A 72,089-nucleotide genomic window follows, 5' to 3' on the forward strand; every position below is an offset into this window, starting at 1 on the left:
TAGAAGACCCCAAAAACTCTGCCAAAAAACTTCTAGAACTAGTAAATGAATTCAGAAAAATGGCAGGATATAAAATCAACACTCATAAATCAAAGGCATTTCTGTATAACAGTGACCAATCCTCTGAAAATGAAATGAGGAAAACTACCCCATTCATAATATTCTCAATATAATAAAATAAAATACTTGGGAATCAACCTAATAAAGAGGTGAAAGATCTTTATAATGAAAACTATAGAACCCTTAAGAGAGAAATAGAAGAAGACCTTAGAAAATGGAAAGATCTACCTTGCACATGGATAGGTAGAATTAATATTATTAAAATTACCATACTACCAAAAGCACTATACAAGTTTAATACAATTCTGATCAAAATCCCAATGGCATTCTTCATAGAAATAGAAAAAGCAATCATCTGGAAAAATAAGAGACCTAGAATAGCTAAAGCAATTCTAAGCAGTGAGAGTGAAACAGGTGGTATGGCTATACAAGACCTTAAACTATACTATAGAGGAATAGTAACAAAAAACAGCATGACACTGGCACCAAAACAGGCTAGTAGACCAATGGTACAGAATAGAGGACACAGAGACTAACTCACAAATATACATCTATCTTAGATAAAGGTGTCAAAAGCATACACTAATGAAAAGATAGCATCTTCAACAAATGGTGCTGGGAAAACAAGAAATCCATATGCAATAAAATGAAATTGAATCCCTATCTCTCACCATGCACAAAATTAACTCAAAATGGATCAAGGATCTAGGGATTAAAACAGAGACTCTGCATCTAATAGAAGAAAAAGTAGGCCCTAATCTCCATCACGTGGGGCTAGGCCCCAACTTCCTTAATAAGATGCCTGTAGCACAAGAATTAAAACAAAGAATCAACAAAAGGAATGGATTCAAACTAAAAAGTTTTTTTCTCAGCAAAAGAACTAATATGTGAGGTGAATAGGGAGCCTACATCCTGGGAACAAATTTTTACCCCTCACACATCAGATAGAGCTCTAATCTCTAGGATATATAAAGAGCTCAACAAGAGAAGCACCAAAAAATTAAATAATCCAATCAATAAATGGGCCAAGGACCTGAACAGACACTTCTTAGAAGAGGATATATAATCAATCAACAAATATATGAAAAAATGCTCATCATCTCTAGCAATCAGATAAATGCAAATTAAAAGTACTCTAAGATACCATCTCACTCCAGTAAGAGTGGCAGCCATCATGAAGACAAACAACAAGTGCTGGTGAGGATGCAGGGGAAAGGCACACTCATACACTGCTGGTGGGACTGCAAATTGGTGCAGCCAATTTGAGAAGCAGTATGGAGATTCCTTGGAAAACTGGGAGTGGAACCACCATTTGACTCAGCTATTCCTCTTCTCGAACTACACCCAAAGGACCTAAAAACAGCATATTACAGGGACACAGCCACATCAATGTTTATAGCAGCACAATTCACAATAGCTAAACTGTGGAGCCAACCCAGATGTCCTTCAGTGGATGAATGGATAAAAAAATGTGGCATTTATACACACAATGGAATATTACTCAGCACTAAAAAATAACAAGATCATGATATTTGTAGGGAAATGGATGGCATTAGAGAAGATTATGCTAAGTGAAGTTAGCCAAACCCCAAAAAACAAATACCTCTAGATAGGGAATAGGAGTGGGAGGGAAAGAGAAGAAGAAGGGGAATAGCATGGATAGTGAAGGGAGACCCTCTTTTCTATACAAAATACATGTATAAAGATGTGAATTTGGTGTCAACATACCTATGTATAATCAGAGATATGATAAATTATGATATAATGGTGTATTAAGAATTGTAATGAAAAAAAAATAAATAATTTTTTTAAAAAAGAAAATTTATAGTGTTATTGAAGGGGAAGGCAATCAACAAACAAATATATATTAGTAATAATAAAAGCTTGAATAAGCAACCAATATATAGAAGAGTCTTTTTGTAGTTAGAACATAAGAATCTGAGAATTTAGAGTTTATGGGTGTCATTTTACAATTATAACTTTAAATTAGTCACAAACATGTGGTTTCCCATCCTTCAACAGTGAAATATAGTAATTTTTAAGTCAGTACCCTAGAGTAGATTTTTTGATCAAGAAACACAATAATGGCTCTATTGAATTAAAAGTTAAAACTGCTACTTGACCATTTGTGGAGAGTCATGCCACTAAAATAAGACATTAACAAGAGTTTCTTTGACTCATTAAATTAGTAAAAGGAAATTACATTTACAATAAACATTAACAAGTTATACTAAAACTCAGGAATTTCTCTGATGTGCCTTCTAATTCTGCTAATCTTTCTTTATTTTTCATTGTAACATTAAGATTGCACATAATAGTGGGATTCATTGTGACATATGTGTACAAGTACATAACATAATTTGATCAATTTCATTACTGAGTACCCTCCTCCCCTCCTCCTGAACTCCTTCCTTAACTCTACTTGTATCTGTTCTACTTTCATGATAACCCCTCCCCATCTTATTTTAAACTTTTTTTCTGTAGCTTATACATAATAAGAAAATACATGTGATCCTTGACTTTCTGGATATGACTTATTTTGCTGTAACCAATGCCATCTACTTCCATCTATTTTTCTGCAAATGACACAATTTTGTTCTTCTTTATGTCTGAATAAAACTTCATTGTGTTTAATACCACATTCTGTTTATCCATTCATCTGCTGATTGACATTGAGCTGGATCCACAACTTAGCCTCTGTGAACTGTGCTGCTTTAAACATAATTATGCATGTATCACTGGTGTGCTGACTTGAATTCTTTTAGAAAAATACCGAGGAGTGGTATAGCCAGGTCATATGAACTTCCATTCCTAATCTTTTGAGAATCCCCATTGATTTCCATTGTTAATTTACAAATCCAACAAAAGTGTGTAAGTGTTCTTTTGTTCCTCACATTTTTACCTGTGTCTATTATTACATGTATTCTTCAAGATTGCCATTGTAATTGGAGTGAGATGAACTCTCAATGTATTTTTTTGTAAGATGACGTCCTCTGCCTTCTTTTTTAAAATACCTTTATTTTATTCTTTATTTTATATGGTGTTGAGGATCAAACCCAGTACCTTGCACCTGCTAAGCAAGTGCTCTACTGCTGAACCACAACTCCAGCCCCTCAATGTAGTTTTGATTTGCATTTCCTTGATTACTAAATATGTTAAAAAAAATTTTTCATATATTTGTTAGACATTTGAATTTTTTGAGATGTCTTCTTAGTTCATTTACCCATTTGTTGACAGTGTTATTGTTATTTTTCATTTTTTTGGTGGTAAGCTTTTGAGTTCTTCATATATTCTGGATATTAATCCTCTGTCAGAAGACTAGCTGTCAAAGATTTTCTCCCATTCTATAGGTTATTTCTTCAAACTCTTAATTTTTCCTTTGCTGTTAAGAAACTTTTTATTTGATGTCATTGTATTTATTATTTTTCAGTGTTATTTCTTGTTCTTTAGAAGTTGTCTACATCTATATGTTGGAGTGCTGCCCCTAGGTTTTCTTCTAGAAGTTGCAATTTCTGGTCTAATTCCTATCTAGGTCTCTAATCCACTTTGAGTTGACTTTTGTGCAAGATAAAAGATAGGGACCTACTTTCATTTTTCTCCTTATGGACATCCAGTTTTCCCAGAACCACCTGTTAAAGAGCTGTCTTCTTTCTAATCCATGATTTTTGCACCTTTGTCAAAGATCAGATATCTGTGTTAATGTAAGTTTGTGTCTGTTGTCTCCTATTCTATTCTGTTAGTCTATATATCTGTTCTTATGCCAGTACTATGCTGATAATCTTTTGTTACCATAGCCTATAGTATAACTTGAAATCCAGTATTGTGATGCCTCAGTGTTGCTCTTTTTGCTCAGAATTGCTTTGGCTATTTTAGGGTGTTATATTTTTCCATATGAAATTTAGGGTTTTTTTTCTAGTTCTGTGAAGAAAGTCATTGGTATTTTGGTGTTTATTTCATTGAATTTATTGATCATTTTTGGTAATATGACCATTTTTATAATATCTATTCTACCCATCTTCTAGTGTTTAATTCTTTCTTTGGTGTTCTAGAAATTTTACTGTAGAGGTCTTGAACCTCTTCAGTTTGATTTATTCCTAGGTATTTATTTTTTGTGACTATTGTGAATGGAATTATTTTCCTGATTGTTTTTCAGCAAATTCATTATTGGTGCATATTATATCTATTGACTTTTGTATGTTGATTTTATATCCTGATACTTTGATGTTAATAAGATTTAGAAACTTTCTGGTAGAGATTTTTGGATTTCTAAGTATAGGATGATAGCATCGGCAAACAGTGATAATTTGAACTTCTTTTTTATTTCCCTTTTATTTCCTTCTCTTGCTAAAATGTTAAGTAGTATATTGGACAGGAGTGGTAAGAGTGAACATCCTTGTCTTGTTCCTTATTTTAGAGGAAATGCTTTCTCCCATTCAATATAATGTTGGCTCTATGTTTAAAATTTATGATGTTTAAGTAAGTTCCTTCCTCCTCTAATTTCTTCAGGGTTTCTAACAGGAATGGGTGTTGGATTTTTCTGCATCTAATGAGATGAGATGATCATATGATTTTTGTCCTTACTTATATTTAAGTGAAAAATCATGGTTATTGTTTCATGTATGTTGAACCATCCTTTTATCCCTGGAATGAAATCAATTTGATCAGGTTTACTATCCTCTTAATTTGTTTTAAAATCCAAATTCTTAATCTTTTACTGAAGATTTTTGCATCTATATTTATCAGGGATATTGGTTTGTAGTTTTCTTTCCTTGAAATGTTCTTATCTGGTATTCATATTGGGGTGATACTGAATTCTAGAATGAATTTTGGAGTATTCCCCCTCTTTCTAGTTCATAAAATAATTTAAGGGGTATTGGAATTATGTCTTTTTAAAAATTCTGGTATAATTCACCTGTGAATCTCTTGGGTCCTGGAATTTTATTTGTTGGAATGCATTTTATGGTTGATTCAATCTCATTGATTTTTACTGGTCTGTTTTTTTCTTTACATGTCTTCTTGGTTTAATTTTGGTAGAACGTGTGTCTAGAAATCTTTCCATTTGTTCTAGATTTTCTAATTTTTTTGGAAAGTTTCAAAGTAGTCCCTATAATCTTTTGGATTTCAGAGATGTTTGTGTTAATATAGTCTTTTTCATCTTTGATTTTATTAACTTGTGCCTTCCTATTTTTATTTTGGTTAGTTTGGATAAAGGCTTGTCAATCTTGTCTATCTTTTCAAAGAACCAACTTTTTCTTTCATTGATCTTTATACTATTATTAATTTTCTAATTAATTTTAGCTATTATCTTAATTATTTCCTTTCTTGTACTGATTTTGGAAATGTTTTGTGTTTGTTTTTCTAGAATCTTAATATGTATCATTAGGTTAATTATTTGGGATCTATCTAAATTTTAATATAGGTATTCATAGCTATAAATTTACATATTAGAACTGCCTTCACTATGTCCCAGAGATTTTGGTATGTTGTACCTCTACTCTTTTTTGATTCAAAGATTTTTTAAAAATTTCTTCTTTAATTTTTGCTAATAGTCATTACTTGTTCAAAAGTGTATTGTTCAGACTCTGTTTATTTATGCAACTCCTACAGTTTTCTTTGCTATTGATTTCTAACTTCATGCCATCATGATCTGATAAAATTCTAGGAATTATGTCAATTTTGTTTTGTATTTACTAAGACTTACTTTGTGTCATAAATAATGGTCTATTTTAGAGAAGTTTACATGAGCAGCTGAAAACAAAGTGAATTAAGCTCTTGGGTAAAATATTGCAAGGATGTCTGGTAAATCCATTCGATTTTCAGTATTCTTTAGGTTTGAAGAGTCTCTACTGATTTTTGCTTGGACGACCTATCTATTGGTGAGAGAGGCATGCTAACATATCCCAGTATCATTGAATTGGGGTCTGTGTTTTAGTTAGCTTTTTTTTTTCTGCTGTGACCAAAAGACCTGACAAGAACAATTTTAGAGGAGAAAATGTTACTTGGGACTCAGGATTTCATAGTCTCAGTCAAAATATTGCCAGTTCCATTTGTTCTGGGCCTGAGGTGTGGCATAACAGCATGGTGGAAGGGTGTGGTGGAGGAAAGTAGCTCAGGCCATGGCACAGAAAAGAGAGAGAGAGAGAGAGAGAGAGAGAGAGAGAGAGAGAGAGAGCGCTCCACTCATCAGGAACAGAATATATACTCTAAAGGCACATCTCCCCAATGACCTACCTTTTCCAGTCACATCCTGCCTGCTTATGGTTACCATTCCGTTAATCTCTATTAGGGGTTTAATGCATGGATTAGGTTAAAACTCTCACAACCAAGTCATTTTACCTCTAAGCTTTCTTGCATTGTCTAACATATGAGTTTTTTTGGGGCACCTAATATCTAAACCTCCACTGAGACTTTATATTGAGTAGTATTTGCTTTCTATAATTTGGTGCAATAATTGTGTTTGATTATTTATTATCATTATTTTCTTGCTGTTTTATTGTACCTTTTAACCATATGAAGTGACCTTCTTTGATTCTTCTGATTAATTTTGGCTTGAAATACGCTTTATCAACCTCTTGCTTTTGATCTCAATTTTGATAGAACATCTTTCCCCATCATTTTGCTTTCAGCCTTACCACCTCTGTTGCAGCACATTTTTCCCCAAAAACTTCAGTCCATGTGTTTGGGGGAAGTGGCTTATAAGTCTATCCCTCAGTGCCTTCTTGGCTGGGGAGAGGTGGCTCAGGGGTCACTATATTCTATCTGACCCTGATTGGTCCTAGTTCCCACTTCCCCTGCATCAGCCAGGCTTTTTATCCCTGAGTTCCAATATCCAATGTCAACTGAAGGTGTTCTTTATTCTTCTCTGCTTTGAAGGCTCAGTATGCTGCTCCTGAACTGCTATTTTTATTTACTGTCTGGGAGCTGCTACAATATTGTTGGTTCCTCTAATCTTCTCTCCTCTATTTTCCAGAGAGCTAACCTAAGTAAATTTAAAAGATGTTAAAATATAGTTCATTGAAAGAAAATGTAATGGCATAGGAAAGCAAAAGAAAGATTAGAAAATTCAAAGGTGGGGAGAAACAAACCAGAAGAGAGCTAATTGAAATGCATTCTGCTGTCATATATAACAAATTAGAATTTTTTAAAAGGCCATAAACAAGACCCCCAAAAAATTCAAAAACAAACTACCACTACCCTCTAAAAAACAAAGTAAAACAAAATATCAAAAGGATAATAAAAAGTGACAAAAAGGAAAAAGGAAGAAACGTGTGTGCAGATGCGCTCATGAATCAATAAACAAATATAAGGGCAGCAAAAACTTTTTAATAAAAAATGAAAGACTTTTCTCCAGTGAGTGGTCAAAATTTTGGACAAGGCTGGATATTTACTACCTATGCCAGCCTGTCTTCTTTCCATTTCTTGTTGGCCTATATGCTCCTTAGGGAGCACTGAGGGTTATTAAACCCTTTCTTCTATTCATGTTGTCCATCAAGCTGCCAGCAGAAGTGTCCTGAAACCAAAACTGGTTGAAATGGCCCTCAGCGTCTCTGTTCACCAGTACAAGGTGGGATGGAATGGCAAGAACTGTGGGCTGGAATTTTGTCTAGATGGCCTAGAATGATGCACTTCCAGTGCTTGCATATGAAGATATCTATAGGTGGAGTTCCAGTGGCTGGCATCTAGCATTGATAGAAACTTCAGAACTTGTGGGTGGTATCTACTATAAAGATTATAACATTCACACACTTAGAGCTAGGGAGATGCCAAAGTCTTGTGCATATGCGTCATGGGTCTCTCCCTTCAGAAGATTCTACACGTAGTGCAGGATAACCAACTGCCCTGAGTAGAGACTGCACAGCAGGTTTCACACTCCACTGCCCGTGAGTGTGACCTTCCAAGGATCAGTACATGAATGTAATCTTGCCTACCAGTTCAGATCCGTGGCTCTTTTCTGCTGGTCCTGTGAACCATTAAACTCAAAAGAGATGTGAGTTGCCCTCCCCTCCATATCTCGGCCCTGAATACCCCTGGATGTAATCTTTATTTTATTTTTTTTTTTATTTTTTTTTTATTGGTTTTTTTTTTTTTTTAATTTTTTATTGTGGGTTGTTCAAAACATTACAAATTTCTTGACATATCATATTCCACACTTGGATTCTAGTGGGTTATGAACTCCCACCTTCACCCCATACACAGATTGCAGATTCACATCAGTTACACATCCATTGATTTACAAATTGCCATACTAGTGTCTGTTGTGCTCCGCTGCCTTTCCCATCATCCACCCTCCCCCCTCCCCACCTCTCCCCTCCCCTCCCCTCCTCTCTCTCTACCCCCTCCACTGTATAACCCTGAGGGTCTCCTTCCATTACCGTGCAATTTACCTTCTCTCTCCCTTTCCCTCCCACCTCTCATCCCTGTTAAATGTTAATCTTCTTCTCCTGTTCTTCGTCCCTACTCTGTTCTTAGTTACTTTCCTTATATCAAAGAAGACATTTGGCATTTGTTTTTTAGGGATTGGCTAGCTTCACTTAGCATAATCTGCTCTAATGCCATCCATTTCCCTGTAAATTCTATGATTTTGTCATTTTTTAATGCAGAGTAATACTCCATTGTGTATAAATGCCACATTTTTTTTATCCATTCGTCTATTGAAGGGCATCTAGGTTGGTTCCACAGTCTTGCTATTGTGAACTGTGCTGCTATGAACATCGATGTAGCAGTGTCCCTGTAGCATGCTCTTTTTAGGTCTTTAGGGAATAGACCAAGAAGGGGAATAGCTGGGTCAAATGGTGGCTCCATTCCCAGCTTTCCAAGAAATCTCCATACTGCTTTCCAAATTGGCTGCACCAATCTGCAGTCCCACCAGCAATGTACAAGTGTACCCTTTTCCCCACATCCTCGCCAGCACTTGTTGTTGTTTGACTTCCTAATGGCTGCCAATCTTACTGGAGTGAGATGGTATCTTAGGGTGGTTTTGATTTGCATTTCTCTGACAGCTAGAGATGTTGAGCATTTTTTCATGTACTTGTTGATTGACTGTATGTCCTCCTCTGTGAAGTGTCTGTTCAGGTCCTTGGCCCATTTGTTGATTGGGTTGTTTGTTCTCTTATTGTCTAATTTTTTGAGTTCTTTGTATACTCTGGATATTAGGGCTCTATCTGAAGTGTGAGGAGTAAAGATTTGTTCCCAGGATGTAGGCTCCCTATTTACCTCTCTTATTGTTTCTTTTGCTGAGAAAAAACTTTTTAGTTTGAGTAAGTCCCATTTGTTGATTCTAGTTATTAACTTTTGTGCTATGGGTGTCCTATTGAGGAATTTGGAGCCCGACCCCACCGACTGTAGATCGTAGCCAACTTTTTCTTCTATCAGACGGCGCGTCTCTGATTTGATATCAAGTTCCTTGATCCATTTTGAATTCACTTTTGTGCATGGCGAGAGAAAGGGATTCAGTTTCATTTTGTTGCATATGGATTTCCAGTTTTCCCAGCACCATTTGTTGAAGATGCTATCCTTCCTCCATTGCATGCTTTTAGCCCCTTTATCAAATATAAGATAGTTGTAGTTTTGTGGATTGGTTTCTGTGTCCTCTATTCTGTACCATTGGTCCACACGCCTGTTTTGGTACCAGTACCATGCTGTTTTTGTTACTATTGCTCTGTAGTATAGTTTGAAGTCTGGTATCGCTATACCGCCTGATTCACACTTCTTGCTTAGCATTGTTTTTGCTATTCTGCGTCTTTTATTTTTCCATATGAATTTCATGATTGCTTTCTCTATTTCTACAAGAAATGCCATTGGGATTTTGATTGGCATTGCATTAAACCTATAGAGAACTTTTGGTAATATCGCCATTTTGATGATGTTAGTTCTGCCTATCCATGAACAGGGTATATTTTTCCATCTTCTAAGATCTTCTTCTATTTCTCTCTTTAGGGTTCTGTAGTTTTCATTGTATAAGTCTTTCACCTCTTTTGTTAGGTTGATTCCCAAGTATTTTATTTTTTTTGAAGATATTTTGAATGGAGTGGTTGTCCTCATTTCCATTTCAGAGGATTTGTCGCTGATATACAGGAATGCCTTTGATTTATGCGCGTTGATTTTAAATCCTGCCACTTTGCTGAATTCATTTATTAGCTCTAATAGTTTCTTTGTAGAGCCTTTTGGGTCTGCTAGATATAGAATCATATCATCTGCAAATAGTGATAATTTAATTTCTTCTTTTCCTATTTTGATGCCTTTAATTTCTTTCGTCTGTCTAATTGCTCTGGCCAGTGTTTCGAGAACTATGTTGAAGAGAAGTGGAGAGAGAGGGCATCCCTGTCTTGTTCCAGATTTTAGAGGGAATGCCTTCAGTTTTTCTCCATTCAGAATAATGCTAGCCTGAGGCTTAGCATAGATTGCTTTTACAATATTGAGGTATGTTCCTGTTATCCCTAGTTTTTCTAGAGTTTTGAACATAAAGGGATGCTGTACTTTGTCAAATGCTTTTTCCGCATCTATCGAGATGATCATATGGTTCTTATTTTTAAGTCTATTGATGTGGTGAATAACATTTATTGATTTCCGTATATTGAACCAGCCTTGCATCCCAGGGATGAATCCTACTTGATCATGGTGTACAATTTTTTTTATATGTTTTTGTATCCGATTCGCCAGAATTTTATTGAGGATTTTTGCATCTAGGTTCATTAGAGATATTGGTCTGTAGTTTTCTTTCTTTGAAGTGTCTTTGTCTGGTTTAGGTATCAGGGTGATGTTGGCCTCATAGAATGAATTTGGAAGTTCTCCCTCCTTTTCTATTTCCTGAAGTAGCTTGAAAAGTATTGGTATTAGTTCTTCTTTAAAGGTTTTGTAAAATTCTGCCGTATACCCATCCGGTCCTGGGCTTTTCTTAGTTGGTAGTCTTTTTATGGTTTCTTCTATTTCCTCAATTGATATTGGTCTGTTTAGGTTTTCTATATCCTCCTGACTCAATCTGGGCAGATCATATGACTTAAGAAATTTATCTATGCCTTCACTATCTTCTAATTTATTGGAGTATAAGGATTCAAAATAGTTTTTGATTATCTTCTGTATTTCTGAAGGGTCTGTTGTGATATTGCCTTTTTCATCCCGTATGCTAGTAATTTGAGTTCTCTCTCTTCTTCTCTTCGCTAGCATGGCTAAGGGTCTGTCGATTTTGTTTATTTTTTCAAAGAACCAACTTTTAGTTTTGTCAATTTTTTCAATTGTTTCTTTTGTTTCGATTTCATTAATTTCAGCTCTGATTTTAATTATTTCTTGCCTTCTACTTCTTTTGCTGTTGTTTTGCTCTTCTTTTTCAAGGATTTTGAGATGAAGTATGAGATCATTTATTTGTTGGTTTTTTCTTTTTTTAAGGAATGAACTCCAAGCAATGAATTTTCCTCTTAGAACTGCTTTCAATGTGTCCCATAGATTCCGATATGTTGTGTCTGTGTTTTCATTTATCTCTAAGAATTTTTTAATTTCCTCCTTGATGTCTTCTATAACCCATTGATCATTCAGTAACCTATTGTTCATTCTCCAATTGATGTATGCTTTTTCCTTCCTTCTTTTATCGTTGATTTTCAGTTTCATTCCATTATGATCAGATAAGATGCATGGTAATATCTCTACTCCTTTATATTGTCTAAGAGTTGCCCTGTGACATAATATATGATCTATTTTTGAGAAGGATCCATGTGCTGCTGAGAAAAAAGTGTAACTGCTTGATGTTGGGTGGTATACTCTATATATGTCAATTAGGTCTAGGTTATTAATAGTGTTATTGAGTTCTATAGTTTCCTTATTCAACTTTTGTTTGGAAGATCTGTCCAGTGGCGAGAGAGGTGTGTTGAAGTCTCCCATGATTATGGTGTGGTGGTCTATTAGACTCTTGAACTTGAGAAGAGTTTGTTTGACGAACATAGCTGCACCATTGTTTGGGGCATAAATATTTATGATTGTTATGTCTTGTTGGTGTATGGTTCCCTTAAGCAGTATGTAGTGTCCCTCTTTATCTCTTTTGATTAACTTTGGCTTGAAATCTATTTTATTTGATATGAGTATGGACACGCCTGCTTGTTTCCGAAGTCCATATGAGTGATATGATTTTTCCCAACCTTTCACCTTCAGCCTATGTATGTCTTTTCCTATCAAATGCGTCTCCTGTAGGCAGCATATTGTTGGGTCTTGTTTTGTGATCCATTCTACTAGCCTGTGTCTCTTAATTGGTGAGTTTAAGCCATTAACATTTAGGGTTATTATTGAGATATGGGTTGTTGTTCCAGCCATATTTGTTTATTTCTGTTACTAAACATTGTTTGTTTTCCTCTTTGATTGTTTCCCCCCCCCTTTACTGTCCTACCTCCCACTGTTGGTTTTCATTGTTATTTTCCATTTCCTCTTCCTGTAATACTTTGGCTAGGATGTTTTGAAGAGATGGTTTTCTAGCTGCGAATTCTTTAAACTTTTGTTTATCGTGGAAGGTTTTAATTTCATTCTCCATCCTGAAGCTTAATTTCGCTGGATACACAATTCTTGGTTGGAACCCATTTTCTTTCAGTGTTTGAAATATGTTATTCCAGGATCTTCTAGCTTTCAGAGTCTGTGTTGAAAGATCAGCTGTTATCCTGATTGGCTTGCCCCTAAATGTAATCTGCTTCCTTTCTCTTGTAGCTTTTAAAATTCTCTCCTTATTCTGTATGTTGGGCATCTTCATTATAATGTGTCTAGGTGTGGATCTCTTATGATTTTGCACATTCGGCGTCCTGTAGGCTTCTAGGATTTGGGATTCTGTCTCATTCTTCAAGTCTGGGAAGTTTTCTCATATTATTTCATTGAATAGACTGCTCATTCCTTTGGTTTGGAGCTCTGTACCTTCCTGTATCCCAATGACTCTTAAGTTTGGTCTCTTAATGTTATCCCATATTTCTTGGATGTTCTGCTCATGGTTTCTTAACAGTCTTGCTGAGCTGTCTATGTTCTTTTCAAGTTGAAATACTTTGTCTTCATTGTCTGATGTTCTATCTTCTAAGTGTTCTACTCTGTTGGTAGTATTCTCCATTGAGTTTTTAAGTTGGTTTATTGCTTCCTGCATTTCTAGGATTTCTGATTGCTTGTTTTTTATAACCTCTATCTCCCTGTATAGTTGATCCTTTGCTTCCTGGATTTGTTTGCGTAATTCGTTGTCGAAGTGATCTTTCATTGTCTGATTTTGCTGTTTAATGTCTTCCTTGATACTCCAGATCATCTGAAGCATGTATATCCTGAATTCTTTATCTGACATTCCATCTGCTGCAGCTGTTACCTCTTCTAAAGTTGCGTTGACCTGCATTGCTTGTGGTCCTTTCTTTCCTTGTCTTTTCATACTGCTTGCGTATCTTTCCTGCAGGTGCGGGCGGCGGCTCTGCTCTCTCCTTATTCCAATTGGGGTGTCGTGGCTACCACGCCGGCAGGTCACTGGGCCTGTTCTGGGAGCTGGTGGCGGCTCTGTTCTGCCCCTACTCCAATTGGGGTGACGTGTCTGTCGTACCAGCAGGCCACTGGGCCTGTCCCGCTGGTCGGTCGCAGATCTGCCCACCTTTCGGGCACGGGTGGAGGCTCTGCTTTGCCCCTACTCCAATTGGGGTGTCGTGACTACCCCGCCTGCAGGACGCTGGGTCTGTTCCTGGCAAGGGAGGCGACTCTGCTCTGTCACTACTCCAATTAGGGTGGTGTTTGTACCACGCCGGCAGGCTCCTGGGCCTGATCCGCCGGTCTGTTGTAGGTCTGCCTACCTTGAAGGCGCGGGCGGCGGATCTGCCCTGCCCCTCCTACCACGCCTGCGGACCCCTGGGCCTGATCTGCAGGTTGATCACTGGTCTGCTCACCCTGCGGGCACGGGTGGCGGTTCCGCTCCACCCCCACTCCAATTGGGGTCACGTGACCACCACACCGGCAGGGCCTGATCCGGGCGTGGGAGAAGGATCTGCTCTGCCCCTACTCGAGTTGGGGTGACGTGTGTACCACACTGGCAGGCCACTGGGCCTGACCCGCCAGGCTGTCACAGGTCTGTTTACCTTGCAAGCGCGAAGGGCGGCTCTGCCCTGCCCCTCCTACCACGCCCATGTACTAGTGGGTCGTGGGTCTGCCCACCTGGCGGGTGTGGGTGGCGGCTCCGCTCCGCCCCCTCTCCAATTGGGGTCACGCGGTCACCACGCTGGCGAGCCGCTGGGCCTGCTCCGGGGGCTGGCGGCGGCCCGGCTCCTTCCCTCTGGCTCCAGGACAAATTGAGGAGACTCGGGTGACTGAGCCTCACCCCCCTTACCAGGAGACCAACTGCTTATGTCACCGCTGGTATTGATGAAGATCTCTCCTCCACCGCTTTCTGCTGACATCAGATCTCTGCCATGTTGGTATCCTATGCGAATGGCAGCATTTCGTTCCCCTTGCCGGGCAACCCAAGCAGTGGGTGAGTCCTGACCTGCCCTCAGCAGGACCAGGACCGAGACACAGTTTCCGCGGGCTCCTAGCCCCGGTCCAGGGAAGTTCCGGGAGCCGGAACTCGGCCGCTCCGTGCTCGGTGTAAGCTCCTATAAGTGTAAGCTCCAAGAAGCAGCCCCCGCGGGCTCAGTTCCGGGAGCCGGAATTCAGCCGCTTAGTGCTTGGTGTATGCTCTGATAATAGCAGGGTCCAAGAAGCAGCCTCCGCGGGCTCCGCAGCCCTGAGCCAGGGCGGTTCCGGGACGGTTCCGGGAGCCGGAACTCGGCCGCTCTGTGCTCGGTGTAAGCTCCTATAAGTGTAAGCTCCAAGAAGCAGTCCCCGCGGGCTCAGTTCCGGGAGCTGGAATTCGGCTTCTTGGTGCTTGGTGTTTGCTCTGATAGTAGCAGGGTCCAAGAAGCAGCCTCCGCAGGCTCCGCAGCCCTGAGCCAGGGCGGTTCCGGGACGGTTCCGGGAGCCGGAACTCGGCCGCCCCGCGCTCCGTGTTCACTCCGATAAGATCAGATTTTAAGAAGCCCCCAGGCGCTGAACCCTAGCAATCTGTCTGCAAGCCGCAGGCGAATTGCAGCCTGAAATTACCTGTTCTATGGCTGAATGAGCTGCGGTCAGTCAAAAACAGGTGTGGTGACGTCAGTTTACCAACATGGTGGCTGCTGGCCTCCTCTGTGGTCTGACCGGTGTGGAGAACCGAGATGGACCGCTTCCTTCCCCCGTCTTGAACCCAGAATTCAGCCCTGAGTGCGGTGCTTGCGCGTCTGGCAGAAACTGCAGCACTGTAACCCTGCGTCTCTATCCCAGCGCGCCTTGCAGACTCTAGCCGCGGGGCGATTTGCTGAATAAGCAGTGTTACCCTCCGTGCGACAAACCTCTCGCGTTTGAGTCCCCGTAGCCGATTCTCATGCGATGGAAATCCTTCCTCCAGGTTCCGGCGCACCCCACTATTGCTGGAAATTCCTAACAAGATATCCTTTAGCCGTCCTGACTTGTCATACTCCCACACAGTGAAGCAGCACACGGGGGTAATGCACTCCCCTCGCCGCCATCTTCCCTCAGCTGGATGTAATCTTTAATGTGGTTGTTTTGATTGTATTCTACCAGGTGCACCCTTTTCCACATGGTAGGTGCTGACTGATATAATGTGACAAAATTTGTTATGATCTCATGGATTCCTACAACAGCAAGCCATAATGTGACCCCCACAAAATGGATTTCTGCTTCAGTGGAGCAGCCAGAAAGTCCAACTTTTCTCTGCTTCACCCTTTGTTCCCCCCAAATTCTGTTCTTCTGTCATTAATTTGCATTTCCAGTGTTCCTCATGGTGGCAAAAAAATAGTCCAAGAGCTGAAAATATTTGTCTTTCTGGTTTCCCTAAGAAAATAGCCATTTGTTTCTCCAAAATATCTTGTGCAACGTTCTGCAGTTATATTGAATGACTGTCATGTTCTGAAAGTTTCGGTCTCCCCAAACTCATATGCTAATATCTGAACCACAAAGATAGAGTGATATATAGTTGGAGTTGAGGCTTTTGGGAAGATGATTAGGTTTGGATGATGGAGAACTCAGGAATGGAATTAGCATTGTTATTAAAGAGGCCCAGTGGAGCTAGTCTGTCCTTCTATCATGTGCATGTAAAGTGAAAAGTTGAGAAAGTGGGCTTGCATCAAATAACAAACTTTCTGGAGCATTGTTCTTGGATTTTCCAGTCTTCAGAACTATGAAAGTAAATTTATTTGTTTATAATCTACTCAGCTTATCATATTTTATTATAGCAGCACAAAAAATACTAAGATAATCATTATACAAAGATGTGATAAGAATAATGTGAGCAACATAGAAATAAAAATGATAGTAGATGCCCATTATCAAATTTTCTGGGAGAAATAAAATAAAAGTTATGATTAGATTTTTTGCAGGTTTAAAAGTGCTTTTTAGATATTTATAAGAATAAAGATTTTGAATTTTTTTATCTTGCTGATATAATTTTAAAATGGTCTGTGTACCCCTAAAAGTTCATGTGTAGAGCACTTAGTTTCTAGTGTGGCAGTATTGAGAGGTGGTATGGACTTTTAAGAGGTAGAGCCTAGTAGGAAGTCCTTAGGTCTTTGGGAGTGTGAGGTAAGTCCTCTTGTGCCCATTGGTAGTTTTCACTAGAAGGGTGTTTATCCTAAGCATAATTACGTTTCTACGAAAAATAACTTAGCATTATCTAAGACTTTAGCAGAAAAGTAGAATCAGACAGAAAAATAACATTTTTTTCTTGGACAGGATACCAGTCATTTTAATTATGTTACATGTCAACTTCTCACAAAAACCACCCAATGACCTGTTTTTCAAATGATGCTCATTAAACCTGATATAAGAAAGAACTCATCTGGACAGTCTAAGCAGCATCTCAGAAGAAAGAGATAAGAGGATGTTTATAGGGTTGTAAAGGTATGAATACAGTGGTTTGAAGTATTTTTTATCAGTCAGGAAACTTAAAATGGGCAAAGTTCTTGACAATGATTTAAAATTTGTGAGGTTTTTAAAAACAATTTTGATTAATAAATTATTTTGTTTTTGTAAGCAATCTAGGAGGTCTTGGCCAACAGGGTGCCCTGGGATCTATTCTCAAAAAGATTCTACCTTGAAAAATCTTTGAAACAAATTTGTATCTGCATCTCTGAGCCTCATAGTCTTGATGATTACTGAGATGCCTTCAAGTTATTTTTCCAATTGTCCCAATTGGAAACTTGGTTTATTATCTGCACTATTCTTCTCCAAAACTTTATGCAAAAGCCTTTTATGGCCAAGGTGTTAATTTTTTAAAATATTTTTGTTCTGCTATTTTTTCTCCTGATTCTAAGTTTCATTAAATTGTTTGGTTATGCCATGTTACCTCCTGAATTACTTGTTGCTTTGAAATTTCATCCCGAGATAAACAAAACTATTACCTTTAAATTAATTCTCCCTTGAAGCCTCAAGGCATGGACAAAATGTATCCTAATTCTTGCCACAATATGATATGCATACTCCTCAATCCATTTCCAATGTGATCATCATTTCCATCTGAAATCTCATAGGCATAGTTTTTACTGTCTGCATTCCTTTTAGCATTCTGCTTAATAGCAGTCTTTGATTTTTCTAGTTTGCTTATCTAAGCTTTTCCAGATTCCTTCCACTGTCCCATTCCAAAGTCTCTTCCACATCATCAGGTCTATAGCAATGGCAATGACTCCATTTCTTGGTACCAAATTACTATTAGTCAGGTTTCCATTACTATTAAAAATATTTGAATAAATCAACTTATAAAGAGAAACAGTTCATTTTGGTTTGCAGTTTGGGAGGTTTTACTCCCTGATTGGGTAGGTGCATTGTTCTTAAGTGTCTTAGGGAAGGTAGCACATTATGATATCAGTGAGCAAAACTGCTCATCTTATGGGCAGAAAGGAAAATAGAGAAAGAAGGGGCTGGTGTCCCTTGAATACACAATGACCCCAAGACCTCCCACTAGGCTCCATCTTATAAAGGTTCCACCATCTCCCAATAGCACCAGGCTTTACCACAAGAAGAATTTTTAGGGGGAACTTAAGACCTGAACTATAGCATTCATTGATTTTTCCATCTCCCTTTAACTATTAGCTTTTCTTCATGTTCCATTTCATTATCTTTTTCATGTTTCTGCATAAGATTTATTGAAGAATTCAAGGCATTTGCTGGGTTATTTTCTATGTATCTGTGTTGTTTATGCTTCTCTGTCATAATTCATGGGGTGTCCTATAAATTAGAATTTTCAATAGAGGTTTAATCACATTTGGGTTTTCTTTTTTAAAAATTATTTTTATTTTATTTTATTTTTTAACAAGAACGCCTAACAGTTTTTCTTACATATATGAAACAATAATCTCTGGGTATCTCTCATTGTGTGATATTAACAGCCAGCAATACTAAATGATGAGGTTATGACTATACAGTGATCCCTTGGTATACATGATTAGGTGGTTCCGTATTCTAACCTGCTCCAGGAATGCCAAAATCTGCTGAATCTTAAGTTATTTATTTAAAATCATATAGCATTTGCATATAATTTACCAAGATTCTCCACATTCTTTAAAAAATCTCCAGATCATTTCTAATACATAATACAATAAAAATCTAAGTAAATAGTTTTAAAAAATTTTAAAATTCATTTTAATTAGTTATACATGACAGTAGAATGCATTTATGCACTTTGATATATCATACATAGGTGGGATATAATTTCTCATTTTTCTGAGTGTACATGTTGCAGAATCATATTCATCATGTAGTCACATATATACATACAGTAATAATGTCTGTTTCATTCTACTATTTTTCCTATCCCTACATCCCCTCCCCTCCCCTACCATCACTTCCCTCTACCTAATGTAAGGTAATGATATTCTCCCCTAGTGCCATCCTGCCTTATTGTGAATTACCATCCATGTTTTAGGGAAAACATTTGGCCTTTGGTTTTGTGGGATTGCCTTATTTCACTTTGCATGATATTTTCCAACCTCAACCATATACTGCCAAATGCCATAATTTTACTCTTTTTTAAAGCTGAGTAATATTCCATTAGGTATATATACCATATTTTCTTTATCCATTAATCCATTGAGGGACACCTAGGTTGATTCCATAGTCTAGCTATTGTGAATTGATCTGCTATAAATATTGATGTGGTTGTGTCACTATAGTGTGCTGATTTTAAGTCTTTTGGATATAAACCAGAGTGGAATAGCTGGGTCAAATGGTGGTTCCATTTCCAGTTTTCTGAGGAATCTCCATACTGCTTTCTGTAATGGTTGCACCAATTTGCAGTCCCACCAGGAATGCATGAGTGTGCCTTTTTCACCACATCTTCACCAATGCTTATTGTTGTTTGTATTCTTAATGACTGCCATTCTGACAGGAGTGAGATGAAATCTTAAAAGTAGTTTTGATTTGCATTTCTCTAAATGCTAGAGATGTTGAACACTTTTTCATATATTTGTTGATCAATTGTATTTATTCTTCTGTAAAGTGTCTGTTCACTTCCTTAGCCCATTTATAGATTGGATTATTTGCTTTTTTTTTTTGAGTTCTTTATATATCCTAGAGATTAATGCTTTATCAGAGGTGCATGTGATAAAAATTTTCTCCAAATCTGTAGGTTCTCTCCTCACATTATTAATTGAGAAGAAGCTTTTTAATTTGAATCCACCCCATTTATTGATTCTTGATTTTACTTCTTGTGCTTTAGGAGTCTTGTTAAGGAAGTCAGATCCTAGGCCGACATGTGAAGATTTAGGCCTATTTTTTCTTCTATTAGGTTCAGGGTCTCTGTTGTAGTACCTAAGTCTTTGATCTACTTTGAATGATTTTTGTGCAGGGTGAGAGATAGAGGTTTAATTTCATTTTGCAACATATGGATTTCCAGTTTTCCAGCACCATTTGTTGAATAAGCTATCTTTTTTCCAGTGAATGTTTTTGGTATCTCATGTCTAGTATGAGATAACCATATTTATGTGGGTTTGTCTCTGTGTCCTCTATTCTGTATCATTGGTCTTCAAGTCTATTTTAGTGCCAATAACATGCCATTTTTGTTACTATAGCTCTGTAGTATAGTATAAATTCTGGTATTGTGATGCCTCCTGCTTCACTTTTCTTGCTCAGGAATTCTTTAGCTATTCTCTGTCTTTTATTTTTCCAATAAATTTCATGATTGCTTTTTCTATTTCTATGGAGAATGTCAATGGGATTTTAATAGGAATTGCACTAAATCTGTTATAATGCTTTTGGTAGTATGGCCATTTTTACAATATTAATTCTGCCTATCCAGGAGCATTGGAAGTCTTTTCATCTTCTGAGGATTTCTTCAGTTTTCTTTAGTGTTCTGTAGTTTGCATTGTAGAGGTCTTTCACATTTTTTGTTAGATTGATTCCCAGGTAATTTTTTTGAGGCTATTGTGAATGGAATAGTGTTCCTAATTTCTCTTTCAGTGGATTCATTGCTGATGTATAGAAATACGTTTGATTTATGGGTGTTGATTTTTATATCTTGCTGCTTTGCTGAATTCATTTATTAGTTCTAGAAGTTTTCTGGTGGAATTTTTTAGATCTTCTAGATACAGCATCATTTCATTAGCAAACAGTGATAGTTTGAGTTCTTCTTTACTTATTTGTATCCCTTTGGTTTATTTATTTTGTCTAATTGCTCTGGCTAGGGTTTCAAGGATAATGTTGAATAGAAGTGGTGAAAGAGGACATCCTTTTCTTGTTCCAGTTTTTAGAGGAAATGTTTTCAATTTTTCTCCATTTAGAATGATGCTGGCCTTGGGTTTAGCATATATAGATTTTACAATGTTGAAGTATGTTCCTACAATTCCTAGCTGTTCTAGTGTTTTGTACATGATGGTGTGCTGTATTTTGTCAAATGCTTTTTCTGCGTCTATTGAGAGGATCATATGATTCTTGTTTTAATATGATGAGTTATGTTTATTGATTTCCATATGTTGAACCAACCCTGCATCCCTGGAATGAATCCCACTTGATTATAGTTCAGTATCTTTTTACTATGTTTTTGTATGCAATTTGCCAGAATTTTATTGATAATTTTTGCATCTATGTTCATCAGGGATAGTGGTGGCTGCAAAGGCAGCTGCAACTGCAGCTGTGGGGTGTGTGTGTGTGTGGGGGGGGGCTCAGTGTCACGGGTGATCTCCATAGGAAGTCAGCAGCAATGTCAGCTTCAGTTGCATCCCAGGCAGCAGTTTCTTCTGTGGCAGCAGCATCCAGAAAGAAGACCTCCAGGCAATCTCAAGCTGGCAGCAGTGGAATCAGAGGCAGCAGCAATGGCGGTAGCAGTTCAGGCTGTGGTAGATTGACATGAGACTTCCAGTTCAGGGGCAGCAACCACAGCGGTTGTGTTGGAATTCGCATCAGAGGTAAAGGAAGCGGTGCTCAGAGAAAAGATCTCTGGGGACCCTGTGGCAGTGTCCTCTGTGGCAGCATCTTCTGTGGCAGCGTCTTCTGCCACAGAGGCTTCTGCTGCAGTGGAGTCTGCAGCAGCGGCATCTTCCTCAGCGGCAGCAGCAGCAGCAGCAGCAGCAGCATTGGCAGCAGCTGTAAATTGTTGTTATAGGACATTATTTAGGGGCAAATAACAAGAAAAAATGTCTCTATATATCCAATACAGGCACAATTTAAAAAATATGTTTTGGTCTGCAGTTGGTTGAATCCGTAGATATGAAATTTGCAGATACAGAAGGATAACTGTATTTTCAAACTATTTTCTTTAAGTAGCGTTGACTCGAAACTATACTATAACCTTTATTTAAAATTAATGATTGAGTTCTAATTGAATTATTTATTTCTTGTATATTATTAACATTTTTAATACTCTTATTTCCACTTGGGAAAATTTTTTCTTGGTTTCAGAGACACAAGAGTCACTTCATTTTTTTCATTACTTGACTATTTTTTGCTTTTACTTATGAGATATTATTTATAATGGGTAAAACTATGAACTCAAAACACTTTTACTTTTATACTTCAATGAACTTTTTTCCTTCTAACAGTAATACACATAATATTGTCAATTTTGATTTAATACTATGGCATTAAGGAAAATTTATCAGAAAAACAATGGAAACTATTCATGATATTATGAACTGCAGTTTTATTACAAGAAGTGTTGGGGCAATCTTATATTTGATGACATGTTAGTTCTCATTCATATCAGAAACAATATTTGGGGGATAAAATGGGAATTGTCTCCAAATTGATACCAATCACCTATGACTCTATGGCTGAACAAAATTGTAAAATGATTAACTTCTTTCAAGAAGGCAGAGTAAAGGAGTCAAAAAATTTTCAAGTAGATTTAAATCTTAAAAATTTTCAGTGAATGAAATAATGTAAAAGCAAGATAAATTGATCTATCTAGGAAACAGTGTAACAAAATGTGCTTGCAGAGAACTAAATTGCATTCTTTTGGGGAGGGTGCCAGAGACAGAGGCATCAATAGAAACACTGACCCATATTGCAGGAAGAGAATAAAAAGCCTGACGAGCACAATTGTGGCTCTGTATATTGTTAACTGAAGGACAGGGCAGAAGCAGCCAGAGTCACTCTTATTACACACTTGAAATAGACATAAGCTAACTCAGAGAGGGGCAGACTACAGCTTATCCATAGAACACTAATACATAACTTAAACACAATTGAGGATTTAACCTTTTTTTCTCTTGGGAAGCAGGGTGAAGTTTGGCACCACAAGTCATAAAGTAGAACCTTATAAGGGAATGTAAAACAAATCTGTACAAGAAGAAAGTTTCAGAGTCATGATTCTTTATGTTCACTTACCTTCTAGGTACTTTATTACACCAGTGATTAATAAAGTGGAATATAACATCACAACACATATCATAATTGATATAGTTTTTATCTGGCTATTGTACAAGGAAAATAAAGGATCTGAAATAGAGACTGAGGAAAATAAAAAAAAAATTAGGAAATTTGTGAGACAACATACTACAAGAACAATAAAGAAAATAATAAATGAAATACTTAAATGATAGGTAAAAACTCCCCAGATCTATGGAAATATATGAACATCCAGGTACATGAAGCACAAATATTTCTAATTAGGTTCAACATAAAGACTTCACAAAGAAATAAAAACAAACTTTCAAAAATAAAAGTCAGAGGACACATATTACACATTAAGCATAAGCAAACTACAGCATGTACTATCACACTTTTTTGCCAATTATTTCTGTGCAAGATATAGAGATGTAGATAATATTATATGAGGAAGAAGCGTGCTGAGTCATCTCTGAAACCTTAGCATTGAAAGCAACATTTGGCATTCAAATGCTAAAAAAAAATAAGTATAAATGAAAGAAAATTCTGGAGCCTCAAACACAAAAACTGAATGTACATATAATTAATGGAGTTCAGAAGCCAACTTGTGGCCACAAGATAACCAGCATTTTAAAAAATTAATATTAAGAGAGATTACAATATGACCAAATACAGAAGACCAGCGCTGACTCCTTTACAGAGAAGAACATAATTAATACTTGCTTTATCAGATGGGTGACTGAGAGAGAGTATTGAAACAGCAAGAGAAGGACAGTATTCCTTTAAGACAAGGAGACATGGGATGGTAGCATAGAGGGTGGAGCAGAACATTGTGGACACTGCTAACCTGGTTCCCTCATAAAGGGGACTCCTTTCTGTGAGGGATATAGATGAGAAGGTGTCACTGGACCCTGTCATGGACACTGATAATCCTTGTAACAAAGGAGCTTTCTAATCATTAATGGTCAGAGCCTAGTTAGAAGAGCAGTATGGGTTCTCCATGTAGCTTTTCTTCAGAAAAGAAACTTATGTTTCCTCTCCTTAACACCCAGAGCTCAGGCTTCTGAGTGACTGTAAAAAATGTTATTGTACTAGGGGTCAGAAGTCCCAGTTATTTCCATTCCGGAAGTCCTATAAGCATTCCACCATGGAGTACAAAAGGTACTCTATGAATGTTATAAACCCAACCAGATCCATCCATGCAGCTATGATCCCAGTATGAAGTCCTGCAGTGTTCTGCATGGCACAGGGTGTTAGCCCCAATATCTGAAGAACCAAAGTGCTCATGCTCTGGGACAGGAAATATCCCTTACACACATACATACATGTGCATGAACATATACACACTGTCTCTGACTGACTTTGGGACATGGTATTTCTGAGGATGGGGATGAGCTTGCCTTGCTTCACAAGTGTGTACAACTAGTAAGACTGGAGGTAAGACTTCTTTACTGCTTATTCCCACTGCCATTGCTTCCATCCTCAGCAGCATATGCCACTGGGAGCTGGAAGATGTGCCTCTCACTGGTCTTCATTGACATCAGGCTAACCTCTACAGGGCCAGAGAATGAATTCAACATACTTCATAGCTGAAGCTTCACCCTACAACTAGCAGCAGCCCCAGCTATTAGTGGCACAAACCCCTGCATTTTCTAGAGCTATATCCCCAAAAACTATACCTTGGTACTTTTTTGCTCAGAGCCAGAGGTCTCTGTTGACAATGGAGATTGATCCAGTGGTACCAGAAATATCCATTATCTTTCATGTCCCTGGTGCCACCACTCCAATCACTGAACTGGCCATACAGAAGTTGTCTCAACCCTACTTTTTGTAGGGTTCTTTATGCACTTCACCCTCCTGGGCTGCTGAAGTGCCTAACACCTTTTCCTTCTGACCACATTGCTGCTTCTACCACACCCAAAGCCATTGGTTATAACTGAAGAACCTTTAGAGAGACTGTACTTCCATGTTAACCTGGAGCCAAAGTCAACAGAATCTACCAAAACGACACCCAAAGACACATCTTCAGGAGAAAGCCTATTACAATAGTCGCCTTATAAAATTGGTAGAAACAACTGACCCACCACATAGATCAATGTAGGGACACAGGACATTTGAAAAAGTAACATAAAATGATTATTTCAAAGGAACACACTCTAGCAATAGGGCCTAAGAAAGGTTATTGATGAAATGCCTGGGGAAATTAAACAAAATGTTTCTCAGGAAACTTAATGAGATGTAAGAGTATATAGAAGTACTTTAAAATTAAGTTAGGAAAATAAATTGTGATATGAGTGAGAAATTCATCAAATATGTAAAGATCACGAAAAAGAACCAAACAGAAACCTTAGAGCTGCAGAAGTCAACAAGTCAAAATATAGAGTCAATAACTTCAACAGCAACTTATATTAAGTTGAAGAAAGAATTTCTGAACTTGAAAGTATTTTGAAATATCACAGATAGTGGGTCCCCATAAAAAAGCAAAAGGTAAAGAAAATAAACCAAAAAGAAAAAGGAAGAAAAAAAGGATTGAGTAAGCCTCTGAGACCTTAGGACATTATTAAATGAAAAATAAAAATCTAATTTTGTGAATCCAAAAGGCTGGAAGAAAAGTATTCTAAACATATTTATAAAATAACAGCCCAAAACTCACAAGATCTTAGAAAAATATAGATGTCCAGGTATAAATGATTCAAAGGGCACAGAATAAATTTGATCAGAAAAATGCTAACTATAGCATATTATATCAAACCTGTTAAAAATACAAAAGATAAAGAGAGAATCTACAAACAGCAAGAGAAAAATCAATGCTTATTACTTTTAAGGGAACACTCACTAGACTAACTGCTCATATCTCATCAATTTATAGGCCAGAAGGGAAGAGGAAGATATATTCTAAGACCTGAAAGAAAATAAAAACTGACAACCAAGAATACTATATCTACCAAAGTTAGCCTTTATATATAATAAATGTTATCAAGATTATAAAAACAGAGAATTCATCACAACCAGACTGGACTTACAAAAGATGCTTAAAGTGTAGCAAGAAATGAGGGTGCCACAGACCCAAGGGATAATTCCCAAAGTCTGAGCCCTGAGCACAGCATGGCTTTTACTTTTATACATAAATAAGTTTGGGGTACATCAAGGCAAGAGTGTTGGTGCAATTGTATGGGAGGGTGTATTCTATATTCCTTATATGGGTATAAGCTTGTTAACAATCTAGGTACTCTTAACAGCTTAGGAACTTTTATTGCACTGAGCCTAAAGTGGGTTTGTTCTGTCCCTACAACTTTGTCTTTTGCTTCTGCTACTATAGTTATGTTTTACAGATACCTGTTAACTGCTGCAGCCTCTATGGTTAAATGGCAGTAAACAGAGCTGCTATGTGTCAATGTGCAAAACCACTGCCTGTCAGCTCTTAAAATGCTAAAATTTCCCATCATATTCTACCACAAAAGGAATTATACATCTAGAATGAAAGAAGGACAACTATCATGAAAATTCATGAAAGTATAATGCCCACCAGAATAGCACATCCACAAAAGAGAAACAGAAAAGAATCAAACTTCATCAATACACAAAACCACCAAACTACCAAGATGACTAACATAAGAGAAAGAGAGGAACATAGGACATTCACAAAGTAGAAGAAAATTAACAAAATTATGAGAGTGAGTCTTTACATATTGCTAGTAATTTTGAATATAAACATAAATTCTCCAATTAAAAGATATAGTCTGAGTTGGGCATGGCAGTACATTCCCATAATTTCAGTGGCTCAGGAGGCTGAGGCAGGAGGATTGTGAGTTTAAAGTTAGCCTTAGCAAAAACAAGGTGATAAGCAACTCAGTGAGAACCTGTCTTTAATAAAATACAAAATAGGGCTGGGAATGTGACTCATTAGTCAAGTGCCCCTAAGTTCAATCCCAGGTAACCGCCCCCTTCCCAAAAAAAGATACAGATTTGTTGAATGAATAAAAATACAAGACCTAATGATATGCTGCCTATAAGAAACTCATTTCACCAGTAAATATGCACATAGACTGAAAGTGAAGGGACTGAAAAAAGACATTCCATGTAAATGGAAACCTCAATCAAGCAAAAGTATCTGTGCTTACAAAATAGTTTTTTAAGACAAAAGTAAAAGAGACAAAGAAATTTATTATATAATAATTAAGGGATAAATTCAACAAGAAGTTATAACAATTGAAAAGAATATTTGCTGGGGCTGGGGATGTGGCTCAAGTGGTAGCACGCTTGCCTAGCATGCATGAGGCACTGGGTTCAATTCTCAGCACCACATAGAAACAAAGATATTGTATTCAGATAAAACTAAAAAATAAATATTTTTTAAAAAGAATATTTGCACTTAATGATAGGGTTAATACTAGTATATCTAAAAGGAGAGATAGGCTTGAACACAATAATATATGGGGATTTCAACACACCATTTCATCAAGGGACAAGTCATCTAAGAAAATATCAATATAAAAACATCAGAGATAAGCTATATTATAGATCCAATAAAGTCAAGAGTTATACACAATCCAACAAATATAAAATACAAATTATTCTCATCAGTCAATGGGTCATCCTCTAGGAAAAACCATATACTAGGTCATAAAAGGAGTTTCAAAAAACTAAAAAACTGAGATCATATCATATATCTGTTATGATCACAATGGAATAAAATTAGAAATTATCAATAAAGAAATTTTAAAAATTGTAGTGATACAAGGAAACTATCTGACATGCTATTGAGTGAAAAGTAGGTCACTGAAGAAGTCAAAGGAAAATTTAAAAGCTTGAAACAAATAAAAGTAGAAATGCCATACTAAGACATATAAAATACAGCAAAAGCAGTACTAAGGAAAGTTTATAATAATAAAGATCCACATAAAAAAGATTTCAAATCAACAATCTAATAATGAAATTCAAGCACCTAAAATAAACCTACCCAAACATAAAATTAGAAGGAAAGAAATAACAAATATGAGAGCATAAGTGAGGGAAATGGAGACTACTAGCAATATAAAAGATTAGTTATATGAAAAGTTGTTTTTTTAAAAGACAAGCAAAATAGAGATAACATTAATTAGATTAAACTAAGAAATAAAGAAAGAATATACAAATAGAGAATAAGAGGTGAAAAAGAGACTACTATTGACATTATAGAAATATATTGGATCATTAAAGACTATAATAAAGACATATATGCCAAAAAACAAAACAAAACAAAAAAACAGGAAAATCTAGAAGAAATGGAGAAATTCCTAGACACATATTATATACCAAAATTTAGCCATGGAGAATATAGAAAAATCTGAAAAGACCAATAAGGGACAATGAGATTAAATCAGTAATAAAATGTCTCTCAACAAAGGAAAGGCCAAGAAGAGATGGCTTGACTGCTGAATTTTATCAAAATTTTAAAATATATGGTGGAATAGAGAAGGTGGTTTTCTTGGGTGCTCAATGGTTTGAAACAAAGAAAGCAGATGGGTAACTTCTCAGCAAGGTGTGTGAACAACAACAACAAAAAGTGGAGGGAGTTTACTGGAATTTAATTCTGGACTTTTAAAGCCCAAAATATAGGCCTGGCAAACCCACAATATACAACATAGAGTGTGCCTCAGTGACCAGGATAAAATCATCTAATAATGAAATTCAAGAACCTAAAATAAACCTACCCAAACATAAAATTAGAAGCAAAGAAATAACAAATATGAGAGCATAAGTGAGTGAAATGGAGACTACAAGCAATATAAAAGGATAAAATCAAACATGAAGAAAGGTTTACACAGGTGACTATAAGTCATGGAAACCTACATGGCTCTCCTCCTCCTCCTCCTCCAATTCTGCTGCTTTCTGGATCACCTGAGAGAGACATGCCTGGCCAGGAATTCAAAAGAGCTTTGGCAGGAGAGATTGAGTTTGGAGAATTATCCCAAAACCAGGAAACATGGGGCCTACAGGTGACATAGTGGATTAAGAATTAGCTCCTTCACCACACAAGTGGAACCAAGGGAGATCACTGGGGTGTAGTTTTCCAAAATGAACTGGGAATCACTGGGCCCTGGAGGTGTGCTAATTTAAAATTTTCAGACCAACTTATATTCAGTGAATAAGCTGGAGCCTAGATAAGCCTAAACCCTTTCTTCAGAGCATCTGCCTACAGCATTACCTTTCTAACCACAACAACCACACCCTGAGGGTAGAAAAAGCATCCACTCCAGATGACCCCACCTAGTACTGCTGAGAAGGGAAGCTGAGAATCTTTTGAACTCCAACAGAAACAGTTCTTCCAAGAAACACAAAATAGCATGAAAAGAGTAAACTTAAGATTTACTGGGACAGATGAAGGCTCTGAGATACAAACCAAAGGAATGCACAATCTCATCAATGAAATGATATACAAAAAATTCATACATAAAGAATGAAATGAGAAATCAAATGCAGAAGGCTTATAGGACCCCAAATGTACAAAATTACAGTAGACCCACACCAAAGCACATTATTATGAAAATGCTTAACATAATCAATGATAGAATTTTAAAGGCTGCCAGAGGAAACTGACAGGTTACATTAAGAGGGAAATCAATCTTGATCTCAGATTTCTCAACTCAGACCCTCAAAGCTAAGAGGTCTTGGAATATTATATACCAAGCTCTAAAGGAAAATGGATGCTAGCCAATAATACTATATTCAGCAAAAAATTAAGCTTCAGAACTCATGATGAAATAAAAAACCTTTCATGATAAAAAAAAGCTTTAAACAATTCACAACTAAAAACTTGCACTACAAAACATACTCAATAAAATATTTCATGAAAAAATGAAAAATAAAAGTGAAAAACCAGCAAAGGGAGTAACTACACTAGAAGAATAGTCAATCAAAAGAGAAACTAGCTCAAATTACAAACAAAAAATAAATAAAAATTATAGGGAATAAAAATCACTTCTCAATAATAACACTGAAGGTAAAGCATACATTCATTAGTCAAAAGACATAGACTTTCAGATTGGATTAAAAAACAAGACCTCAAAATATCCTGTCTTTAAGAGACTCAGCTTATAAGCAAAGGCATCCACAGAGTGAAGGTTAAAGCATGAGGAAAAACATATCATTTAAATGGGTCTCATAAATAAGCAGGAGTTTCTATCCTCATATCAGATAAAATAGACTTCAAGCCAAAGTTAATCAGAAGGAACAAAGAAAGATATTTCATACTGCCTAAGGGACTTACACATCAACAAGACATAACAATCATAAACATTCATGCCCCAAACAATGGAACATCTACATTCATCAAACAAACCCTTCTCAGTTTCAGGAATCAAATAATAATAATACTGAGTGAGGTTAAAATGCCTCTCTCACCACTGAAGATACTCCAAGCAAAAAAATTATAAAGAAGCTATAGAACTAAAAAAAGTACAATAAATAATTTAGACTTAACAGACATATATAGAATATTTCCTCTATCAATGATTAAATACATTTTCTTCTCAGCAGCACATAGATCCTTCTCTAAAATAGACCATATGTTATTCCACAAAGCAACTCTTAGCAGATACAAAAAGAGAATAGAGCTGGTACCTTTAATTCTATCATATCATTATAAAATGAAACTAGAAATCAATGTTAAAATAAAAATAGAAGCTACATTTATACCTGGAGACTAGATAATATGCTATTGAATGACTAATGGATAGCAGAAAAAATCAGGGATACATTTTTTAAAAAAATGCTTAGAGGTGAGGTGAGTGAAGGACACTATAAAGGCAGTTTTGAGAGGAAATTTCATTGCATTGAGCTTATTCATTAAATGAATAGAAAGTCTACAAATAAATAACCTAACATTAATTACATCTCAAAACCCTAGAAAAAGAAAAACAAATCAACACCAAAAGCAGTAGCAGACAGGAAGCAATGAATTAGGGCCAAAATCAATGAAATTGTGGCTCTGTGATAGAGCACATGCCTTGCATGCATGGGGCACTGGGTTTGATCTTCAGCACCACATAAATAAATAAAACAAAATTATTGTGTCCATCTACAACTAAATTTCTTTTAAAAAATCAATGAAATTGAAACAACAAACATAAAAACAATTCAAAAGTTGTTGAAACAAAAAGTTGGTTCCTTGAAAAACTAAATAAAATTGATAAATCCTAGCCATGTTAAGAGAGAGAGAGAGGAGAGAGAGAGAGAGAGAGAGAGAGAGAGAGAGAGAGAGAGAGAGAGAACTCAAATTACTAAAAGTCCTGATAAAAAAGGAAATATCAAGATGCACACTACAGAAATACATATAATAATCAGAACCCATTTTGAAAATTTATGCTCTAAGTAAATAGAAAATTTTGAAGATATTGACAAATTTCTAGAGACACATGGCCTACTCAAATTGAATCTGGAGGACATAGAAAAATTAAACATGCAATGAAATCGAAGACGCCATTAAAATCCTACCAACAAAGAAAATCCCAGGATGAGATGGATTCTCAGCCAAGTTCTACCAGACCTTCAAGAAGAACTAACACCAATACTCCTCAAATTATTCTATGGAATACAAAAGGAGGGAACCCTTCCAAACTCTATGGAGCTAGTATCACCCTGACACCAAAACCAGACAAAGACAAATCAAGGAAAGAAAATGTCAGATCAACAAAAATTGTAGGGAATAAAAATTGCTCATGAACATAGATGCAAAAATTCTTAATAAAATACTGGCAAATCACACATAAGAACACATGAAAAATATAGTGCACCATGATCAAGTGGGGTTCACCTGAGGGATGCAAGTTTGGTTCAATATACAAAAATTAATAAAACATAATCCATCACATCAATAGACTTAAAAACAAGAATCTTATGATTATCTCAATAGATGCAGAAAAAAATTGACAAAATATGATGTTCAAAACACTAGGGATCTTGATAATATAACTCAACATTGTAAAAGCTGTATATACTAAACCCAAAACTATCATTCTAAATGGAAAAAATTTTAAAACATTCCCTTTAAAAGATGGAACCAGATAGGGATGGCCTCTTTCACATGATTCTGTATTTAGAAGACTCAAAAATCTTCACTAGGAAGCTTCTAGAACTCATAAATGAATTCACCAAAGAAGTGGGATATAAAATTAACACCCACCAACAAATTGCATTCCTATACATCAGTGATGAATCAACTGAAAGAGAAATTAGGAAAACTATTGCATTCATAATAGCCTCAAAAAATATTTGGTAATCAATCTAACAAAAGAGGTGAAAGACCTCTACAATAAAGACTACATAAACTAAGGAAATAAATTGAAGAAGATCTTAGAAGATGGAAAGATCTCCCATGTTCTTAGATAGGGAGAATTAATATCATCAAAATGACCATACTACCAAAAGTGCTATACAGATTTAATGAAATTCCTATTAAGGTTCTAATGACATCCTTCATTGAAATAGAAAAGGCAATCATTAAATTTATTTGGAAAATCAAGAGGCCCAGAATAGACAAAACAAGCCTTAGTGAGAAAGGTGAAGCAGGAGGCATCACAATATCAGACCCTAAATAATACACAGAGCTATATAAAAAAATGTCATGGTATTGGCACCAAAACAGACATGAAGTCCATTCCATTCTGTAATGGAAGACCCAGAGACAAATCCACATAAATACAGTTATCTCATACTAGACAAGTGCCATAAACATACATTGGAGAAAAGACAGCTTCTTTAACAAATGGTGCTGGGAAAACTTGAAGTCCATATATAGCAAATGAAATTGAACCTTTATCCTTTACCCTGCACAAAACTCAACTCAAAGTGAATCAAGGACCTAGGAATTAGACCAAAGTCTCTACACCTACTAGAAGAAAATGTAGAACCAACTCTCCATTATGTTGGCTATAGAACTGACTTAATAAGACTTCTAAAATGCAAGAAGTACAATTAAGAATCAATAAATGGGATGGTATCAAACTAAAAAGTTTCTTCACAGCAAAGGAAACAATCAAGAATGTGAAGAGAGAGCCTACAGAATGGGAGAATATCTTTACCATCAGCACCTCAGATACAGCATAATATCCATGATATTTAAAGAACTCAAAAAGCACTGAAAAAAACACCAATAAATAAAAAAGCAAAGAATTTGAACAGGTACTTCACAGAAGGAGAAATAAGAATGGTCAACAAATATATGAAAAAATTGTTCAACATCTCTAGCAATTAGAGAAATGAAGCTTAAAACTAATCTGAGATTTTATCTCACTCTAGTCAGAATGGCAATTATCAAGAATACAAGTAAAAATAAATGTTGGCAAGATGTGGGAAAAAGGTACACTCATACATTGCTGGTTGGCCTGCATAGTGGTGTAATCACTATGGAAAGCAGAATGGAGATTCCTCAGAAAACTTGAAATGGAACCACCATTTGGCCCAGTTATTCCACTCCTAAACATATACCCAAAGGATTTAAAATGAAAATCAGCATACAATAGTAATGAATCCACATCAATGATTATAGCAGCTCAATTCATAATAGCTAAGCTATGGAACTGAATAGGTGCCCTTCAACAGATGAATGGATAAAGAAAATGTGGTATATACACACAAAGAAAGATTACTCAGCCATGAAGAAGTGAAATTATGGCATTTGCCAGTTAATGGATGGTACTAGAGAGTATCATGCTAAATGAAATCAGCCAGTCATAAAATAATCAAAGGCCATTTTTTTTTTCTTTCTGAAATGTAGATACTAACACACAATAAGGGCAGTGGGATGAAAGAATAGAATTTAGTTGGATTAGCCAAAGGGGCATGAAGATAATGAAATGGGGATGGGAATAAGCAAGAGAGTAGAATGAATCAGGTAAAACTTTCCTATGCTTATATATTAATATACAACCAGTGAACCTGTACATCATGTATAACCACACGAATTGTAAGTTATACTCCAAGTATATATAATATGTAAAATACACTCTATTTTCATGTATATCTAAAAAGAACAAATAAAAAATGGGTCTTGCTGGGAGCCATTAGCCAAGTAAGTAGGTATGACAATTTCCTTGTCAGTGTACCCCATGTTGCAGTGACATTGAATGTAGGTGACCTTGCTCAAGGACCAAGGCGGATTAGGGCGTTCCCGGTTTAGGTTCCAGGTTTAAGGTTTAAGATTATTCCTGCTGGGAATAGGGCATATCCTGCTGCCTGAGTTCCCCTTGAGTTCTCACGGGATTCAGACAGTATATTTTGGGAGACAGAAATCCAGTGGAGGTGGATTTGGGCAGAGAACGTGGATTTCCCCAGAACGTGATTGTAGACGGCTGGTGTGAGTTCGGGAATAAAGAGTTGCTGTTTGAATCTACAAGCTGTGTGGTGGCTCGTGATTGTGTGCCCAGCCAGACTGCGGCATTTGTGCCCAGCCAGACTGCGGCATTAAACATTGCAATGGAGATTTCACCCAGGTAAAGCTACAAGGCCTTTACTATTTTCTTATGTGTTGTACGTTTGTGTACACTCTTGTGTTTTGTGTTGTATGTCTGTATGTGCGTATGTCCATATTTCTTATATGAGGAGCACTCATGAAAAAATGGATCCGAATTATTATTATTATTATTATTTTTTATTCACGTGATTTAAATGGTTTAATTTAAATTAGGTAAACAGCTGTTAAGGATTGTTTTTAAAGGTGGTTAACAGATCTGTTTGTTTACTAATTTAAATTAGGTAAAAAGCTGTTAAGGATTGTTTTTAAAGTAGGTTAACAGATCTGTTTGTTTACTTTCACCTTTCTTTTTCATTATATTTAATAATTCTTTTCAGGATAATGTCTCTTTAGCATCATTGCCAGAATTCCTATCTTCATCCCAGTGCCGGTGAAGACAAAGATACAACCAGACTACAGCTTCTATGATAGCTATCACAGTAAACTGTATAAACTGATGCATCAATGAATATAACTCAACAAGTAATGCTCAATCAAGGAGTTAACTTACTTTGGGAGGAAACGGATTTTGGGGAGGAAATGGACTTATTGATAGATTCCTCCGCTTTGAATTGCTTGCAGAACTTGCCTGGACTATGTAACTATCGTTTGGTGCAGCGAATTGTAGTAATGCTGGCATATCTTTGCTGATGGTGTCACTAGTGATGCAATTTTTATTTCCTTGCCAGCGCACCCCATGTTAATTGTGGTAGTGCTGACATATCTTTGCTGATGGTGTCACCAGTGATGCAATTTTTCCCAAGGAGCCGTCAATTGGCTTGGTGTCGTGGCATTTCTGTATCCTCCCTTCTGCTAGTGATGGTCTAAAATTTGGGGGCCAATGGCTTATGCTGGACCGGTAGTCAGTGACGGGTATGATCCAATTGCAGTGGTATCAACCTAAGACAGGAGGCTGACGCCTAGAGGTCAGTTTTCCGATGACGGGTAAGAACCATATGTTGAATTGGACAACCTACCAGGCACGGTCCTTAAGCCACATTGCTTGTTGTTTAATTAATCAGAAGGGGGGAGATGCTGGGAGCCATTAGCCAAGTAAGTAGGTATGACAATTTCCTTGCCAGCGTACCCCATGTTGCAGTGACATTGAATGTAGGTGACCTTGCTCAAGGACCAAGGCGGATTAGGGCGTTCCCGGTTTAGGTTCCAGGTTTAAGGTTTAAGATTATTCCTGCTGGGAATAGGGCGTATCCTGCTGCCTGAGTTCCCCTTGAGTTCTCACGGGATTCAGACAGTATATTTTGGGAGACAGAAACCCAGTAGAGGTGGATTTGGGCAGAGAACGTGGATTTCCCCAGAATGTGATTGTAGACGGCTGGTGTGAGTTCGGGAATAAAGAGTTGCTGTTTGAATCTACAAGCTGTGTGGTGGCTCGTGATTGTGTGCCCAGCCAGACTGCGGCAGGGTCTACCAAAGACTATTTTTAAATGAAAACTAATGCCAGTTCTTCTCAAAATAATCAAAAAATTGAAAGGGAAATAATTATTCCAAATTCATTCCATAGGGCAAGCATTACCCTGATACTAAAACTAGACAAAGATGCAATAAAAAAATTAAAACTATAGAACAATGTCTCTGATGAACATCAATGGAAGAATTTTCAGCAATATACTGCCAAATAGAATTCAACATCACTCAAAAGATCATTCATCATTGTCAATTTAAATTTATCCTAGGGATACAAAGGTGGTTCAACATATACAAATTGATAAATGAAATCATCACATAAACATAATAAAAGTTAGAAATCATATGACCATCTCAAGAGATGAAGAAAAATCATTTAAGAAAATTTAGCACCTGAATAAATTTGGTAAAGAAGGAATGTATCTAAAAATAATAAAAGCTATATATGAATAGCTCATAGCCAACATCATACTGAATGGGGAAACACTGAAAGAGTTTGTCTTATGACAAATTCTTTCAAACAAGAAAAGGGTATCCATTCTTACCACTCTTATGAAGCATTGTGCTAAAAGTCTTATCAAGAGCAAAAAAAAAAAAGAAATAAAAGGCATATGAATAAAAGAAAAAATATCAGCTCTGCAGAGGACATAAGTGTATGTTTGTGTGTGTGTGTGTGTGTGTGTAGAAATAAAGAGGAAAAACTGACAAAAATCTAATATAATTGATAAATTCATTAAAATTGTAGGATTAAAAACATCAACATACAAATAACACTTCCATTTTGTATATTCATAACAAACTAGTCAAGAAATTAATCATGAAAGCATCCTATGCACAATAGCAACAAAACAAAACAAAACAACTCCCCCACAAAGAAACACCTAGGAAAATATTTAGACAAGGAAGTAAAAGACTACACACTAAAAATTACAAGATAGTGAAGAAAGAAACTGAAGAAGACACAGAAACAATGCAATGATCTCCATGTTCATGGATTGAAAGAATTAATCAAATTAATCAAACAATCCATGTTCATGGATTGGAAGAATTAATATTGTTAAAATGGCCATAGTATGCAAAGAGATTTCTTTTGGAGTAAGAATGTATACCCTGTGCCTGTCCAACCATTGTATCTTGGAGTACATGACTTACTTGTTCACTTTTTCCGAGGCTCACAGCTAACTTTTCTTTGAGTCTCTGAGCAGACTTTGGATTTGGACTTTTGAGAAATTCTGGAATAGTTAAGATTTTGATACTTTTGGGTATGGGGTGAATGCATTTTGCATTGTGAAATGGACATGATTCTTTGGGGACCATTGGCAGAATAGTATAGTTTGGATCTCAAGTATTTTCCAAAGGTTCTGTGGTCAAGGCTTAGTCTCTAGTCTAACACTACTGGGATGTCATGGAACCTTTGGGTCATTTGAGGCAGGCTCCTGAAGGGGATATTGGAACACCATCACTTTTCTCTTTCACTTTCTAACTATGAGGTGAATGGTTTTGCTTTGCCTTGTGACATTGATATTATATGTTTCCATAGGCTCATGTATATGGGCCTACCACTCATGAACTGAAACCTCTAAAACTATGAACCAAAAGAAACCTTTTCTCTTTATAAGTTGATTATATTATGTATTTACTATAGTAATAGAAAGCTGGCTAACACAAATTCCCTCCCCATTTCTAATAGCATTTCCACAGAAATAAATAATTCAACAATTTTATGGAACCACAAAATACTTCAAATAGGTAAAATGATCTTAAGCAAGAACAAAAATGGAGGCATCACATTTTCTGATTTCAAAATATTTTACAAAGCTATAGCATTCAAACAGTATGGCAGTCTCTTAAATAAAGGCAAGGATAGAGGTACTTTAGGAAGGGGCGAGTGAAAGGAGAGGAGATTGTATGGGGGTAGGAAGGATACTAGAATGAATCAAACATCATTACCCTATGTACATATATGATTACATGACTGGTGTGATTCTACATCATGTTCAACCAAAAGAAAGAGAAATTGTGCTTCATTTATGTATGATGCATCAAAATGCATTCTACTGTCATGTATAAATAATTTGAACAAATAAAAATAATTTTGATTAATGTTGTAATAATTGTGCACATTTATGAGTTGCTATGTAATATGTCAATACACATATACAAAATGAACTAATCAAATCAGGATAATTAATTTCCCATTTCCTTATTGTGACTTGGTGGTTGAAGTTTCATTATTCATAAAATGTAATAAGCATAAAAACTATAGACATTCCACTGTGCTAAGGGGTGAAAATATTAACTATTAACTATCCTGATGTGATCATTACACACTGTATCCAAGTATTATTATTACATGGTACCCCATACATTTATATAATTAAAATAATTGATAAAAATTAATAAGAATAGTATTGACATAAAAACTGACATATAAAATCATGGAACAGAATAGAAAGTCCAGCATAAACCCACACATATACAATGAACCAATTTTTGGCAAAGGTGCCTAGTATACATAATAGGGAAATGATAGCCTGAAAAAATTGGATACCCACACAAGACAGTGAAATTTTATTCTTATCTTATATCATACCCCCAAAACCCTCAAAATAAAGCAAATTTAATTTTAACTGAAATTGTAAAATCGCTTGAATAAAACTCAGGGGAGAAGTTCCATGACAGTAGTCTTGGCATTGATTTTTTGAGACATAACATCAAAAGCACAGGTAAGAAAAGCAAAACTAAGTGGAACTATATCAAACTAAAATGTTTTTCTCAGCAAAGGGAACAATCAACGAAATTAAAAGGCAAAAAGCCTGGATTGGAGGAAAATATGTGAAAGTCATTTGGCTGGGGGTTAATATCCAAAATATATATGAAACTTACATTAAAACAGTGAAAAAATAATAATAACCTAGTTGTAAATCAATAAAGAACCTGAGCAGACATTTTTCCAAAGAAGAAATACAAATGGATAATAGTATAGGAAAAGTTGCTCAATCATTAATTATCAGGCAAATATAAATCAAATTATCAGTGTACTGTAAATCACAATGAAATGCCACTTCACACTAGTTAGGATGCTTCTGATCAAGAATAAAAATACATTATGTGCTTTAGAAAATGTATAGAAAATGGGACCCTTATATACTATTGGTGGGAATCTAAATTTATACAGTCACTATGGAAAATGGTGTGGAAGTTCCTAAGTGATAAACCATGCTATCAAAGGAAATAAGATCATTATCTTAGAGAGATATCTGTGCTACAGCATTATTCTAAGTAGTCAAGTTATGGAGACAGCCTGTCAACAGATTAACAAATAAATTGTAGCATGTATATGAAAAGGAATGTTACTCTAATTTACAAGAGTTTCTTGCCATTTGTGACAAGATAGATGAATGTGGAAGACATTGTGCTACATGAAATATGTGAGACGTAGAAAGACAAATACCACATGATATAATTTACATTTAAACTCATTGAATCAAGGAGTAGAAGGGTGATTTCCAAGTTTGGGGGTTGGTGGAGAAATATGGAGATATTAATCAAATGGTACCAACTTTCAGTTATTAAATGAACAAGATCTGAAAATGTATAAAAATGTGTCTATAATTATTGAGTACTTGAAATTTGTGGAAAATAGATCTTAGGTATTCTCACTACACATACAGGTAACTATCTTATGAGATGGATATGTTAATTAGCTTGATTTTAGTTATCATTTCACAATGGATGTGCATATAAAAACATCATGCATATATCTTGAGTATATACAATTTTCATCTATCATTCATACCCAAATAAAGCTGAAAAAAGGAAGTAAAAGAAAGATATTACAAAATATCTCAAGACAAATTAAAATGAAAATACAACAAACTAGAACTTCAGGTATGTAGTAAATGCAATCCCAATAGGGAATTTTATAATAAATGTTAAATAGTAGAATGATCTCAAATAAACAGCCTAACATTATACACCAAGGATAGAAAAAGAAAAAATTAAGCCAAATGCAGCAATGGAAGAAAATAATAGAATAAATCAGAAAACAATGAAATACTAAATAGAAAAATAAGAGAAAAAAAATCAACAAAACTAAGAGTTGGTTCTTTACAAAGATAAAATTACCAAACATTTATCTAAACAACTTTTTAAAAAGGTGAGTAAAGACTCAAATAAATAAAACCAGAAATGGAAGAAACATTACATTTGATACTGGGAGGGTGGGGTGAGTGAGGAATGTTCCAAAGCATCTATTATATACAACTATACAACAATAAACTGAAAAACCTGGAAGAAATGAATGAATTAGAGGAAACATGCAACCTACCAACACTTAGGTAAGATGAAATGGAAAGCCTGACCAATAACAAGTTAGGAGATTAAATCAGTAATAAAAAAAGTCATGACAAAGATAATTCCAGGACCAATTGGTTCACAGGTACATTATACAAAATATTTAAAGAACGAATACCAATCCTTCTTAAATTCTCCCAAAATATAGAAGAAAAGGGAATACTATCAAACTCTTATTTAAGCCAGCATCATCTTGAAAACCAAAGCCAAAGAGAGGTCACACACACACACACACACACACCCCCCCAAAAAAGGGGGTGGGGAGACAGGCCAATATCATTGATGAACAGATGCAAAAATCCTCAATGAAAAATTGGCAAAATTCATTCAGTAATACAGTAAAAAGAGAATACACTTTGACCAAATGGGATTTATCCTGGGAAACTAGGATGGGTCAACATAAGTAAATCAATAAATATGATACACTGCATTACACAAAAAAGATTTGACAAAATTCAACACCCTTTCCTAATAAAAAAATCCTCAACAAATTAGGTATAGAGAGGACTTGTCTCAACACAATATGGCCACATATAAAAAGCCTACAAGTAACATAGTTTTGAAAACCTAAAGCTTTTTCTCTAAGGTTTGAAACAAGGCAAGGTTGCCACTTTTACCACTTCTATTCAGAGTATTACTGAAATTCCATATTTCTCTCATGACTTCTCTTCATATTAGTCCTGATAAGTGAAATAAGGCAATAAAAATAAAGAAAAATCATCCAAACTTGGAAGGAAGAAATAAAACTATTTCTATTCACAGATGACATGATCCAGACTACACACACATACAGAGCCCCCCCCACCCACACACACACACCCTGTCACACACGCATACACATGCACATAAATGAATTCAGAAAATTTGCAGAAAACAAAATCACCATAAAAAATCAGTTGTATTTCTATATACTAAGTAATTGAAAAGGAAATTAATAAAGCAATCCCATGTATAATAGTTTCCAAAAGAATAAAATACTTAGATAAAATACTTGGATGAATTTATTATCCAAGGAGTTGGAAAATTTGTACACCGAAAATAAAATCTTTGATGAAAGAAATTAAAATAGACACAATAGAATAATAATGTTGTTAAAATGTTCACACTATCAGAAATGAGCCACAGATTCAATTAAATCTCTATTAAAATCCCAAAAGTACTTTTTTTTAAATCAAATCAGGGGGGAAAAATCCTAAAATTTACAAGGAACACACAAAAGATACCAAAAAGCTAAAGATATTTTGTGCATGAAGAACAAATCTGGAAGCATCACACTTCCTAATGCCAAAATATATTATAACTCAACAGTGAAGAATGAAAATATTGTGATATTAGCATAAAAATGAAATTAAACCCCTGTCTTCAGCTACATACACAAAAAACTCAAAATGGGTTAAAGACATAGAGCTAAGATCTGGAATCATAAGACTTCTCAAAGAAAACATACAGGAAAATCTTGACTTTGACCTTGGGAGTGATTACTTGGCTATGACACCAAAGGTACAGGCAGCAAAGCAAAAATAGACAAACAGAACTACGTGAAACTCAAAGGCTTCTGCACAACAAAGCACTCAACAGAATGAAAAGTCAACTACGGGAATGGAGAAAATATTCACAAGCCAGTTTTATTTCTAAACCATATACCCATAAAAGTTCATGTACAAAATATGTATGAAATATAGAAATGAACAGCAAGCATTCTCTTATTCATTACTGGTGATATATAAAGTGGTATAGTCACGTTAAGCAGTTGATTATGAAGGTAAATATACACGTAACATGTGACTCAGCTCAACTCCTATGTATTCATTTGAAAGAAACTAGGGAGTACAGCTATGTGGTCATTAAACTTGAAAAACTTTTGACAATCAGGAATAATTTGTATTATCCTCAGACCAGCTTTTAAAATGAGGTGGTCTTTATCCTGGTTTCTCAGCTCCTCATATTTCCTTCTACAGACACTTTAGAAGGAGAACTCACACTTAATTGAAATGAAGATGTCTAGGTAACTTTGTCGTAGGGTGCTCTATTTTCCCCTGCATTGTATCTGGGAGTTCATCTTTTTAGTATAAATGTATTTATTAATTTGACACTAAGGAATAGGGATTTTTATTCATTGGTCTTATAAATTCTGAGGCAGGACTTTCTGATTTTCAGCAGAAATGATTGATGCATAAGGCCCAGCTAGCAAGAAGATGGAAAATGAGGCAACAGATGGAGTTCTATTGATGACCACTCTAACTTCCTAAAATTCTCCTTTGTGATTTGGAAGTAATGCTTCAAATAAGATCAAGTATTTCTTTGGTTGGTGATAACTGTCTTGGCTATATATTTCCTTTATAAACTTCTAAATAACAAAATAATTGTCAAAATCATATTTTTGAATATTATATTACTTCATTAATTTTACCTCTAAATAATGACCATATTTCATAAATAATGGATCCACAAAAGGATATAAAAGTTTCAAAAACTTCCTGAAATTGCATCAAATTTTTGGTATATATGTTAGAATTGGAATTGGAAGGAGAATATTTATCTTTGACATTGTATTTTTAGAGTAGATTTTTAAGACCCAAATTGATAAGAAATTTTGACTTGGAGTCATGAATGTTCACCAACAAGTAAGTGGACCCAGAAAAAATACTTAAAGAGTGACTAGATTCAACCATATTTTCTGAAACCAGTATGCTTATTTCTCCTTTTATGTAGCAGAAGGAAATCTGTTCCCTGTACTGTTGAAAACACTGGTAATAGAGGCAGCTTTTATCCTTGACACCCAAAACAATTTCAATGTTGGAATTTGATCCTCTGAAATGCCACCCAAACTACAGATCCCTCTGGTGCTGATGAAATTGTCACATAGCCTTGGCTGAACAACCCCAAGAGACAGATTTCTAGGAAAATAAGAGCAACCAAGAGAGAGTACACCACTACTAACCCCATTTACCTCTGGTCCGGAATGGCAGATACACAAAAAGAAGTGTCACAGAGCATATGAAGCAAAACAGGAATTGAGCAGGTATTGAATTCAACATATAACAACATGGAATTAGACCTGTAAGTAGACATTCAGGTATATGGTCTAGAAGAGAAAGAATTAAATTGACAAAGAATTAAATTGACATAGAGGAACACAGGAATGTGGAACATCTCTAGCCTAAGTATAATTATCTGAAAAAAAAAAAAACAGTTATTGTCCCACGCCAACTCAATTTAGTGCTTCTTCTGTGAGTTTTATTTGTGGATGGTGGCAAGTCCTAGTCAGACTAGATGTGCAGATCTTTCAGAGCTAAAAGATATTTCTTTTTTCTAATTTGTGCCATCTACTCCAGAAAAAAATAATAATAATTTGGCTGGGGAGAAAGAAAGCAGTCCTAGGAATCCTCATCAGATTCCTAGAGATTCTCAAGTTTCAGGCTTAGGTTCCAACACTGAGTTGGCTAAAACAAGGAATTGCCTGGGATCCATAGACTCAGTAACCAGGAAAAGCTTGCTTCTTAAATAGTAAAGGAAACACACTTTACACCTTGAGCTTAAATGCCCTATCCAGGGACTCATTCCTACAAGCTAAACAGACATGGTGAAAATATTTCCCATGTATTACTGAATAACTTCTCTGTGAAACCGTTTTGTGTGTGGCGGGGTGGGGCAGTAATAGATTGAACTAAAGGGCACTCAAAAACTGAGCCACATTCCTAGCCCTATTTTGTATTTTATTTAGAGACAGGATCTTAATGAGTTGCATAGTGCCTCATTTTTTTCCCCTGAGGCTGGCTTTGAACTATACATCCTCCTGCCTCAGCCTCCCAAGTCGCTGGGATTACAGGCCTGTGTCACCGCTCCCTGCTTCTGTGAAACATTTGATCTTTGATTTATATCGCCTTCCAGAAGAAAATGACCAAAAAAAGTAAAGTTTAATTATCTGGAGAGTGTACAAGTATTTCAGGGAATTCAAGTTTCTGAAATATCTTCACTCAAAAAACACAGGGCACCTGCTTCCAAGACTCTTGCATTAGTTCACAGCTTCTTCACACCACAGCTACTCTTTTCTCAAATTGGGGGAAAACACAATCATGTAGACAGCTGATTAGAGACACTGAGAACCAATGGTGGCATCTAAAATATGGCAGGTCCCATGGACAGATCCGTGATCCCTGTTTGAAAGGGTATCCAGGAGGAGCAGCTGGAGCTAAAGTGGATCAAGAGGGAAGATGGTCCTCAGGCCCTGAGTGTGGATGTGCCCCTAGTAGCTGTGAGGGAAAAGGAACATCCAGACTTAGTGGCTAGGAAACTTTCCTTACTTAAAACATCAACTTTTGGATGTGAAAAGGAAACATGCCTCTCACCAATGCTAAAAAAGCATTTCTGGGTGGGTAAGAAGTTCTGTGGCTGGACTCTACCTTGGCACTGACAACACAAACCCAGATGGCCTTAAAACTCCTTAACTTAAAAACGGAAGTCACACTTGAACAAATCCATCACCAACAGACCTGTTTTCTGAGATGGTGACTCCCCTGCAGAACACTTTCTGGGCTCACCCATGAGCTCAGAATTTAACTATGAGTAAGAGCTCAGGGCTTTTTCTGGAGGACCCAGACTCTCACAAGAGGATGGTGCAGTCAGCATCTGGTGTAAGTGGATCATCAGGGACTGGGCTTTCCTCCTGTGGGCAGGGACAAAGCCACACTGGTACCCTCACAGGTACCACCAGCTGCAACAGGGAGATGTAGAAGTATGTGGTTCATGGGCAGAATTAGAATGTTTTGAGGTGCACTTTACAAAATAATGGGGTCTTTGACATTTCACATCACTCTATTTCTACTCAGAAAATTCTGGAATCATAGGACTTTCATTTGGGGAAAAGAAGCAACATCATTGTCTTTGTTTCTATAGTTTTTTTTTGGTCCATGCAATGGTTTACTATTATTTGTCTTGTGGCATTCAGGTGCAGCTCTTTTTATCCACAATGCAGTAGTTGACTGATGAATTTATTCTACTTTGTATCATTGTGCAGGACAGATTCTGCTGTGGCTGTGCAGAACTGTCAGGCCAGCAAAACATAGGACAGAAAAGACAGCCAGATATGTTAAAGCTGCACATACATTGCTGTCCTTCTTGCCATTTTTTATTTTTTCTTCAGGTTTTTGTTGCTTTTTTATGTTGATGTCTCTTTGGTGTAATTTTACACTCAATTAAAATAAGTCTCCTAAGTATTGTGTATACTTTAAAATAATAGAACTCTTACTTCTTCCTTTGGAAAATATAGGAACTGCTTCTTAAAAGAGGATAGTACTGCCTCAATTTTCAGTGTTTAATTTTTAATTATCTTTCGTGACTCTGGCTATAACATTGAGATCCTTCTGATTTCCTTTATCTCTTTTTCATCATGCATTCAATCTATCAGTAAGTGTTAATCCTTTAACATCCTACTTATGAGTGCAGAAGAGAAATTGCATGGAAATGGAAGGAGACCCTCAGGGTTATACAAAAGTACATACAAGAGGAAGTGAGGGGAAAGGGAAAAATAATACAAGGGGGAGAAATGAATGACAGTAGAGGGGGTAGAGAGAGAAGAGGGGAGGGGAGGGGAGGGGAGGGGAGGGGGGATAGTAGAGGATAGGAAAGGCAGCAGAACACAACAGACACTAGTATGGCAATATGTAAATCAATGGATGTGTAACTGATGTGATTCTGCAATCTGTATATGGGATAAAAATGGGAGTTCATAATCCACTTGAATCAAAGTGTGAAATATGATATATCAAGAAATATGTAATGTTTTGAACAACCAACAATAAAAAATTTTAAAAAAAAGAAGTAAATGTAAATCTGAAATTTCAAAAGACATCTATACCAACCTCATCCCTAAAAGCATTCTTGTCTTGGGAATTTAAGAGGTATGAAGTCCAACATTTCTAAAGTGGGGAACAAGCCATAAATATCTTCCCATATGAGACCCAACTTTGGAAGACAAACATCATTCACTTTTGCCCACATGACTTATCCATCAAGTTAACGTCCTTAATAATTCCCCTCCCCCTTGTCGTATCAATTACCTTTTCTTATGAAATACCAAAGGCAAATGTATGTCAAAACCAAAGCGATTGTTAAACACGAAAATAAAATTAAAAACTTCTTTGTAAGGTGCTCCTTATCAAACAGGTCATCTGAAAGAAAGGACAGAACAACTTGAAATCAATACATCCACAATAGGTGTCCCTAATGGATTAGAAAGTTGCTGCTAATAAAGCAGGATACTCCTTCAGGTCTATAATTCTTTATTTTTGTATTTGTAGCATGAAAAGGCTTTGATAGAGATGGTGTAGTGACGAGTAAAGAGCAAGTACAACATTAAGCTTATCTTGGGGATAGAATTCACACTGAGGCTATAGTAGATTGAAAAGAAGCCTCTCTCTTGTCTCTAACAAAAGATCTTAGTACAAAAGCTTACTGATCTTCAAAGGAACACCTGGTTCTGTTTTTGCTCTTCTGATCTTAGCCAGTTTCATCTTCAAAATATTCTCTTTAGGCTGAAGACATTCATATTATGTCCCAAATATGGTCTTCTCTGCGAACTTTAGGTTCATGCACCTAAGTCCTGATCAACACTTTGCTGGTAAGTCTTATAAGCATGGTCTTATTTTATCCCACAAATTTTCCTGTCTCAGTAGATGAAAAATCATCTTTCATGACTCTGGTTATAACATTGGAGTCCTTCTGATTTCCTTTATTCTTTTTCATCACACATTCAATCTATCAGTAACTCCCATCAGCTCTACATTTAAAATATTTACAGAATCTTACCCACTCTTAAAAACTTTCTTGCTATACCACAAATAATGCATTGTTATAGGCTCCTATCTGGTCAGGACAATATTTTTTCCAGTCCATATGTTAATTATTTAAGAGTATTAGAGAATTTTTAAGAGAAAAAACTGTGTTCACAATCAGGCTAAAAAAGATTCCACGAAGAGGTATCTGAAGGCACATTTGCCCTGTCCATTACCTTGCTCCTATACTTCTCTATAGAGGCATTAGTTAAGGGTAACTTTATTGCACACAGAGTATGGCCTTTGACATCCACCTATCATGACTCCAAAGAATGAGCAATGAACAAGTAATCAGGAAAACTGTAGTTTAGTTCCACATTTCACTTACTACTGCTGTTACTGGCCTCTCAACATCTGTCTATCAATGACCATAACATTTATTGAATTGTCAGAAATTTTTAAATAATAGTAGTAGTGCTAAATATTGAATGACAATAAGAAAAAGTTTTTACTTCTTCTAATTATTTAAGATTTGCAAAAACCCATGAGGTATGATTATATTCATTTCTAAGATGAAAAAACTATAGTTCAGAAAGATCAAGTTACTGAGCTAAAATTCTGATAAATTTACACATAATTATTGTGAGGGTCTAACAAAGTAATGGACATTAAATGCCTTTAAAGCTGTAATGTATTTTTGAACTGTGAATTGTTATTGTTCTTGTTTATTTTTATTCTAAAACCTTCTCCTTAGCACCCCAAAGCATCTGTATTACCGAAACCCATAACAAAGATAAAGAATCATTCAAAGAGAATTTAGTAAGCTCTTTAACATTAACTATTCCGTTAGTTTTTTCTCTATGTTTTGTTGATAACTAAACCCTAATGATGGAACACTCACTTGCTAGGATAATACTTGTTTGTTTCTCTTCACCTATTACAGGGTTGTGAACATAGCATGTAATATTGCAGTCTGAAAAGTTTCTGAGGAGAAGAGTCATCTTCATGTGGAACAATCTGGCTCCATCCTGGGAGTATGATTTTGATGAATGTGGAACGACCTCTCCTCTGCTGTCTCTCCACTCCATTTGGGGCTGTGGAAACCACCCTCCTGAGTTACACTCCACCACGAGTCCATCACTAGTGGGAACCTGGACATGAATCTGTGTCTCCAAGCCAAATGCTGATGGAAATGAGAAAGAACCATCAAGACAGTTATTGTATTGAGGTTGGATTGGCAAGTTGAAAGGAAGTCATGTGATCTGCAATTTAATATTTGTGAATCAAATTCACATTTTATTTATAAGTTAGTACTTGTAGTATTTGAATTTTTTAGAATATGAAAAGAAGAAATAAGAAACATTGAGATAATTTTCCTCATATTTGAGCTCATTGTGTCAAAAGGGCTTTGTTATACAACATTCCACAAGCACACTTACCTGCCACACTAAGATTCATGTTGGCCATATCACTGAAGTCAGTATCTTTAAATAAACACCTGTATGGTCCATCATCAGAAATGCTGACATTATGAATTTTGAGGGTCACTTTACCCTCCCCCATGGCCTCTTTCACAAACTCTGTACGATTTACATATTCAGGGGCAGCTTCTCCATTTACTTCATGACCACCTCTGTACAGGTAAACAAGCTGGGAATTGTCACCCCTGAACCAGTGCACCTCCATGTGCTCTGCACTTTGTGGTGGGGACAACTGGCAGCTGAGAGCAGCCTGTCCTCCTACTCTAGCCACCAAATGCCCCTTGGGAACAGTCACCATCAACTTCTCTGTGGAGGAAGAAAGAAAACCAAAATAAGTCATAAACCAGTAACAACCCTGTTGCTAGACACTACTTGGAAGGACACACAAATTCTGCCCAGTAGACCTATGCTGATCTGAATGTTCAGCTCTGATCACATTCCTTCAGATTAAACCAATATTCTATTTTTTTATAAATACCAATGGTACATCTTTAGACTTTTAAAAATATATTCATTTGGAGGATTCTGGGAGATGGTGGAGTAGGAAGCACCAGCAAGCAATCTGACTCCCCACCCAAACAATGTTATGTTTCTAGAGCAGCTTGAACAAAGCAGGTAGGGAAAAAGGACTTTATCCTTCAAGCATTGAGGTGTCTGTGCTCTAATAACTGATTGCTGCCTCTGATCACAGAGGTGCAGACAATGAGGTGGTTGGTCATCGTACCTTCCCCTGTGGTTGCCCCCTCCTACTCCTCCTTCTCCAAATAAAAAAGGGCTTTTTTCACCTGTGGTGAAAAGCCTTTTTCCACCTGTGGTGAAAAGCCTTTTTCCTCTTTTTACTTTTTGAGTACCATACAGTTAGGACTGGAACATTCAAAAGAAACTGGGAAGAATTACAAAGTGTAGGCATATGCCCAGAGAAAGCACAGAATCATAAAAGACATAAGGAGACCTTAGGCTTATACTTTAGGGTGAACCTTGTCACAAAAGTAGTTTATAAGAAGTAAAACCCCCAAAACTTAAAGAAATACAATTCAAAAACATGCAAATTATGGAGAAAAACAAATATTAAAGAAAAAAAGGGGGAATATGTGTGACATCATCCAGCAGACCAACACATGCATTTTAGGATTTCCAGAAAGAGAACAGAGAGTGAAAGGGGAAGAACACCTCAGATATTTGTCTTTCATCAAATTTAGGAAATTTTCATCCATGAATGTTTCAGGAATATTCTGAAAATAATTTAAAAAGGTGGCCCATAGACATTTGAAAAAATGCTTAATATTATTAGCCATCAGTAAAGTAAAAATCAAAACTACAGTGAGACATCATTGAACTCCAATTAAAATTGCTGCTATCTAAAAAGAAAAAAATAAGCGCTAGTGAGGATGTGGAGGAAAAGGAACTCTCATACATTGCTGCTATGAATGTAAATTAGTATAGCCTTTATTGAGAACAGTATGGAGGTTCCTTTAAAGAACTTATACCATATGATCCAACAATCCCAGTACTTTGTACACATTCACAGAAAATAAAATCTACATACAAAAGAAATACCTGAATGATCATGTTAATTGTGGCACTCTTTGAAATAGTAAGTTAAGAAATAAATGTAGGTGTAGATTTTAGTTTATGATCCTTGTCTGTTGTTTTAGGGGCCCATGCCAAGACAGCACATCATGTTGGGAGGTCATAGTAGAATTAAACTGCCCACACCATCAACAGGAAGCAAAAGAGCAAGGACAGAGCCAAAATCCATTATCCCCTTCAAAGGCTTGTCCCTCATGACCTAAAGACTTTCCACTAGGTCCTACTTCTTAATGGTTCTTCCAGTTCCCAACACTGCCACTGCCACTGCCACCCTGGAAAATAAGTCTTTAACACATGGGCTTTGGGGGCCATTCAACATCAAACTATAGCACCAATGAAATTAGAATGCTTACTCTAATAGGTTATAGAAGAGGGAATATTAATATTTACTATTTCAGGATTAAAGTTCATAATAACCAAGATTGTAACAAAGATCAGAACCAGGAACGAGCCTCTACCATCATCTCAAATTTGAGGAAAATTCCCTTTGAGAATGAGGTCCATATAGTATATTTCAGGGCAATACAATTTCTGAAAAATCAGGAAGCTTGAAGCAGAAATACTGGATTAGAGAAATGCAGGTATTGTTTGTGCTTTTTACACCATGTTAATGATGTAACCTTGTTGTTGATGTTTAATTTGACTCAAAAATTAGGAAATTTTAGCATTTAAACATCTCTTTAAAATAAAGTCACGTCTATATCAGTCAGTGACTTATATATTTGATAGTATATACACATATATTATATATATATATATATATATATATATATATATATACACACACACATATATACAAGAGAATATTTTTCAGTTATAAACATGAATGAAATTCCATCACTTTTAGCCAAATGGATGAAATTGAAACATACTGTTAAGTAAAACAAACCAGACACAGACAGAAAAGTACCATGTGCTCTTTCATATACAGAAGCTAAAATATGTTTGTTTGAATGCAAAATAGTGATCACTTGAGGTTGGGAAATGTAGGGACCAGGTAAAGGGATGGTGGCTTTGATCACTGCATGCTGTATGTATGTCCTGAAATGTAACATTGAATTGAATTAACAGCAGGGTCTCAAAGAGATATTTGTACACCTATGTTCACAGCAGCATCCTTTACAGCTAAGTAAAGCAACTCATGTGTCCATCAACAGATGAATGAATAAACAAGATGTGGTATATAAATGTAATACATACAAAGGAATAATATACAGTCTCAGAAAGAAAGGAAATTCTGACATATTCTACATTATTAAAATAGGCTAGCCCCATAAAAAGACAAATACTGTATGAGTCCACCTGTGTGAGGTATTTAGAGTGGCTAAAACCACAGAGACAGAAGGTAGAATGGTGGTTGCCTCGGGATGAAGGTGGGAGAATGGGGAAAATTGTTTAATAAGTATAGCGTTTCAGAATTACAATATGAAAATTCCTCTTTCAACAGATGATTGGGATGGTTACACAACTTAAATAATGTGGCTAATACCATTGAAATATACACTTAAAATGATTAAGATTGTAGACTTTATGTTATATGTATTTCCCTGCAATAGAAAATTAGAAAAAATGTGTATTAATTTAATATTTATCTTTTATAATCTCTATCATTTTCAGCATGTTTCTGAGAGTAGGAAGAACAGTAGAGTACATTAGCAATAACAGAAATTTAATAATGCTTTGAAGCTAAAAACTTATAACCACTTGAGCAAAATTTGGGATTTTTTTGTAGTATTGCTAGGATAAAAATTACAATTACTATTTTTTCTTGGAAGGACCACGCAGTAGGTATATAAAAGAATTTAAAATATTCATATATATTTCCTTTTTAGAAGGAAGAAAAAGAGGCAACACAGAAATTAAGGGGAGAGCAGATACATTTTTAGCTTGACACATTCACTATAAAAGAATTTAGTTTTGATTTTGTATATGAGAATAAGAGAATTACTAGCCCAAGTGAAAACTTTAACAGAATATCCAATTAAAATTAAACAAATATGAGAAGTAATCATGTTAACATTGATGCTTTAACACCTAGACTAACAATAGGTATACTAGGCAAAATAAAATTTGAGATCAAAGCATTCAACAAAAATTAGGATACTATGATAGCACATATTTTAAAAATTTTATCAAAATCATAGTTAATGTATAAAACCTTCAAAAATGTAAGAATAAATTTCTAAATCTAAAAAAGGGATATTTTAGTATAACTTTTCAATGAGCAAATTCAGTAGAACCAATTCCAGCAGAACCTCATTTATTCCAAGGAGAAAAACCAAAAAGATCACTTGACTTGATTCACACTGACCAATGCAAATCCACACAGAACACCAGAAGAGCACTCTCAGAACTGTTTTCAGGGTGTGGTACCTTCAGTGCAGTGATGCCCTGTGGATATGGATCTAAGAGGTGGTGTGAGGAGCAAGGAGTCAGTGATAACTCAGATGCATCCTTGGGTGCATATGCTCCACTAACCATCTCACATCAGTCAAACCCTTTGTTTTCTTCTCCCTCTTTGTTTCTATTGCAATCTTCTCCCATATGCTCCAAATAAATTCCTTTAGGCAGTTTTGACCATGTATAACTCTGTTTGTAATTACTGTTTAATGCATTTTTGCATCTGCCACTATGGAGACAATTCTTTCACTGAAGCCCACAACAGGGTTGCTCTCTCAATCTTAGGCCACAATAAGGTCTTTGATAGCTCCAAACCATCTGCACATTCCTGATATAAAGCCTATTTATCTTTCAATATTTACAAATTATTTTGTACCTCCAGTCATTAAACACATCATTTTAGAAAGTTATTTTATTGGGCTATCTTTGTTACTTTGACCTATAGATTTTGTTACAAAAATTGTTTATTTTTCTAAATTTCTATCATTATGAAAAAGATTACATAGAAACAGAAGTTTATATTCAATAGAGCTAATAACACAACTCTAAAAGTGACCTAAGAGAGTTTTTTGGCAGTAATTTTTATATTTCTTTCTTTTAATCTATAACATTTCTTTTGTATTCTTAGAATTCATATCTCTCTACTTACATTATCCATCTATTCTTAAATGTTATCTGCTTTTTCCATTAGGCCCCTTAGTATATTATTTATAGTTGTTTTAAAGTCCTGGTCTGATAAATCCCCATCATATCTGAATCTGGTTTTGTTCTCTCTCTTCAAACTATAGATTTGCCTTTTAGTATGTTTCCCGGGTTTTTTTTGTGTGTGTGTGTGTGGGGGGGGGGGAAGAATTCTGGTGAGAGATTTTTAGTGATGAAGTGACACAGTTTGGGGGGAAGAGAAGCATTCTGTGATTCTCTGATTAGGTTTCAGTTTGGGTGAGCCTGTGCTCTTGGGAAGTGAGCTTCATGAGTGCTTCCCTGGATTCTGCTCCCTCTTAAGTGGGACAGGATGGATAGAGGAGCCTGAAGTTAGATATTACCCTTCCCCTGGGTTACTTAGGGTTATGGAACTATAATAGGTTGGGCTCTGGCAAAATAGTTTTCTTGAGTACAATGTTTTTTTAAGACAAGTATGTATCAAAATGATTACTTTTCTCTTCCCCTTGCTGGAAGCACAAAGAAATTTTCTCCAATCATTTACTGTAAGAACCTGGTAGAAACACTAGAGGTAAAAGGCACAAGTGTCCTGCCTGCCCTGGTCTTCTCTGGAGTTTTTGACTCAGACAGGTCTATACAACCTCTAGCAATTGAATAATTAGGGTTTAGATTTTCCAATCCTGGTACTGTTTTCTCCAAAGGTTTCTGCTTATGGTTTGCTGCTTTGGTAGATTCTTACACCTGTCTGTGTCTCCAATATGGGGGGAAGTGGTTTGCCCTGTAATCTCATTTTTCATGGATCTAAGAAGAGTTGCTGATTTCCATTTTTCAGTCTTTCTCTTGATATTACAATGAAGTGCTGACTTTAATACTCACTAAAAGGTGATGCACTAGATTCTTTCCACAGCTGAGACTGAGTAGGAAAAAAGTAGATGTTCTTACCTGAAGTTGATGTCATCACTTGTAAGAGAAGAAAGCACATATAGTATCCAGAAAAATAAGAGGATGCAGGCTCCATCATATCTGGAGAAAAGGTCATAGATTATGAAATACAGTGTAGATTTTGCCTGGATACACAAGATTTAATCAATATTATAAAGATGGATGATCTTTAGACTCTTTCCTTTTAGAAAATAATCTTTCTCAGTGCTCAATAAATAACCATGTCCCCACACATTGTTCTGATCAAGAGCGAGAAAGAATATGGGAGGCACAAAGGCACAGGTGCCTAAATGTGCATGATAACATAAGAAGAGTATTTTTGGATTCATATGCTTGAATAGCTGAAACCAAATTGTGGTTGAACTAAAAGATCTTGTTAATAATTTTACGTTACTTCTAGCTGATAGAACAAATAGGCAGAATATCAATGAGGAAAGAGGAGATTTATATCAAATAAATTAACCTAATTGAAAGTTATAGAATTCTCCCACCAGAGGGGAATATACATTTTCACAAACATATATGAAATGCAAACCGAGGTGGATTAAATTCTAAACTATAAAACAAAACAATCCTTAAATAATTTCAAATATTTGAAATCATTAAAAGTATGGTCTTGAACCATATGGTGCTCAACTAGAAATAAACAACAGAAAGATATCTGGATAAACCCGAAATATTTGGAATTACACAGCATATGTCCTAAAGACAGAAAAAAGTAATTAAAAAATAAAGCAGATTTAAATAAAGTTGACAATAGAAAAGCAATAGAGAAAATAAAATAAAAGTCTCTCTTAAAAGTGCAGTTAAAATTGATAAACCTCTAGCCATAGTAACTAAGAAAATGAGATGGCACAAACCAATTATTTCAGGAATGAAAGAGGGGATATAATTACTAATCCCACAGAAATTTAATAAAAAACAAGGGAAATGATAAACAACTCTATGAATATAAATTTGGCAACTTAGTATAAAGTGGACCAGTTATTTTCTCAAATAAACTACCAAATCTCCATCAGGAAGAAATATATATTTTGAATAGCCCTATATTTATTTGTTAAGGAAATTTGTAGCTGATAGTCTGAGAAAAAAATTCTCCAGGCCCAGGGTTGTTATACTGGTGGACTAAAAAAAATGAATTAAAACTAATTCTACAGAATATCTACAGGAATAATGAAATATAGAGAAGATATCACAGATCATTTTATGAAATCTGATATTAACCCACAAAAATAAGTTAAAATAAAAATAAGGTAACAGAGTGATATCCCTCATGAAGATAGATGTAAAAACCAGAACTAAAAATTGCCAAATTATCTCTAGCTATATATAAAAATAAGACTGTGCTTAGAACAAGTGAATTCAGGTTGGTTCAAAATGTGAAAGTCAATAAATATAATTTACAATAACATAAAAACAGATAATCAGTTCCATAGATGCAAAAAAGACATTTAACAAATTTAAGTATCTATTTATGATCAAATCTCTCAGCAAACCAGAAACAGAAATTACCTTAACATCATAGAGCAATAGGCAAAAATCAACTACTATCATATTTTTAAACAACAATAATTAAAAAACTTGTTCCCTTGTTGGATGAGGAGAGAACATCCTATCCCACTTCCCTAATGCAACATTGTCCTGGAAGTACTAGCCAGTGCAAAATGACACAGATCAGAAAGAGGGAAAGAGAGCCATCTCTATCTACATACGTCATAGTTGTCAATGTAGAACACCCCAGTGAACATACAAAATATCTCTTAGAACTCATTAGTGAGTCTATCGAGGTTGAAAATTATAGGTCAATATTCAAAAGCCAAGTGTGTTTCTATACATAAATTATGACCATTTGGAGTTTAAAGCTTTTGTTTTAAATGTTATTTATAATGGTAGAAAATTGAAGCAATGAGGTATAAATTTAACAAAATATGTGCAAGTTCATTGTGCTAAAAGCTACAAAACAGTGTTGAAAAAAAATCTAAATTGGAGAGCTAATCCATGTTCCCATTTGCTATGTGAATGTGCTCTCCCAAATTCTTGAAATTTAATTGCCCTTGTGACAGAGTCAGGAGGGACCTTAAAAATGTGATTAGACCTTGAAGGCTATAGTCTCATGAATTCATGTCATTACTATTAGAGTGGGTTTATTATAATGGGAGTGGATTTATTATAATAGGACAAGTTTGGCCTGTTTTGGCCTCTCTCTCTCATTGCTTCTCTTGCCTTCTGCCATGGGATGACACCACACAAGCTATTGACAGACTTTGATCTTGGACTTTACAGCTTCCAGAAATAAATTTTCATTGTTTATAAATTAACCAGACTATTTATTTTTTTACAGCAGCACAGGATGGTCTAAGACCCCCCAACATTTTTTGGTCAATTCCAAGTTTATTTAAAAATCTGTATGTGAAGACAAGACTAGAATAGCCAGAACAATTCTGAAAAAGCAGAATGAAGTTGGAGGAAATCTAAAACCCAATTTCAAGACTTACATTAATCAAAGTAATATGGAATTGGCAAATGAATGGATAGATACCTTAATGGAGCAGAACAAGAATGGAGAAACAGAGCCACATATAACTTAGTGGATTAACCCATATAACTTAGCTGTGTTTAGTGCAGAAGGAATTCAGTGGGAAAATAATAGTCTTTTGAAAATATGGTACTGGAAAAAAATTGAGACATTCATATGCAAAAAGGAAAGAATATAAGCTTTGCAACTTATAATGAATTTTTTTAATGAATCAGATATAAATATATATCTATGAAGTTTTGGGAAGAAAACAAAATCAGCATAAACTGTGTAAGGCAAAAAGTTCTTAGACATTAAAAGAACAATCCATAACATTTTGAAAAAATTGGATCTTATAAATTAGTCATTGTTTATTTGAAATCCAATTATAACTGGGTATCTTATATTTTGTCTGGTAAGTCTATTAAAATCAGAAACACGTGAATTGGTACACAAGGTCTGTAAGCCAAATAAACCCAGTAACACACACCACCAGCAAAGTGTTTCAAACAATACATATCTTAAAGGGAAATGTAGGGCTTTGTTTAAATCATAGCCATGTGTGCTGCTCAAAAATGAGTCAAAATCTGAAGGAAGAAATTCCTGTGGTCCTGGACACTAACAAAATCTCTCTACTATTGAATAAAAATGATAGGCCTATTTGGTACTTATACAGCCAATATGAAAATATTTGAAGAAATTGTGCTTTGCATATTATTATTTTACATATCTGACAAATACGACAAACAAGTATCAACAATGCTTCTCCATTAGAAGATTCACATGGGTGTAGGTAAGTTGGCATACCATGAAAAAGCAGGTCTAATTTTCCAAAGAGATATAATCTCTAAATGATAGGTTTTCTGATATCTCCCTCCATTGCCATCTGCATGTATTCAAAATCTTTCACCGAAATCTTGAATCTATGAAAGATATTTAGTTTACAAACAAACTATAAGAGTGATAAGAGTACAAGAAGGCTTGCACATTTACATTCATTGTGGCCTTATTTGTAAAAGACAATAATTGGAAATAACTCAGAACTTCATTAAGATGCAAATGGATGAAAAAGTTGTCATCATCCATGCAATATAATATGTATAGCAATAAAAAGAACTGTACTAATTTTATATACAACACACATGGATCTCAACAGGATCATTGAATTAAAGGAGTTGGACAAAAAAAATTGTATGATGCACATAGTATGATTTCAAGTATTTAAAATTCTAGAAAATGCAAATAATCTTTATGAAAGCAAGTGAGTGGTTATCTGGGGACAGGAGGAAGGAAATAAAGCATTTAAAAAAGTACATGAAAACAATTTGGCAGCCATAAATATGTTCATTATATTGACTACGGGAATAATTTTGTAAGTGTATACATAAGTAAAACTTAAGTTATTCTTAAATATAATGCAGTTTGCTCTATGTAAATTATGCCTCAATAAATCATTTTAAAAAGTCTTGGGCTGGGGTTGTGGCTTAGCCATAGAGCACTCACCTAGCACTTGCAAAGCCCTGGGTTTGATCCTCAGCACCACATAAAAGTAAATAAACAAAATGAATGTATGATGTACAAATAAAACAAATTAAAAATGTCTAATTTTTAAAAATATAATTTAAAATATTAGTAATAACTTTTTAGTGAACATTTAAATTTATTAACTGACCCATCTGTATTTCAGGAGAGGAATCTTATTAACTGGAACACCCACCATGGTCACTACCAAGTCTAAAACATTGATTCCACTCTTTTTACTCTGAGATCTTAAGAGACTAGGTAAGGTGCACGTCTTCTAGATCAGCAATCTGAATAAGGAATTTGAAAGCAGATCTTTTTTTTAAAGCAGTTCATTGCCTGTCAGCTTTCTAACTTCCCAGATATCATTATCCTGCGATAAAAAAGATTGTTGAGATCTTACAGAGGTAGAGCTAAAAGAAATCCAAAGGCTAGACTTAGGGAGGAAGAAATATCCTTGTCCCCAACCACCATCAGCATTCTGATCACTTACTTGAGCTCCAGAATACAGAGAAAATTTCTTTCCAAATTTTTCAAATGATTCCCTTGGTGTCTGCAGGTAGTTCAGCAATGCTTCTACAATAGCATAGACTTCCACGAAAGTCCAAGCCAGCACATTGTTTACCCGAGCTTATATTATGTGCCAACTAAACTTTTCTTCCTACCAATCAAAAATCAATAGCTTTTCATGGAGAAAACAGTAAAACTTCTGATTTATGCTCAAGTACAATTGCAGCTTACATTTGTATCACTTGAAAGGTCTCTGTGTTCTGATTGCAGCAAACCTGCTCCAACATGACATGCCTCAAACTGAAGTGATATCTGAGCCAAGGTGTGTTCCTTCATATATTTCCTAATTGAATCTTTCCCAGACATCAGGCTACTGCTGGGAAGATTTAGGGGAATCCTTGTTCTTATTAATAGTCATATGGGCTATCGCTCAGTTGCTAGAGTACTTGCCTCATACTCACAAGGCCCTGGGTTCAATCCCCAGCAACACACACACACACACACACACGCATACACACACACAAAAAAAAAAATCATGCCCTGAAAATTACCCAAGTAAATAACTTTTAAAGTTTTCTTTTTTCACTCCAAACCCTACTGATATCATCTTTTTAAAGTTTCCCCATCAGTTCTATTTTCTTCCTGAAAGTTTTACTGTTGAGAGCCACAGCCAAAGGGGCCCCAGCAAACTTCCAGCTGCTGGCTGATGATTGGCTCACAGCGGCCCCAGCAACATCTAGCTGATTGGCTCCTCGGCCCCAGCAACATCTAGCTGATTGGCTCCTCTGCGGTGATGCTCATTGGGCTGTTTCCCTGCCCTTTCAGACCACAGAGCTGCTCATTGGGGGACTTTTTTGGCTCCGCCCACGTGACCCAGCCAATCGGCCTCAAGAGCAGGAGGATTGTGGGAGGTGGAGAGAAGCTGGTGGAGGAGAGAGAGGCTTGTGGAAAGCCGGTGGTGGCAGTTGAGGCTCTGAGGGTTTTTCCTGAGAGGCTATTTTGTTTGGCGTGTGTGGTTCTAAAAATAAAGTTAGTTTCTTTTGACAAGTGGCTCCTGATTGTGCCCAGCCAGACTGCGGCATTTTACTACATTCAATTTTGAGAAAGACACAGGGAGAGCACTTGGAAAATAAGTTTTAAAGCTTTCTTATTAACTAGACAACAGAATTTTTTTTAATTAGAGGAATCTAGTCAAGGCTTAGGGAGCCTCTTTTAGCAATTATTTATCCAATGGGAACTTTTAAGGAATGTATTCTAAAAGAGGCATGGATATAGGCCCAAACTACCATAAAATAAAGATATAAAATGCAGGTCAAAATGTATAAGCCAAGATGGAGAGGACCACAGAAAATTCCTGAACTCTCCTTATCTCATAGAACACTGAGCTTAGTCCAGACACAGCTGGGCTGTTCACTGTGGTCAGTGTTCTGTACAGAGGGCCCCCTGTTACCGTAATGCCCTGTATATTTAGGGGATCAAAAGAAAGAGACACTTAGGTGACTCTAAAACAAAGATAACTCCATTGTTGGTCACAGCCTGTTCTGTTGAGCTAACTCAGACCTACTGAGCCATCTCTCTGCTGAACTAACTGAAAGAAGGCTAGAAAACAGAGCCACACCTACCTTTTCCTTATGAAAACTGGCACTAGAGGGATTGATATATTTTTCTTTCCATTATTAGTCATTACCTGGGGGAAGAGTGAAATATTATTTGGGGCAAGTCTTCATATTTGTGACAAGAAAAAGAGTTCCTTACTCCATGCCTCAGGGCCCTACCTACATTCAAGGATGGGACCATTTAAGGCTGATAGATTTCTATCACTCCCCCTTGGAATTTAGCAGGACTAAATTATTCTTGGATCAGAATAATTGGCTTCACAGATATCCAAAGTTGTGATCTTTTTATTCATGTAAACTTTCAAGTTACTTAGGAGTTTCCAGCTAAACAAACCTGCTAGAATTTTTATTGAAGGAAACTAACATTGAGACTTCAGCCCACAACCATAAGTGCTGATTAGTTTATTTAACTTATGTCAATTTACCTGATTACTTATAAGGATAATAAGTTCTTGTTAGACATTAAGGATATCCCTTTCTGAAGATAACATAATAAACATTTGTCTCAGTTGAGGGCCCTGGGAAACTGATTCTAAGATGTGTATAGGGTTTGTTTGTTGGGGGCATACCCTCAAGATTAGCACCAATGGTCAAGTGAAAGAAGTAAGATTTAGAAGTAAATATACTTGAATTGTAATGGAGTCACAACAAAGATTGATCCTGCAAGAAATTAAAATTGTTATTCAGGGTTGTTGGGCCTTGAGGCAAGTGTGCCAGGCCTTTATTCCACCACAGTTACCAGTTATTGGTATAAGCTGCCTTTGCACATGATGAGGGTGCATGAATTATGATGAGGCAGCTTGCCTTGACTGAAGACAACTCCCAGAAAAACACTTAGCTGAGAAATTGTAACTACCAATTTTCTTTCAATATAAGGGATGGGTGCCTCAGAACTGAAGGGGGATCTGGTGGCTTTAGTAGAGCATCTACTATATACCACTCAGTACATTAAGTTTTTAAAAAGTTTTTGTATCGTTTTAAATAATAATGGGCTTAATTTTGACACTTTTATACATGCATGTAATATTTGCTCCATGTCAATCTCTAGTACTTACACTTTCCCACCCCTCCTTACCATCCTTGCTCCCTTTCCTTTATTCTAGTGGTCTTCCTTTGGCTTATTCATCATTTTTTAATTGGTGCTTTAAGTTAAAAGTGTGATTCATTATAATATATTTGTTCCTTCACCTTGATCTCCTTCATCTCATCTACTGTTCTCTATTCTGTATTCATGGAATTCCTTCCTTTTAAAAATAATTTCTCTCTAGATTCTGCATATGAGAGAAAACATTGGACCATTGACTTTCTGAGTCTCTTTTTTCACATAGCATGATGTTCTCCAGCTCCATTCATTTACCAGAAAATAACATAATTTCATCTTTATGATTGAATAAAGCTCCATTATTATATGTAGGACATTTTCTTTATCCTTTCATCTATTGATGGACACCTGAGCTGGTTCCATAACTTCAATAGTGTGACTTGTGCTGACATAAACATTGATATGAATGTGTCATTATAGGATGATGATTTATTTCTTTTAGATTCCAAGGAATGGAATAGTTGGTACATATGTTGGTTTCATTTCTATTCTTTTCATAATCACCATAGTGCTTTCCAGATAATTTGTAGTCCCATCAACAAATATTAGTGTATCTTCTCCCCCATATACTTGCCATAATTTATTATTATTTGTATCCTTGATGATTGCCATTCTAACTGAAGTGGGATGAAATCTCAACATAACCTTGATTTGCATTTCCCTGATTACAATAGAACACTATATGGAGGCCCCTCAAAAAATTATAAATATATTTACCATATGACCCATCAATCCCACTATAGGGTACATGTCAAAAGGAAATGAAATCAATGTACCTAGTTTACTGCAGCACTATTCACAATAGCCAAGACATGCATGAACCTAGGTGTCCATCAATGGATGACTGGATAAAAAAACAAAAGTGTGGTACATATACTCAGGGAGTACCATTCATCCCTAAGAAGGATGAAATTCTGTCACTTGCAACAACATGGATAGAACTGGACATTATCATTTTATGTAAAATAAGCCAAGCCTAGAAAGACAAATACCATATAATCTCACTCATATGTGGAATCTAAAAGAGGTCATCTTAGAGAAGTCCAGAGTAAAATTGTTGTTACCAGAGGCTTAGGGAAGTAGGCTGGAGATAGGGAAGGAGGAAAATTGGTAGGAAAGGAGGAAAGTACTAAAGTATAGTTAGATAGGAGGAATAATCCTATTACATATCAGGGTGACTATATATGATAATAATGCTTCATGTAGTTCAAAAAGCCAGAGAAAGGATTCTGAATGTTTTTACCACAAAGATAAATGTTTGAAGAGGTAGATATACTTATTACCCTCATTTTAATATTATGCAATGTATACATGTAGTAAAACATCACAATTTTTCATAAATACATGCAATTTTATGTGTCAACAAAAAACAACTTTTTAAAATATTTTTTTAGTTGCAGTTGGACACAATACCTTTATTTTATTTTTTTTATTTTTATGTGGTACTGAGGATTGAACCCCAGGCCTTGCATGTGCTAGATGAGCACTCTACCACTGAGCCACAACCCCAGTCCAACAAAATTCAATTAAAAAAATACTAATAATCTATGTGAATACTCTGTACTCAAGAAGGTTGAGATTATTTTATACTCTTAACTACAGGATGCTTGTAGCAATTTTTTTTCTTTTTCTTTTTCTTTTTTTTTTTGGCAGAGTATAATATGAACAGAGGAAGGTAGAGTAAATTTGCAGTGTAGAAACCTGATCACAGACAGCTGATCAAAATTTACATCAACAGTGATATCACAGTGACACTGTAAACCCTTGATAGGATACAATGAGAATGGCACATAACCTTGGTGATTGTCCTAAGCACAAAGAATCAAGATCCTATTACCCTGGCCTAATCATAAGAAAAGAGTTAGTAAAATTTCAACTTAGGAACATACTACAAACTGCCTGACTCGTGCACATGAAGCCTTCGGAAACCTAAGAGAGTCTGAGAAACTGTTAGTTAAGAGGAGTCAAAATGACAGGAACATTAGATGTACTGTGGATTCTTAAGTGGGATCTTGGAACAGAAAAAAATAATCTTCTGTAAATCTACAGGTGTTATAAAAAGCTTATGAAATAAATAAATGATCAAGCTTCTACCCATAAAAAGGAATAAACTACTAATACATACCATACCATGAATGAACCACATACATTTTACTAAGTAAAAGGAGCCAGATGGAAAAGACTACATATTATCCAATTCAATTTATATGAATTTGTAGAAAAGGAAAATCTATAAGGAGAGAAAGTAAGCTAGTTGGTATCAAAGTTGAGCATGGGATGGACTTCAAATAGGTGCAAGAGAATTTGGGGGGTATAAAATGTTTTTTAAAAAGTATTATTATTATTGCACAAATCTAAAAAAATGTGCAAAATTAATTGAAATGTGCATCTATAATGGGTTCCCTTTATGTTATGGAACTTATACCTGAACAGAGGTTAACACACACCACAACAAAGCAGTGAGGCATAAACATAACAAAAACAACATAACCAGCAATGGGGCAAATGGGAAATTATTAGCTTTCTGATAAAATGTTGTAAACATCACTTATTTATTACTTTTCTAAATAAAAATCAAAATTAAATATAATCATGAAAAAACACCAAACCAAACCATATCCAAAGTCATTCTGCAACATAAGCAATCTATGCTTCTAAAAACTGACTATGTCTAGAAAGGAAAGCTGAGGAACTAACTTACAGAAAAAACAAGATTTGAAAACACCACCAACAATATGTACTGTGTATTTTTAAACTAAATCTCAAATGAGAAAAATAAATTGAAATGTCTCATTACATTTAAAAGATATTATTGGGACAACTGCAAAACTGAAATGCAAAGTAGACACCCTAATATTGGATCAAGGTTTGAAATCCTAAATTTGGTAACTGTCCTGTGACCAAATACATAAGAATGTCCTTTTCTTTGTAAAAAAAAAAAAATGGGATTGAAGTATGTAAGGTGAGGTAATGGCATATCTGCAATTTATTATCAAATGGCATTTATATACTTGTTTTCTTGCATATCACAGCAATTGCATTTTTTCAAATCAAAGACTTCTGGCTGCTCTGTGTAGCAAGTCTATCAGAGCAATTTTCCCAACAGCTCAGATAATCATTAGCATTTTCCCCAACAAAGTATTTTTTAAATTAAAGCATGTACATTATTAGACATAATTCTATTGCACACATAATAAACTTTGATATTTTGTAAATGTGACATTCTGCAACATAAGCAACCAAAAAACTATACATTTATTTATTCTGGAAACAATAGTATACTCAGTTTGATAACTTTTTTTATTATTATGAAGTATCATTATTTATGATTAGTACTGTTTGATAAATCTACTTTATCTGATACTAATAAGCTAAAAAGTTTCCTTATGATTATTATACTGAGTAGAATATTGCCCATGGTCAAAGTTGTTTATGTCTTCATTTTAAAATCAGTAATTGTTATATTTTATTTGAAGATGTGACTAAATGTATATGCATATATGTACACATATGTAAATATATATATATATATAATACATCATACATGTATACATACTAAATATATATAATATATAGAAATGTATATGTGTATGGATATATAGAGAGGGAGAGACTCAAAGAGCACCGTCATCACAGAGGCTGGGAAGTGATGCCAAATGGTCCTGTGAGAACTTGCTCCTTAAAATACTTTGCTCTTTCCCAACACTCCACCCCAGTAGATTCCTTACTAACTCCCCCACAATTTATTGCCCCTGGACCAAACCCCTTTTGTCTTAGCTCTTCACGAAGGCATGATTTCTTTTCTAAAAGGCATAAAAGCTTCCTGCTCTTGTCATTTCTTTTGGTCTTCATTCTCTTTTGAAGGCCCCAATATACATGTAAAAATTAATAAGATATAAATTTTGTTCTGTTTTCTTTTATGTAGTTGCTTTGTCTACATAAGACATAGTCTATTTTAGATAAGGATCTATGTGCTGCCAAGAACTGTATTTGCTAATTGATGGATAAAATATTCTATATATATATATATATATAAATATATATATATATATATATATATATCTGTTAAGTCTACATTATTGAGTGTATTATTTAGTTCTATAGTTTCTTTATTAATTTTTTTGGAAGATTTGTCCGGCAGTGAGAGAGGTGTGGGAGAGTTACCCAGTATATTGTATTGTGGTCTGTTAGAAGGGTTTGTTGTCTGTCCATAGATGCTTTATTGTTTGGGGCATAAATATTTTTGATTGTTATGTCTTGATGATGTATAATTCTCTTATGCAGTATGAAATGTCCTTTTTTTATTCCTTCTGATTAACTTTGGCTTGAAGTCCACTTTATCAAATATGAGGATGATAATCCCTGCTTTTTTATTCGATCCATGTGTGTTATATGTTTTTTCCCATCCTTTCCCCTTCAATCTGTGGATGTCTTTACCTATGAGGTGAGTCCTCTGGAAACAGCATATTGCTGGGTCTCATTTTTTAATCCAATCACCAGTCTATGTTTTTTATTAATGAGTTTAGGCTCTTAACCTTCAAGGCTATTACTGATATGTGATTATGTTCCTGGTCATTTTGGTTTATTTCTGGTTTTTAATTTGACTTAGTTTCTCACTTGATTGACTCTTCCTTTAGTGTAGTTCCTCCCTCCCTTTGCTGGTTTTCACTTTTTTTCCATTTCTTTCTCAAATGGCATTTATATTCTTGTTTTAATATTTTTTTTGAGAGTATTCTGTTGTACAGGGTTTCTGGTTGTGAATTCTTTTAACTTTTGCTTATTCTGGTAGGTTTCTATTTCATCTTCAAATCTGAAGCTTAATTTTGCTGGATGTAAAATTCTTGGTTGGCAACCATTTTCTTTTAGAGCTTAAAATATATTATTGCATGACCTCATAACTTTGAGGGTCTCGGTTGAGAAATCAGCTGAGATCCAAACTGTTTTCCCCTTATGTAATTTGATATTTTTCTCTTGCAGCTGCTAAAATTTTATCCTTGTTCTGTATGTCATTCTCATTATAATGTGCCATGGTGTTGGGCTGCTGTAATTTTGTACATTTGGGGTCCTGTAAGCCTCTCATAGTTGGATTTCCATTTCATTCTTTAGGTTTGAAAAGCTTTCTGATGCTTTTCACCTATCCTGATAATCTTAAGTTTGTTCTTTTTATGTTATTCTATAATTCTTGGAAGTTCTATGCATGGTTTCTTACCATCTTCTCTGAATGTTCAACTATATTGTTACTATTATATATGTTGCTATAATTCTTGGAAGTTCTATTCATGGTTTCTTGCCATCTTCTCTGTATGTTCAACTTTATTTTTACTATTATATATGTTGCTTGCATTGCCTGCAGTTCTGTCTTCCAAATAGTCTAGTCTGCTGGTGATGCTTTCCATTGAATTTTTCATTTGGTTTATTGAGTTCTTCATTTCCACAATTTCTGTGTCTTTTTTTTCAGAATCTCTGCCTCTTTATTAAAGTGATCTTTCACTTCCTATATTTTCTCTCTGAATTCACTCCTTATATCATCATTTACCTCACAAATAAGTTCAACTATGTACATTCTAAAGTCCTTCTCTTACATTTCTTCTATTGTGTTGTCAATGGATTCTATTATGGAGCATCTTGGCTTGTTTGGGGTGCTTTCTTCCCATTTTCCCCCCGTGTGTCTTTTCATCTAGCAGTATGAATCTGAGGCAATACAGTTTATACCTTGTAGGCTTATCATGTCCCTGAAGCTTTACAGTATCTTTCCTTTAAGGGGGAGACTGATATTAACAGCACCCAATGCAAACAACATATGGCATTAAATCTAATAGCTCCTATTAAGATGTCTACTTGGGCTGGGATTGTGGTTTAGCGGTAGAGTACTCGCCTAGCACGGGCGGGACCCGGGTCTAATTCTCAGCATCACATAAAAATAAAGGCATTGTGTTGTGTTCTTCTACAAAAAATCTCTCTCTCTCTCTCTCTCTCTCTCTCTCTCTCTCTCTCTCTCTCTCTCTCTCTTAAAAAAAGATGTCTACTTATTTGTTGCAAAAAACATCGTTTATAATATATACAGTAAATTTGTTAAAAGGGTTTACAATTTCAAATGGTGGATAAAAAGAGAACAGAGTGGTGTATGATGTGATATTTACTAGGGAAGCAGAGAGAAAAGATAGAATTAAAAATTTATAGAAAGAATAAAAGAAGAATTGAGTGAGGTTGAATGTTAGCAAAAGAAAAGAGAAAAAGAAAATCCAGGGAAACAGATAAGTGAGAGAAAAAATTATACAAAATGAATACACAACAGAATTGTAAAAAACTATTCAGACATCCCAGTCCACAATAAACTGATGCATGAAAAATACTTGATTTCAAATATGGTAGCGATGGGGGTGGGGGAGGGAGGGAGAGGAGAGAGAGAAACTCAATGGAAAATTGAGTAATTGTTTCCTTTAGAATTCAAAAGTTTCTCAGCTTCCCTTCTTGGGTGGGGTTGATAGGTGGGGTTGTCTACAGTTTGATGTTATCTTTAGTTCAGTGGATGCCAGACCGACTGGCTGAGTAAGCTGAAAACAAGATGCCCTCACACCCTCTTCCAACTTTCTGACCAGATGTAGTCAGCCCCATCTGTCTACAAGCATGTCAGGATTCAAGGAGCTTGGGAAAGCTCAGATCTTTCTAAACTTTCTGACCTGTGATCCTCCCAGGAAAATGCTCCCAGTCTCTGATTTTTTACAAAATTGTCAGGCAAAGAATGGCACATGTAGACCCAGCTGCTATTTGGCAGATCTGGGCTCAGATATTCCAGGCTCAGCCATGTTGTAGTCTCAAGATCTCAATGCCATTCTAACATGCAATATGACCAGGGATGAACTCACAGAAAGGAGGGACCCTGTGAGGAAGCAGCAAGATGATGGCCAATAGCACTCCTAGCAGGAAGACTTCAGGTGCAGCTAAACCTGCAGGCACTCTGACCCTAGATGTCTGTCCCCAGACAGAGTTGGCTGTGCCCTGAGATGGCAGTGGCATCACAACTGCGGGCACTCTGGCCCCCCAGGTCCTGGCTAGTGTCCCAAGATGGAGGCAGCCACATGCAACCAAATCTGCAGGCACCCTATCAGTGGACCTCTGGGTGGTGGCAGCAGCAGTGATGGTTTGAACCAAAGAATTATAAACAGACAAATGATTTTGGACTGTGAAAGTTAAGACCAACATATATAAATGTGGAATAATAAGAGGAATATTTTTCAAAGGGTTTGTCCTGGGGACTCTGATTATTGAAATTGACCATTAAATATAGTGTTACTTTTATAACTAGAAATAGATTAAGTTAAGCACATGAAAAGTCTTTAGTATCATTAATCCTTAAAGAAAGGTAAATTAAAACTCCAATGAGATACTAGTTTACACACACTACAATGGCTAAAAGTACAAAGATAGGCATAACAAATATTGACCAGAACATGAAACAGTGAAAACTGTCATACACTGCTGGCACAATCATGTTGTAGTATAATTTAGTAGTTTCATAAACAATTAAGCATACACATATCATATGTTGACACTGATATTCTATTTCTACATAATGAAAGATAATGAGGACAGTCCACAAAAAGACTTGCACACAAATGTTCATAGCCACTCTATTTGTAATAGTGGAAATACTGGAAATTGCTCAAAAGTACATTACAGTTGAATAATACAACAAATTCATCATATTGTGTGGCATATCAATACAATGAAACACTATTCTGCTGTACATATTACAGCAAAGATGAACCCCAAAATAATTATTCCAGATGGAGGAAGTCAAATAAAAACAAATATGTACTTTGTGATTTCATTCATATAAAATTCTACAAAATATATATTAATCTCTATATCAAAAAGCATATCAAATATTTGCCTGAGGATAGAGGCAGGAAAATAGTGAGGATGAGTTATCAAGGAGTATTTAGAAAAAAAAATGGAATTAAGGAATGTCTATTGTAATTATGGTTTAGAGGATATATAGGTATGTCAAGCACCATAAAATTTTTCACCTTAAATATGTATAATATGTTGTACATCAATCAAACATCAATAAATTTGTACAAAGGATAAAAAGAAAAGAAAATAATATAAAATGGTTTTATGCTGTCTCTCTAGATATCAAAAAGAGAATGAAAGGGGCATATACATGTTCTTTGTATTTCTATTAGCATTTTGAACACATCTTCTCATTATCTTCTGTTGTCCATTATTTTCTATAATTAAAGCAATGGTAACAGTGTAGTTTCATTTTATGTGATGAGTCTTTCATGAGTCTTTCATTTTTTTTCTGTTTTAATCTTTATTTTTCAACTGTTTAACTATGGAGAGTGAGAAAATGCCTGTTGGTTTTATTTATTTATTCATTCATTCAAAAATGTTGATTTGTTATTTACTAAATCTTAGAGGCTTACATAGGTCCTTGAATTGCTAAAATGATTAAATTATAATTATATAACTATTATAAGATTATAGACCTCATAGTTACTATGGCTTAGTATCTTTTATTCTATCTTCATCACTAGTCACTTTTGAGCCACCATATAAGTTATAAATAGTTGATTATAGTATAAATCCAAGTTTGCAACTTAAACTGAAACTTTATGGGTTCATTATATATAACAGATATTTATATATAATATGTCTTGCATAAACAGGTAATATACTGGTGTCATCAAAGTACATATTAATTTAGAGGAAAAAAACTTTTGAAAAATTTCAAGGTATTGCCTGAGACATAAGACTTGACTAATGTTTGTACAAAGAAAGAATTAGTAAAGATTTAAAGTGTAATCCAAAAACAGATATGTCTAATAAGACTTTCTGCAATTATAGAAATAGTCTATACCTGTGCTGTCTGATATATTATCTATGTGCTATATGAGAATAGTACCTGGAATGAAGCCAGTGAGATTTTAGAACTGAACATTTAATTTTATTTCTTTAATTTTAATAAATTTAAATGATCACCTCATATTGGATAGTTCAAATCTAGACTACAGAGTCAGGTGTTATATAATGTCCAATAAAGATGTTAAACATGAGTGGGTCTGGAGTCCTACATTTGCGTGCTCACATATATGAAATTCTTCAGTTTAATCCATATCCCTTGCATTTCTCTGTCATTTGGAATAATTTAAAGTGTGAAGAGCTTGACTTAAATACTATGAATTTGCATCCCATATAAATTCAGCATCTATATCTGAGGACACTGAATATTTTAGATAGAGATTTTTTTGAAGTAGGTTTAAGAAAATTAACTTAACACTAAATAGTCAGTGAATTGAGTCTGGGAGACGTGACAATAAAATTACCATTAAGGAGTAAAAATTTGCTCCCAGGATGTAGGCTCTCTATTCACCTTACAGATTGTTTCTTTTGCTGAGAAGAGACTTTTTAGTTTGAATCCATCCCATTTATTGATTCTTGGTTTTAATTCTTGCGATATAGGAGTCTTATTAGGGAAGTTGGGGCCTAATCCCACATGATGAAGATTAGGGTCTACATTTCTCCTATTAGATGCAGAGTATCTGGTTTAATTCTTAGGTCTTTGATCCACTTTGAGTTGAGTTTTGTGCATGGTGAGAGACAGGGGTTTAATTTTATTTTGTTGCATATGGATTTCCAGTTTCCCCAGCACCATTTGTTGAAGAGGCTATCTTTTTTCCAATGCATATTTTTGGCACCTTTGTCTAATATAAGATAATTGTAATTTTGTGGGTTACTCTCTGTGTCCTCTATTCTGTACCATTAGTCTACCAGTCTGTTTGGGTGCCAATACCATGCTGTTTTTGTTACTATTGCTCTGTATTATAATATAAGGTCCAGTATAGTGATGCCACCTGCTTCACTCTTCCTGCTAAGGATTGCTCTTGCTATTCTGGGTCTTTTATTTTTCCAGATAAATTTCATGATTGCTTTTTTTATTTCTATGAGGAATACCATTGGGATTTTTATTGGAATTTCATTAAATCTGTATTGTGCTTTAGGTAGTATGGTCATTTTGATAATATTAATTCTGCCTATCTAAGAGCAAGGTAGATCTTTTCATCTTCTAAGGTCTTCTTTGATTTCTTTCTTTAGGGTTCTGTATTTTTCATTGTATAGATCTTTCTCTTCTTTCTTTAAGTTGATTCCCAAGTATTTTTATTTTATTTTTTTAGGTTATTGTGAATGGGGTAGTTTTCCTCATTTCCCTCTCAAAGGATTTGTCATTGATATACAGAAATGCCTTTGATTTATGGGTGTTGATTTTATATCCTGCTACTTTGCTGAATTCATTTACTAGTTCTAGAAGTTTTCTGGTGGAGATTTTTGGGTCTTCTAGGTATAGAATCACAATGTCAGAAAATTTTACTCCTCAGACATTAGATAGAGCACTAATCTCTGGGGTATATAAAGAACTCAAAAAGCTAAGCACTGAAAAAACAAATAACCCAATCAATAAATGGGCCAAGGACCTGAACAGACACTTCTCAGAAGAGGCTATACAATCAATCAACAAATATATGAAAAAATGTTCATCATCTTTAGCAATTAGAGAAATGCAAATCAAAACTACTCTAAGATATCATTTCACTCCAGTCAGAATGGTAGCTATTATGAAAACAAACAACAATAATATTATTATGAAAACAAACAACAATAATTTTATGGCAAGGATGTGGAGGAAAAGGTACACGCTTGCATTGCTGGTGGGACTGAAAATTGGTGCAGCCAATATGGAAAGCAGTATGGAGATTCCTTGGAAATCTGGGAATGAAACCACCATTTGATCCAGCTATCCCTCTCCTTGG

At 35.5% G+C, this 72,089-nt stretch overlaps 1 protein-coding gene across 2 annotated transcripts; it reads right to left on the reverse strand.

Annotated features, from left to right (window-relative positions):
- Positions 1 to 18,356: 18,356 nt before the first annotated feature.
- On the reverse strand, positions 18,357 to 58,852 carry LOC124075318 (selection and upkeep of intraepithelial T-cells protein 8). Of its 2 annotated transcripts, XM_058570775.1 has the most exons (9): positions 58,789 to 58,852; positions 58,541 to 58,708; positions 54,012 to 54,092; positions 48,378 to 48,725; positions 47,840 to 48,121; positions 46,225 to 46,335; positions 43,116 to 43,250; positions 22,894 to 23,016; positions 18,357 to 21,651 (listed from the first exon to the last, which is right to left on the reverse strand). In XM_058570775.1, exons 3-9 carry the CDS (start codon positions 54,088 to 54,090, stop codon positions 21,395 to 21,397), a joined length of 1,335 nt encoding a protein of 444 aa, XP_058426758.1. In that variant the 5' UTR covers positions 54,091 to 54,092; positions 58,541 to 58,708; positions 58,789 to 58,852; the 3' UTR covers positions 18,357 to 21,394. The 2 variants fall into 2 exon arrangements, with proteins under 2 accessions (XP_058426758.1, XP_058426757.1); XM_058570774.1 differs by having other exon boundaries at positions 58,541 to 58,852.
- Between the last annotated feature and the right edge of the window lie 13,237 nt (positions 58,853 to 72,089).

This window comes from Marmota monax, unplaced genomic scaffold (assembly GCF_021218885.2).
Source record: "Marmota monax isolate L192 unplaced genomic scaffold, Marmota_monax_Labrador192_F-V1.1 WCK01_AAM20220418_F8-fsc00008, whole genome shotgun sequence".
In the NCBI taxonomy this organism is placed as follows: domain Eukaryota; kingdom Metazoa; phylum Chordata; class Mammalia; order Rodentia; family Sciuridae; genus Marmota; species Marmota monax.

Bases quoted from the DNA above. Each gene is read 5' to 3' on its own strand.
- LOC124075318 (XM_058570775.1), bottom strand. From the start codon at position 54,090: ATGATGGAGCCTGCATCCTCTTATTTTTCTGGATACTATATGTGCTTT. The intron at 48,726-54,011 runs GTAAGAACATCT...CTTCCTCCACAG, and splicing joins AGTGATGACATCAACTTCAG to AGAAGTTGATGGTGACTGTT. The intron at 21,652-22,893 runs GTAAGTGAACAT...AACAATTTACAG, and splicing joins TGTAATAAAGTACCTAGAAG to CTGCTGCCAATGCTGCTGCT.